General features: G+C 55.4%; 3 protein-coding genes across 4 annotated transcripts; 1 reads left to right on the top strand and 2 right to left on the bottom strand.

The window, feature by feature from the left end:
- Positions 1-1,919: 1,919 nt before the first annotated feature.
- NUDT3 (nudix hydrolase 3) lies at positions 1,920-32,498 on the bottom strand. Of its 2 annotated transcripts, none has more exons than XM_084301833.1 (5): positions 32,042-32,498; positions 19,453-19,563; positions 11,618-11,662; positions 10,756-10,840; positions 1,920-9,844 (listed from the first exon to the last, which is right to left on the bottom strand). In XM_084301833.1, exons 1-5 carry the CDS (start codon positions 32,138-32,140, stop codon positions 9,675-9,677), a joined length of 510 nt encoding a protein of 169 aa, XP_084157959.1. In that variant the 5' UTR covers positions 32,141-32,498; the 3' UTR covers positions 1,920-9,674. The 2 variants fall into 2 exon arrangements, with proteins under 2 accessions (XP_084157959.1, XP_084157958.1); XM_084301832.1 differs by lacking the exon at positions 32,042-32,498 and adding an exon at positions 31,505-31,729.
- Positions 32,499-34,533: 2,035 nt separating this feature from the next.
- On the bottom strand, positions 34,534-39,844 carry LOC311218929 (small ribosomal subunit protein eS10). Its single transcript, XM_084301834.1, has 6 exons — positions 39,777-39,844; positions 38,866-39,015; positions 38,312-38,483; positions 35,207-35,284; positions 34,883-34,938; positions 34,534-34,622 (listed from the first exon to the last, which is right to left on the bottom strand). The coding sequence occupies exons 2-6, from the start codon at positions 39,013-39,015 to the stop codon at positions 34,581-34,583; spliced, it is 498 nt and encodes a 165-aa protein (XP_084157960.1). The 5' UTR covers positions 39,777-39,844; the 3' UTR covers positions 34,534-34,580.
- Positions 39,845-41,648: 1,804 nt separating this feature from the next.
- On the top strand, positions 41,649-55,602 carry PACSIN1 (protein kinase C and casein kinase substrate in neurons 1). Its single transcript, XM_084301899.1, has 10 exons — positions 41,649-41,777; positions 52,265-52,397; positions 52,804-52,960; positions 53,047-53,282; positions 53,365-53,520; positions 53,833-54,008; positions 54,277-54,397; positions 54,485-54,606; positions 54,859-55,052; positions 55,381-55,602. Exons 2-10 carry the CDS (start codon positions 52,335-52,337, stop codon positions 55,488-55,490), a joined length of 1,335 nt encoding a protein of 444 aa, XP_084158025.1. The 5' UTR covers positions 41,649-41,777; positions 52,265-52,334; the 3' UTR covers positions 55,491-55,602.
- The last annotated feature ends 221 nt before the right edge of the window (positions 55,603-55,823 follow it).

Genomic DNA, 55,823 nt, shown 5'->3' with positions numbered 1-55,823 from the left:
TGGAGGGAAGGGATTGGGGTGGGAAGCTGAGCACTGGGGTCACCACCACCCCAAAACCCCTCTGCAGAGCCCACCCCATGCACCCACCCTGCCCCAAATCCCTCCTGGCCCCATCCAGCCCCGTGCGCCCTTCCCAAAACAGCCCTGGGGGGGTCCTGTGGTTGGGTGGGTTCCAGCCCCGGTTTGGTTTCGCATCCCAAGAGGAACCAAACCCCATCCGGGTAAGGTGAAAGGACCCGGCACAGCCCTGGGCAGCACAAATTGGGTTTTCCTGCCCCAAGGGGAAGCTGCTGCACCCACAGGGAGCAGCCCCCAAGCTGGGGAGAAACGGGGACGTTTGAGGGCTCGCAGACCCTGCTCTGGCCCCATGCAGCAGCTCCCTGAGCATCTTCCCACTGGGGAAGGCATCGCGTGTCCTGGGAGCCAAAAATACCCCAAACCTGACCCCCGGGACTGGGGAACGCTGCCCGAGAACCCCCCTGTGGTGGGGTGGCTGCGCACACGTGTAGGGCACAAGCATTTAGGGTAGGTGTAAGAAGGGGTCCAGGTCAGCTTGCTTTGGGTGGCCTTGGCCAAGGCTGGTGGCTCGGAGCATGGCCCCAGGGGTGTCGGGGAGCCCCCAGTGCGCTGCAACAGCCGCTGGGTTTGATATTTGGAAATTAATTTGGCTATTTTGGAAATGAACAGCGTTTGTGAGTGGCTCATTTCCACCTCCCTTTGAGGAGCTGTGTACCACCTCTTCCCAAGGTGCCGGGCACAGTGCAAGGCTGGAAAAGCAGCTGAGGGGGGATTTCTTCCCATTTTAGGGAAGAAAATCCCATCCCAGCCAGGACCTTGATGCCCATCGTGGACACGAGGTGCTACGCAGGATCCACGAGCCCAAGGAGGACGAGCAGCAGCAGGGCGGGTTCGGGGGGCTGCCGGTGCTCCTTGTGCCACCAGCACCCAGCCTCAGCACGAAGCAAGGGGCTGCTCCCACACGGAGGGCGAGGACTGGACACGAAGCAGGGTAAGCAGCTTCGGAGAGCTCAGAGAATTGTTGCTCTGCAGTTCAGGACTGGAAACACCCAAACGGGACCGTGCCGAGCCCTACCCTTCACCCCGGTTCTCCAGCACAATCCCCTCCGCACCCATCCCAGGTTTGAGGAGGGCTCTCCCGCCTGTGGTGAGCCTCCAAAACGTCCTTCTGCAGCCTGCAGCCATCCCAAGGCACCCAAGGAAGGGCTTTTTCCCCCGGTGACACCTCGCTGCCCAAACCCCAAACCCACCGCGTTACCACGGAGGTTAAAGGCGCCGGGACGAAGAGACCAGGCAGCAGCAGTGCGAAATATCGGCGTTTATTGGGTGGCACCAGGTTACAGCCTGCGCTCTTGTCAAACTCCCTCCGTTTGTTCATTTAAACATTTTTTTTTTTCCTTTTTCTTCCCAGGACAGCAACGGGCTCCCCTCGGCCACGGCTCGGAGGACGGCGGCTGCAGGAGGGACAGAGCCGAGCTCTTGGATGCGCCCAGCCGAGATGGGCACCATCAGCGCAGCTGCACAGGGACCACGGCGGCTTCCATCGGCTCAAATCAGGCTCAAAATGCACCGAGCTTCACCTCAGATGTGGGACAGGGGTTGTAACGATGCCAAAGCTGAATGAGGATTGGAAAGAGAGCCCCCTGCTCGCTCTGGAGGTACCACAAGTCAAAATGCTGCGGGTTTGTGCTGAGCTCGGCAGCCAAGACCGAGCCCAAACTGCGTTATTCGTGGGCTCGAACCAAGATGGGACCCTCAGAGAGAACCAAACGTGTTTTCTGCTAATGAACTTCACTCAGAACAAGTGCATCCTAAGTAAGAACAACGCCAAGTTGGTAAGAAAGAGAAAAGCCATCAGCTGAAGTGCTGGGTTTCCAAAGTGCCCTTGAAGTTGTAAAGTGTTTGTTTTTTTTTTTTTTTTTTTTTTTTGCAAACCATTTTAACTTACAAAAACATTAACTTTACCAGAGCTGAAACACAACGCACAGGAGTGAGAAACAAAGTCTGCGGGCAGAAAAACAAAACAGGTGATGGGAATTACACATCCAAATGTACCCGGAGTTCCCGGAGAACAGAGTATTGAACTTTGGATGCACTGCACACCTCAGGCCTCTAATTCTTGTAACTTTGCTCTCCACATCATCGCCTTCTCCTCCTCCCAACTCATTTGACATCCCCACCTGAACATGACAGCCACACAGCAGCACGGACGCATCCCAAGACCATCAGTGGAAAACCCAGACCATTTCTGACCGCGTGCTGCTGCCACAATTGCGCGGCCACCCCAGTCCCCAAACGACTTGGAGACGTGGCCACAACATGTAAAACCCTCCCCAGCCGTAACCGGCCGTGGGTGGAGGTCGGGACCTGGGCTGGGCTCACCAAGTCCTCCCCTCGGCCACGCCGGCGAGCCCACGAAGAGACACAGGAGAGCAATGGGCAGCCAAAGCCCCGCAGCACCGACCTGGGAGGGATCTTGGTTAGGTGAGGAATGAAAGGGCTACGAGTGATGCTCAGCCCCACTGGCACCCGCCCCGTGCAGTCCGTACAGCGCTGTGTCCCCGTTATCCGTCCCGTCCCCAGGCTCCCAGCAGCTCGGGGATGCGGCTCCCTCACCCCGGGGTACCGCCGGGACATGGTGGTGCAGAGCTCGTGAGAAGATTGAGTGGGAAATGCGAGGTGATGGCTCCAAAAACCACAAACCAGGGCACACGAGAAGTTCAGCGAGCACGCTTGGAGCTCCCGAGCTTCACTCCTGAGGCAACTCCGGAGCCGATTTCTCAGGCGTAACTTGGAAATTCTCACTTTCCCAACAACAAAGCAAAACGAAACAAAAAGAAAGAAAAGCCCTAGCAACTAGCACCAAAAAGAGATCGTACAAATCCCCTAAAATACATCTTCAGTCCAGTTAAGCGCTCCTTTCCACCCATCTACACCTCTCATTAATTACGTACAGACCTCGTGGCGAATTACCGACAAAATCCTATGTGTGGCCACACGCCTTCCCCCACTGCAGCCCCAAATGCATTCAGATTCACTTCAGCACAGAGAAAAGGGAGGCGCACACACAGATGTGTATGTTCACACCACAAACCTTGCCGTGTGAGCCCGGCTGAGCACAGCAGGAGCGAGGCCACCGCATCCCGAAGCCCTGATGTAACCACTAGATGATGCCATCCTATTGAGCAGCAAGGACAGAGCCAGGAGAGAAAAGCCAGTCAGCGGTGGGAGCACAGCAGCTGGTGACTGATCGGAGTTTTTAGGTACCGTTAGAAGGAAAGGGTCCCTCAGACCTTCTCCCTTCCGAGCCCACCCAGCTGTGACACCAGCGAGCACCCTGAACGCCAGGACCATGCTGGCACAGCGAACACCTCGAGATGTGCTGTGCTGTAAGGATCCGGCCAGGAACCCCACAATCTGTTCTAGCCACAGAGTAACACCCCAAATCCCAAACCAACACCGTTCAATACCCCACCGATCCCGTTTCTGCACTGATCCCGTTTCTCCCCTGCAAGGCGCGGGGTGTCAGCCGGCACACCAAAAGTGGGGAGCGAACCCCGCGGGTCCCTGCTGCAGGGAGAGCAGCCTGCAAGCGCCCTGCCAGCCCCAGCAACCCGATCAGCTCTGTCAGCCCCGTTATTTTTAGGACCGTCAGCTCGGCGTGGGGATGGGGAAGCAGTTGTGCCTCCCGCGGTGCCTGGCAGCTCCCGCAGCAGCCGAGCTCGGAGCCGTGCCTGGTCACAGTGACCAGGCACCCGCAGCAACCTCACCCAGTGGCTTAAGTCTGGGTAAAAGAGACCAGAGGCTCGTCATCCACGCCTCTGCTGAGGATCCACACCAGCCACAGCTTGTGCACCAGTTCAGTATCCAAAGCCACCTTCCACGAGCTCCTGGATCACCCTCGCCTCCTGCCAGGGGATGCGCTGCGCAGGTACAAACACCGCACCGGCTGAAAACCCTAAAACACATCTGGGTAAGGAAAAACAGTTTTGGAAAGCGATCAGTTCAAGCTGTTATAACAGGGGGAGGGAAACACGCAATCAGTGCAGCATCAAATGTTTTTGCTCTTCTGAAGCAACCAGCGTGTTGCAAAACAGGGAACCGATTTTCTGCAGGGAAAACTCGAGGCAGGGGCCCGAAGCGCCTGCTCGAACTGGGGAGGAAACTGAGGATTCCTGACATTCCCTGCCCACATTTTCAGCCACGGAATATTTTGTGTCTGCACAAGGGAAAAAGCAAGACTCCAGCAGATTCCGATCCCTTTTAATTCTTCACTTTACAGAGCTTGCTTTAAGGCACATTCAAGACCACACTGAACTGAACTGCGGTCAACACAAACCAGGCTGTGCAGCACAACGTCCAGCTGCCTCGCGTGAAGCTGCTGGTAGTGCTCAGAAAGCAGCTCCTCTCCAGCCCCCAAGGCAGAGCTCTTACCTTCCCCTACAGCACACCAACACAGGCTGGCACTGCCCCGGCACCGCTCGGCGTTTCCACCCTGCAGCCCGTGCTGCTGAGCTGGGATCAGATCAGTTTAGGAAGGAACCGCGGCCCCCCGAGTGGAAGAACAAGGAGACAGATCCCAAAGGGTGTGCTTAAAGAGCAGAAAGGCAGCACAAACACACACCCACCTGTCTGTGCCGCGGTTCGATGGCAAAACGAGTTGTGAGGTTTTAGCTGAGAGTTGTGAGGTTTCAGCAGCTTTTAAATGACTCCTTACAAAGCTCCCCTGCACTAAAGCCCACCCTGTCCCCTTCTGTTAGGTTTTAATTACTGGTTCTTGGAGTTCACCACAACAGCAGCCTACTTCAGCTCTGTTTCAAAGCGTTACGTGAAAAGAAGGCCGTTCATCATCACAGCTTCTGATTTCTCTTCTTCCAGCTGCCTCACACTCAGCAAGCAACCTAATCCTGACACCCTGCCTTCGATGGATTCATCTCAAGACATTTCAGCTGTAAAACTGCCCAGAGGTTAAACGTCTTGTTCTGAGAGTGAAATCACGAGCAAGCAGTACTTGCCCTACCTGATGCTCATGGCAGAGCAGCTGGTGAGAAAGTCTGCTGCCACGTCCTGCATTAGTCATCACCGGGCCAGTCCTAAGGAGCACCTAAAATTCAAAGCATTGGGAATTGGGAAAATTACCATATTTTTTTTTAGAGGAAAGCAGCCTGGGCTTTCTACGCAAGCTCTGGCTAACAAGAGCCTGGGGCAGTGCTGGTAGGAAGCAGAAACATCGCAGGGCTAGAGGAGGTGCGAGCCTCCCCGGGGGTTTCACAGCACCCAGCTGCTCTATCTCCAGCAATCTCCAGCGAACTATTGTCTGAAGTCAAACAATCCGTCTTTGTGAAGAAGCCAAAGGACATCTTTGTGAAGCGACCAGCACTTTAACAGCACGGAGTGCCAGTTTCAGGAACAATGGAGGGACACCCTCCTCTAACTCTTTTCGAGGCATCTCCAGGAGGATCTGCTACCTCTGAGCCTCGCTCCCTGGTTTTGTCATCGTTGCCTCGAGCCTCTTGCAGCCAGTTGAGCAGTCAGCACGTGCAGCTGCGTGGCACACCTACTAAATACCATGGAAAACCATCACCAAAGAGAAAATAGTGTTCCTTTTAACTGAAAACAAAGCTTTTTCCTTTTCAAAGGTACCTCCCGCCGGGGCTTTCCAAAGGCAAGTCCAATTTGAAACCCCAAAACCAGCTTAAAGTAACAACCCGAGCAGCACTGTCTGTTTGCTGCCACACAATTTCCAATCTGACGTTAACCAGCGTGCAGAAATCCCTGTTCCGCCACACCAAAAACATATTTGAGAGATTTCCTAGAGCTGGACACAAACGATTTCAGCTCCGCTCTGTTTAATTACACTTGGTACTTCCTCAGAGGGACATCCACCTGCTTCTTGAGTTTTAAGCCTCAGTTAAAATCAGCGAGGAGGTGGGGAGCTGGCAAAGAGCTGCTGGAAAAAATCAAGCAGCGCTCACTGCAGGCATTACTTGCCCGGAGGTGTTGTCCTTTTTCTCCTGCTCCTGTGCTGGAGTCAACCGAAGAGAACCAACGCCAGCAGAGCAGCTATCCAGCATCGGTTTCAGCCACCAGCTAATGTTTTACTGCTGCAGCAGTAATCCAAGCTCGCCTGTCAAACGCTTCCAAGGACGGAGATCCAGGTTTCTGTTTGTATTTTGAGGTTTAAAAGATAATCACGCTAAGCAGTGGTGTCGAAGTGCCAAATGCACTTCCCTTCTCCATTAAGGTCTCAAATATGTTTAAAAATCCAGATGGCAGGATGCAAGTCCCCTGTACTAGGATTTAATCTCCACAATACGAGAGGAAACAAATCACTGTTGAAGAGTGGGAACGGCCCCGAGAGCTTCTCTGCAGCAAGCAGCACGCCTCCCTCTGCCCCCTGCTTTTTGCAACCTAAGGTTACACTTCAATGCACAGAGAAATCCAGGATCGAGCGTTTCAGGAGCCAATATCCTTCTCCACGTGCCAAAGGCAGTGTCCTCACATGTGCGTGGATACATGCACTGCACAAGGAGCAGCGAGGGAAAAAAGGAAACTTCTTCATGACTTTACCCCTAAGCAGCTGCAGAGGACACTGGAAGCTTCGTTTCCATCAGTCCCCCGGTGTGCCAAGAGATAATTAACAGAAGCCACTCCGAGCTTCAGCCTGTGCATCACGAGGAGGGCTGGCATTTACCTCAGGACTGAGCTCAGAAAGCTAAGACGAGCACGCGCAACCTGCAGCGGCAGGGAGACCTGCTGAGCGGGCTGTGAACTCGCAGGACATTGAATGGAAGCATCAGCGCCCCTCTGCTCTGCTCAGACAACACCCAGGAACACCAGGACCAAGCAGGATCAATGCTACGCTGAAAGCCCAAGAATATTATTCATGAACAGGAGCTGAGACACCGTAACGTGTCTCAAGGGGTGAGTGCAGCCACTGCACGCCTCGAGGGAAGAGCTCCCCTAACGCCCCCAGCAGCAGCACTGCTGGAAGCCCGAGCCCGACCCTACAGCTTACACACTGCTGGCTTTTTAGCAGCTGCCCACGAACTCTGTGGGAGCCCTCCTGTCACTAATGAAGGTAGGTTTGTTTGTCGGTCCCAAACCAAAACGAGCACAATTTGGGTAAAATCGCCCTAGCGTGCAGCGCTATCGGTTGCTACGGAAGAACCTCAGATGCTGAGGAAGACAGGAATTGGGGTGCTGCAGGCAGATTTAGGTGGAACAGGACTAAGGCCCGTTCTGAACTCCACACCTATTGAATAAAAACTATTCCTACCCCAGGAGCTATTTCCAGTTAGGAAGGCATAACCTCAGTCACTCGATGGTACTGTGGTAACAGCATCAATTCATGCCACATTAGAACGCTTTCTTGGCACAATTTATTTTTCCGACCCAAACAAATAAGCCATTAGCAAGTCATTAACAATATTCTACCCTAAATTGTCAGTTTAACAGCCCTGTAAAAACATTTTTTTTTTAGTTTAAAAACAAAAAAGTGTGCATGCTATTGATATTAAAACTGCAGTTACTCTTTCAGGAGTACCAGCTGTTTTGTTGCAAAGCATTTCCAACATCCTAACCTGTACAGAAAAGACAAAAACTCAATCGAAGGCAGTAGATGGCTGTGTTAGGTACCACTCGCGGCTCGGTGACAGCGGACTGTTTGGATTTCTTGTACACTTCCAGATACGATATATTCAAGCCCTTTTGAAAGTTTGGTTCAGCCCGATCAGCACAGAGCAAGGAAGTATTGTACATTCGTCTCTAAGTTGAAGTGAACTGAACTGGTGTAATTTAGGCTCGATTCCAGACGCTCCATTTCAAGCTACTTCTTGAATAATGCCTCTCAGCTTTTTCTTATGCATGGTTTTTCATGTTAGCAATCACTGGCACTGCTTTTGGCCTGGCTACTCCACACCGATGAAAGCAGGGAGAACAAGAACAGGAACAGAATAGGATCTTAAAATGAACAGCTTCTTGCCAAACCAGCAAGGATACCATTCCCCCTCGTCCCAGGCTCCATGGATATTTCTATCAGATTTTCATATGTTAAGCACTTCTTGGGAAGAGAGAAAAACTCTGGAACAGTGAGTATTTATTAGAATATTTTTTTGTTAAATAAAGAAGGAAAAAAAAAAAAGAGTACTGCAGATTTAATTTCACATCTTGGCTATGCTCTGACAAAGGAGAAGTTACTGAATCCAGCAACTACTTCTTGTCCCAAGCCAGGGATTAATTAATGCCCCTCCCAAAACTTGTACCTGTCCCAACCCACCCCCCAGCCCCAACCCTTCCCATTTTATTTCTCAACTAGACAACACTGTTGGCAAATCAAGACAGCATGAAACTTACATCAATAAAAACAGAACAAAACAAAAGTGAAGTGTGCCAATGCATCAGGGGAACTATCCTATCGAACGGTGTACTTCTCCAACTAGCACTTCTGCTCGGGAGTCAGCTGTACCTTTCACGGAGGGAGAGTTTAAACATTCTGAGCACGCTCCACGGTGCAACTGCAAGTGCTGCAGAACCACAGGACGAGAGACCGAACACCTGAATTTTTCCCCCCAGGACTCCTTTTTCAGGAATACTCATGGTTATCCAGCCAAGGGTTCGTGCAGTAACACTCAGTGAGTACAATCCGATGCTTTAGCACAAGTTACAATATCCAGTTCAGCACGGTATAAGGCATGTGGACAAGAAGAGACATCAGCAGAACGCAGCAGGATCAGCAGAACAGCATTGGTGATCGACGCTCCAGTTTGTCAGACTTTGAGCCCGCTCCGAATTCCTGATTCCTACCACAGACAATTAAATTCATTTTCTGTCGTAGCGTTTCTGAGGCTATGTATTTTTGGCCGAGTGTTAAAAGCCCAACTCCTTTTGTTTCACTCTGATGTAAAAAGCAGAAACATTGGCGGAAGCTGTAGGAGAAGCAACTGAGCAGCAGGGATGTCTGCAGGTGATCAAAACTCTGCCCTCAACTTCAAGTGTCACTGCACTAAATCGGGGGATACTGAATGAGGAGTAAACTGGCCCAGCCAATAGCACTGTCACAGAACGTGTATTTAAAAAAAAAAAAAAAAAAAAAAAAAAACAGAACAAAAGGCAAACAGATTAATTATGAACCTTTCTTTTCAGAAGCAGACCAGGATTAAAAAAATTCCCGCAAAATTAAAACGTTAGATTCTCCACCTAAAAAAAAGTTTATACATATGCGCTGAAAGTGACCACCACACAGGTCTGAACAGCACCTTACAGTACAGACTAAGACTTAAAGAGCTGATCTCACATTTGAAGTCTTTTAATTAAAAAAAAAGTGGCTATGGCTGGGATGACACGAACGGGACACTTCAGAACACAAGGCAGAGGCAAAATTGGCAGCCTCGCTCACCAGGCCATGGAAGCGGTGTAACGGGAAAGGGGCACTTCATGCACAAAATGTATTTTACAAAATACATATCCAAAAAGCAAAAAAGCCAACAAAAAAAAATCCCACCTTGCACTAAATTGCAGCACTCTTAACACTTGCTCTGCCACAGACTGCTGCCCATGCCTTGTTTGATAGAGGAGGCATGTGAAAAAGGGGAGGGGGGAGGGAAATCCATGTTTCAGTCTGGTTTTCAAAATTGCTCTCCCAGGGACGTCTTCAGTCATCTGATGTCAGACACAGAGCTCTCAGAGTACGTCGTGGTCATGACTGGAGTGCCGTTGTTTGCCAAACAACCTTGCCTCAAGGTTTCAAAATACGAGGCCTGCACCGGTTTATGATACTGCAGAACTTTTATGGCATCTTCTATCTTAAACCATTCCCTTTTCCTTCCTGCGGGTAGAAAGAAAAATCAGTAGATGCAACAAAACTGTTATCTCCTCTATACTGATTAGCTTTCGATCATCGTCACACGCGCTAGTGCTGCAAGAATCGTTTCAGTCCGTAACAAAGCAGCAGTTCAAAAGGCACCAGGAAATTCTCTGTGTTCTGTGATCTCGAGGGACACCCACTCCAAACACCGCATCAAAGGCTCCTTTATCCCCGTGACAGGTATCTGTTTGGAGCAGTACATCTCCTACCCCATCACACTGGTATTGCATTTCCTAATTTATAAAAAAAAAAAAAAAAAAACAACTCTTTTTTTCCCCACTTCTGCCATCCCTGTTTAAGCCAGATACTCATTTCAGGAAAACCCATGACAACACGCACCAGGTACCACCCAATTTCCAACACTTTCCACGTGGCTTCACTCTCAGTGGGCAGCGCTCATTTCTTACTGTCAGTAAAACCATTTCTGAACTCAGCCCAAGGAAAGTGAAGCTACAGGTGCTGCAGTGCTATTGGCAAACCCTGCGTGGAACAACAGGTTCGTTTGCATTTAGGAATCTGATTTAAAGGCAAAGATTTCTAAAAGAGGACAGGGAATGATTGATCCACACTGCCCACATACATTTTCTTCTGGCTTTAGAAAGGATGCTCTTCATGCTCTTTGCCTAGGATCTTACAGTGCAAGAATTAAACCCAAAGCTGCTGTAGAGGCAGCTGTACAGCTGCAATGACTTCTCCTGGGCCACAGACTGAAGGCAGCAATTTGACCCCAACTTTTTCCCCAAGCAAGCAGAGGGCACGGTACTGCAGCTTTTCTCGACCACTCTCCCAAGGACTGCAGCTCCCAGGGGGACGCCGCGCTGGCGTTTCGTCTGCATCAAACCCATTGATGCCAGCAAGCACGAAGGACTTACCAATATTGACAGAGTCCTCCCAGTCTTCCAATACTTCTGTGACAATAAGTACGTAAACATATGTCCTGTGTTTCCTGTCCCGATTCTGGAAGGCAAAGTGGACAGGATAACAACAAGGCTACCGAAAGAGAAAAGGTGATGGCACATGGGGCACAGCGACTACAGCTTGTGCTGCCTACGGCAGCTCTGATGCTGCCACGCCTGAAGAGAGGTTTCTCTCACAGTGTAATTAGTTCTTAGCTACTAAAAATGGTTCATTTTAAAGGACTGGTCTGAAAATATTAATAGGGTTGCAGCCAGAAAGTCTAGCTCCTAATCTGCAAGACAGTATTTGGTGGATGGGAATGGTTACAGCTCAGTTCCTCAGCTGGAAAAAAAAAAAAAAAAAAAAAAAAGTACAGGGAATATTTTCATCTGCTTTACACAACTGAAATAATGAGATAACCGCTGTGAAGAGTGCTCAAGGTGCCTGGTGCCCCTTGAGGATGCACCTGACCAGCACCCACTGCACTCCTAACAGCGGCACAGACCCCTCTCCAAATTGCAGAGGCCAGTTTGGTAGCTGCCTACTGCAGGTGCTGAAAAACTGAGGGCCACTGATTCCCCCATTCCCCCTGATGGGTGGCTTTTTTTTGGCAGCAAGGAAGGTATGAAGGCACTGGAAATATTCGCTGGTGTACTGGATTACTATTAGTAACGCCAAACGAAACTGCAGATGATCAATGCCACTGAAAAGCTCAGTTTTTATTTAAGCAAGGGGTTTGAATTTTTTCTCCAAACCAGTTATCTCGCTTCCTTCACACGGAGCAGTGCCTTTTTTATACATTAAAACTTTACAACCCCAACCACGTCTCAAACTTACCTCAAAAATTCCCACTAATCTTCCTAACGTCCCTTTCACTCCAGCCTATGGAGAGTTCAAAGAGAAAAGAAAGGCTTTAGCGACAGCTCAGGACAGATTTCCTCATTTGTTGTGCAGGAGCAGTTCCTTCAGGGCAGGAAGCAAACACTGTAATTCAGTTAGTCTGAGAACAACATGGTCACAGGAGAAACGACAAATGCATCGTGAGCTCTAACCACGCAGGCATTCACAGCACTTCTTCTCTTTTTCTGTATTCGAACTATTTTGGATTCAGTCTAGAGGAAAAAAAAAGTGTGTTTTTTTTTCTTCTTACAAGTTACTAACATAACCTGAACGGCCACCACAATCTCCTCTAAGGTTAGCCTAAGCGTGGACAAAATTTGCTCTGGTGTTTAGCAGTACTACCTATGCAAAATTGCAGCTTAAGAAAATGCCTTCAAAGCACATATAAGACATCCCCCTACACTACCAAAGCAACATGACAGCTTCGAGGATTTTCGGGGCATCCTCCATCCGCATGAGCAAAGAAAAGCAAACATAAAACACTTGCAAAGCGGTAAGGTGAGCTCCCTCACAGCAACATGACGCATTTTGATACACCACAAAACTCAGTTACCCATTGAAGGAAGGCTTCTGAATCAACAGAGACAAATCAAGAAGAGATCTAAGCAGCAGCTGCGTCTCCTGACTACTACCGAGCACCTTCCCTCCTCACCTGATTTGCTGCCACTTTTTAGACATCCACACGCTGCTGTGGCTCAGTCCTTAAGTCCCTATCCTTAAGTGCTGCTTCACTCCTCTCTGCTCTGGTGCCTGCCTCATGCACGAATGCAAAATGCCAGCCCACTCTCCTGCCCCCAGCCCCCTCCTTTTTTCCCAATAATTTACATTCCCTTCTTTGTACGGCTGTAAATGGTTGGAGCTCGAGTGCTCCAGAGAAGATGGCATTTTGCTCCATGACTTACTTGGTCTGAAGCAATGCACACAACCTGGCACACAACCCAGCCACGTCTGGAAGGTAAATTCACTGCCATCTTCGGCAGCTGGAACACATCCTGAGCCGCTCAGGAAAACAGTGCTCCTGCAGCCTGGGTATACAGACCTGAGCATGTCAGGCTTTTTATTTTCTTTAAAAAAGTTATTTGGGTGAGGGGAGCTACACACTTGATACAAATTCTCTGTCCTAAGCGGCCAGGATACTGCGTTCTGCTTGTTCAGCTACTCAGCAGCTGCTGTACAGTCACATGCTTTCAGAAAGGGAGACCTTTCATTAACTAAAGGCTACGTAGGCTCCTGTTAAATAAGCACGGCCAGCAGAACCACGCTGCCGGAGTGCACATCGCTCTTGCTTCTAACAATAGCTGGTGGCAGGGCCGCCCCAAGAGAGGAAAGGGCTTTGGGGCTCCCACTGCCACCAGCACCCACAGAACCCAACTCCACCCTGCAAGGCGCTGCCTGACCTCTGCTTCTAGGAAGCAGCTTCTCAGCCGAACCTTTTCTGTTGTTTTTGGATGCAAAATGCGTCCTCTCACCGGTGCTTCTGACGTCCTGCTCAGCCCATAGGTGGGCCACTGCCTATTAACCACCGGGCTATTTCTGGAGTCAAAGAGCAATTCCGTGAAGGTCACCGCACGCGTGTGCGCGCACCAGGGGCAGATAACTGGTTCTGACCTTTGCAGGCGAGCGATTTTACCTCATCTGCAGAGCTGCCGCTGCTAACCTGGACTGATCTCTCGCAGAAGTGAACTGGACAGCAAATGCTGCAAAAGAATTTCATTCAAAGAACAGAACTCCTTAAGCAATCTCAAATGCTGGCTTTTTTTTTTTAAAAAGATAAGCAGTCCTATCAGTTAGCTAGCAGTAACAAAGAGGAACGCAAGGCTTCCACCTTCCCAACATGCATACATCAATATATTAAAAAGTGAAGTGTAATCAGCTATTTTAGGTAAATAACGATCTTAAGCCAGTTTTCTCTACTTGTTCCTGAAGGTTATTGATTAACATTGATTCATATTAATGAATTACTGCTCTCATTCCTCACCTGCAGAGGCAGTGAACCAAAAGCCGTCGATGTTGGGATGGTTTAGCAAACTCTCCTACCTGACTAGAGACAAATTTATCTCCAGGCAACTACCCAGCCTGGAAACGAAGCAGGAATACTGCACGACCAGCATCCCAAGCAGCTTATTCCCAGCTCTAAAAGCATGCTTGAACGAATACAGGCAGGAGGAGCCCTGCCTGGTGTTCTGGTTAAGCCAAGAGGTGAGCAAAATAATGCTGTCTGCAAACCAAGATCCTCCTTCTCCATTCTGCCCAGCTGTATTCACCCAAAAAGGCAGGAACAGTGATTCCAAGACAAATGTGCTGTAGGAAAAATCACACCGAATTATTATTATGACTCAAAGAAGTGCCCAAGTTTCCTTCAGATATGAATTTACCACACGCAGTAGCAGGCGGCAACGTAAATGGATCGATTCCAATGAACTTCAGGTTGGCCATGACAGAAGTGAGAAGCACCAAAGCCTTAAAGGCTGCAGAGCACATTAACCATAAAATCCTCCAGTCCAGCGGCTCTAGAACCCGATTTTACTGGTACCGTGAGTTTTCAAAACCTAGAGGACACATCCAACCCAGGCTGAGTTACGCCAGTTCCTGATACAGCACTTAACCCGCACACCACAAGCCCGAATCCCTACAGTCATGGCTTTGTTTAAGGGCACAAGAGAACACGAAGCAGAACTCGGTCTCCCACTAGTTTCTAACAAAGTTGCCTAAGATACCAGAGTTAAATATCTGTGGCTGTTATCACCAAAGCAAGCCAGATAACGACCAGCACAACTGCTCTTGGAGCACGCTGCCTGTCGCTTCTCTAGGGGCCAGCCCTCAGCACCTTCCCTGGCTGCAGCACAAGGAGCATTTTCTTGGAAAGTTGGATGTGCAGTCACAGGCTCATCCAGGACTGGAGCCGGATCTAAGTCTTAATTTGCACCAGATGACTCTGGAATTTCTCCTCGGTAGTAAACGCATCGGGAATCCTCTGCCCTGACAGGCCTGGCAGAAGCAGCACAATTTATTTGGGCTCTCGTTCCCCCACCAAGCACTGGAAGTAGCGCACATGGAGCCTGTGCTGCCATCCTCAGGATCCACACACGTCCTCAGAGGGGCAGGAAAGCACCAGCAGCTGTTCCACCTGGAGGTGTGAGAATACAGCAAATAAAATGAGGGACAGCATCCCCGGGAAGAGGCACACTCCTAAAAGGAGACAGAGCTCACGAAGCCAGCTTCACAATCCCTTCTCTGAGCACAAGGAGGACCCGAATCAGCTTCCAGTCCTAACGTAGCCCCAACTGCAGGGAGAGGCAGGCTTAGCAAGAGCGTGCGAGTGTCAGCAACACCCAGCCGCCCCAAACTGTGCCCGACTTCAAACCCCTGCCGCACGCCCCGAGGGGAGGGCTGGGCGTTCAGGACAAGGAACAAAAATCTAGAGGAAATGAAGCTTTACTAGTTCTGCTGCTCGTGGAACAACTTGTTTTAATAAAGAAAAATTACTGAAGACATCCAAGAACAGCAGGTTCAGGTTTCAAAGCTGAAAATAAGTTCGGGTCAGATGCAAAAAGCAGCCTGCAGCAACACCATCTGTTCCTAGGGACAGCTTTTATTTCCTTCCATCTGAGCTAAGGAAAATGTGGGTTGGAATTTCAGCTATTTTACTTTGCTCTATTAGGCTCAAAGCCTGCATCTACTATAGATTACTGCTGGGCCAGAGGACTGTGGTAAAACACCCAAATCTTTGCTCTAGCACTTGCAGCACTGAAGGCAGTAAATCACAGCCAGGACTGCTAGCTTAGACAAGTCCCAAAGACACCAATTACAGCAAGTAGGCAAAATTTCTTCCTTGTGCCTCAGAGAGGGTTATACTTCCCCACCTAACCCTTTCCTGCAATACAACCAATATACTCTCGCATTTATGAGGCATCCTAACAGACCGAAGAGCTCCCAAACGCTGCACTCATTTTTCTGAGGTCCGAGCACACAAGGCAGCAGGCAGTAGTGAACTCGGTCTGTTTGCACTGAACATTCCTAAATCCACTAAGAGTTTAAAGCAATCACCTCTGTCATTCATTCATTCATGGTCCCTGACGTGGGATTTCCAAGAAAAATAAAGATACGGGGCTTCCTATCTTTCCTTCTTCCCTAGCACTGAAAGATGTCATTATTCATACCCTACATCACACCCAAAACACATGAAACGGAACAGATTATTTATAAAACACATTTAAGAGGAAAGCTACTGTCTAGCGACCAGATCAAAGTGCTGGCATGACGGACCAGTTCTGATACCGGCATCAATTGCCTGTTTGATCACAGATGAGGCACAACTTATCTGGCTTTTGGTTCCCATGAAGAAAGCATGACTAACACGCTCGTAGCTTTATAGAACTTGACATTTGCTAAGTATTTAAAGGTCAGGATGTGAAAGATGCTGGAAGTGCAAAATTAAATGCCTTTGGGTTTAACAGATGAATGTGGAGGCTTTCTTCAAAGTCGCTCCGTAATAAGTTTAATTTAAGGCATCTATTTCTAAAACATGTTCCTCACCAGTTGCTCACACCCATAAAAAAAAAACCCTTACTCCCAACATGAAATTAATTTTGGGGAGAGAATGCAACAGCAAAAAAATCCAAGAATGAAGACAACTATACTACATTGGTACTATTGTTTTAAAAGGCCACATCATTTTTTTAGAAGGGGAACCTTACAACATACCTGGCGTTTGCAGCCTTGTAAGACCGACTACCTCATTTTTCAACAATTTGTCAGAAATAAGCAGTTTTATCCTGAAACACTGCTCTCATTCAGAACCAGCCTGCTTGTCTACTGCTGCTTTGCCTAGAAAGAATGTTCAAGACCTCAGTCACTTCGCATTTCATGCAGACAATGGTGAGCGTGACAAGTGTCGGTACCTGTCTGCTTTAATACATCTGCTGGCACAGCTTACTGTAGATAAGGACTGCCTCAAACTAGGACAAGGACTAACCAAAGGGATCACAGGTTTCACTCAGAATTAACGTTTTATTTTCAGCACAGCAACATCAAAATTCTGAAAAGCAAGGAGGGAAAAAGTCAGATTCCTCTAAGTGCCGATCGCTGCAGCAATCACGTGTACAGGCTCAAACACACACACGGTGGAATTAAGAGTGAATGCAGAAGTTAAAATTCTTAGTTTGGGGGAAGCGTGCTTTAAAAAAGAAAATGCATACCATGCAGAAAGAATGAATTGAGAAAAGCCAGCCTATTGTCATCTTCAAAGACCACAAGCAACTGAAAGGGTAATGAGTCCTTCCAGCTCCTCCAACTGGCTCTTATTAAAATGGAAAAGGCATACCAAAGGCAGCGAAAGAAAGTCTGCAAACTTCTGCCATAGCTTTGGTCAGCACAAGAGCCACCTTCTTTCAGGATAAAAGTTCCTGTGTGTTCACAGGCACAGGGGACGCGGGATTTTCTCTCTCCCAACACAAGCAGCAGAACCCATCTGCTCAGCTAAGCTGGGGCCTCCTCGTGACCGCCAGACGTACCAGGCCCAGGAGAGGAGCTCAGAGCTCAAACCTACAGGGAAAGCAGCCTCTGCTGCAACCTCCCCGAAAAAGCCTACGTTCACGTGAAAGGACGAATAGGGATTAACAGCCTAATTCACACCAGCGAGCTCCAGCTAGCACGCACACCAGTTGCCCAGCAAGGAGCCTCCTAAAAACACCGCCTTGCCAAATCGATAGCACGAGCTGGGAAACTGGGTGCACGAGTGCTTTCCAGCAGCACAGCTGCAGCAGAGCAAACATTCCCCTCCTGCACGCACATTCCCCAGCAACATTTTACAGTAAACAGCTCGCCGAGCCGAAGGCGGCTGATGCACATTCTAATTCGGTGGACGCAGCATGAGCGGAGTCCTGGAACACAAACACATTTGAGGAAGGCACAAATAAAAGCTGGCCCCTGTTTTCCACCTGTGCCAGCTAGCCTAATCATCATCAGCTGCAGGAGAGCTCGGGTAATTTTACACACGACAGGCTGCTCTTCTGCAGGCCACTTGTTGGAAGGCTGGTATTATAGGTTTGGATGGCCGCGTTTCAGCCTCCCACCCTGCACTCACATCAAACAGGGCTCGGTGCCGCGAGGCGAGGGGCTCTGGGCGTCCTCCTGCTGCCTCGGGAGCTGCTTACTGCTGGTCGAGCGGCATTCGAGCGGAGAGGCACTTCGCTGGGAATGACTCAACCCTGCCAGGCTGCCACAGTTTGAATTACATTCTCATTCGGCACCAGTCCACGTGAGCGAGGGAACACCAGCTGAGTGAGAGGGGATTATCTCAGCCAGCCCAAACCAGTTTCTTCGCTGCAGATTGAGCCCGTGCCAAGGCTTCCTTTCAGCCACTGAGCTGTCATGGAAAGAGAGCAACTCTTCCAAGCTCTGCGCTGCCTGAGAAAGGGAGGGTCGATACAGATTTATTTTAGGGATGTGAAAGGCGAAGCCACGCATCTCCTGAATGAACCTTGGACTTCTGCAGCAAATAATTTAATTATTAACAACGATTAGGCTGTAATAAATTAAATATCGTAATTAAAACACTTCTGTTGTTCTGGTTAAACTCACTTTGGCTTGATTACTGTGTTACTAAAAAAGCCAGCGCTGTACTACAAGCTGGAAACACAATTTGCAAGCAGGAATCCACAGGACTAGAGAGACCTAAAAAAAGAAAGTCGCTGTGTCGCTTCATAGCTTTCTGATAAACTGCTGGACTATAAAAGCATCCCAAGAGAAACACACAGCTCAGGAGCTGCCACATTAAGGCCAAATATCAAACATTGTTAGAAAGCAACAGGTATGGCCAAGTACTTTGCGGGGGGAACTTGACAGACAAGACAAATAGAGCAGCTACTGGGGAAGCTTCCTTCCAACTCCCATCAATTCGCTCTTTATTTCTGTTCTACAGCACAAAGATTTATAACCCTCTTGAAAGCATTTTAATCCTTCCTTATGTAACTAGGAACCTACTTGGTCATCCATACATAACCAGTTAATCGTTTCTGAACCCATGCATCCCTCCAACTCGATAATATTCAGTTCTAAAGACCAATTTTATGTCCAGTGTAATCAACTACCATTTGCTGACTTGAAAATCCTTTAAAAAAAACGTTCTTCCAGCTTTACAAGAAGCACACACCTTCTCCATACAGTTCAACGTGTGCTGCTATTTGACCCCATTTCTGAAACAGCTCTAATTCAAAAACAAAGCCATGAACACATCCGAAATTGTTGCTTATGGTAACTTTTCCAATCAATTTCTGGTATTCATAGAAAACTCAAAATATACAGTAAACCAAAACTTACTGACATTCCTATGACGCTTGGGGTGTCTTCAGTGGCTCATAAGGGCTTGTTTCTATTTTATACCTAATTATTAGCTCCACAAAAGCAAAGTTTTTTTCTTAAGTTCTTTTAGGAAAGCATACCTCACAGAAAGGTAACAAAACAGAGAACATCATCGTATGTATCAAAAGTTTAGAGCTTCGTTTTATCCATTATCAGTTAAAACTTTCAGGAGAGGAGAAGTCGATGCCAAACAAGAGCCTTAATTACATTCCTATGCTGTCTGTATTTAGGACTCCCTCCCATCTGTAACTCTGAGGGTTTCCCTCCCACGTACAATGTGGGTGTTACCAGTGGTCCTGTATTTCTCTCCACCTCGTGAAAACGAGCTGGAGTGCTGGGAACCCTCCCAGAGCCCCATCCAACACCGAGCAGCGAAGCTCCAGGAGCCCCTGCTCTCCTCAGGTCCTTACCTCTTCACAGACCTCTCGCACCGCGGCCACGTTGGGCTCCTCCTCGGGCTCCATGCCGCCCCCAGGGACAATCCATCGGTCCGGATGACGACTGCTGCTCACCAGCAGCACCTGCGGAGAGCAGAGCACAGCTGATGGATGAGCTCACAGCAACGCTCCTTCTCAGAGCCCAGCTGCAGGAGGAGAGGTGTCTTTGAGCCTCTCACACCTCCAACCCAACGCCAGTCCTTGGAAATGCTCCGCTCTTCCCAAGGCGATTTCTTTACCCCCTTGCAGGCAGCTGTGCAGGCTGCGTGCTCAATGCCAACGAGGCACTCCAGCACTCTGAATTATTTCAACCATTACTTTCTCGTCGCTCTCGAGCACTGAAGAATAAATTAAGCCTCTGCATACCAAACCAACAGTTTGCTATGTGAGACAGCACCACAATACGCACGCTGTAAGAGCTGCTGTACCCAGTCACTGCACGGGCTGACAGCTGGGGATACGTGCCGTGCAGTACGAGACTGCCCAGGAGCTGCTCAGCACCTCCACCCTCTGCACAAGTTCCTTGTTTTACCTTTATCAGGACCTTTGGCCTCGCTTACCTCTGCAGTGACATTAATGATATGCACCAGGCAGGTACCTGCCCACTAAAAACCTGACAGGGAATTGTTTTAGGAAGGGTTTCAACCTCCCCGCCTGCCCCTTCCTCTGTAGCAGGCACCGAGGAGCTCAGTCAGCTCTGGGGCCAGCACTTGGTTACTTGGGCTTTGGATGAGGTTGTCCAAGGGGGTGTTTAAGCAAAATACAAGTTTAAATAAAACCACCTAAAAGCCCTGCCAAAGGGCTGCAGAGGTGGACGGGCTGTTTTTTCATCGGGAAAACGATTCAACCGCATTCGACCATTTTCACAGCAGTCATCTTTCATAAGCATTCCTTGTGGGGTATTTCTTGAAACACTTTATCCCAATGTAATTCTGCTCGGTACGGTTCTCTTTTTGTCTTATTAAACTTCCTCGCTGTCCTTTGGAAACAAAAAGCTAGCTAACAAGCTCAACTGGATGAAGCTTTTCCCAAAGAATCCCGAGGCACTGTGCTTATTAAACTTACTTGCAATACATCCGTGAGCAGAGATGGAAACTAAAAACAAAACTAATACTGTTTTTCAGCTCTCTAAACAAAGCTTGTTCATTAGAGTCATCATGCTATACTTCATCATTTCACTGGCACAAAGCTCCCAGCCAAAGGAACTTGCTCCAGAAACTTTCCAACATACCAGTCCAATTAGGTTACAGGCCAGCTGTAACAGTTTCAATCAGACATTTCAAAGTTAAACTGCACCAGGCACTAAAGTCCCAGGCTTTACTGTGTAAATGTTGATTTACCAGTAGCATAGGAAAAGATTTGCACTAATTATCAAGAAGAGATCTACCTACAGAATTCAGAATTACACGTCTGAGGCAGAAACAAGCTCGAGATTTCAGAGTTTTGCAGGACTTTTCTCCTCTGGAAACTCTCAGCTGCCAGCTGACCACCCCACAAAGCGATTTCATTTTTGGGGCCCAGGCACAAGGGTGGCCAACGGGCTGGGGCAGGGCTGAGGAGAACCACGATCAGCTGCAGGAGCAGCAAAGCTAAAGGCAGAAATTGAAGAGGGGTCACAACAAACGTTTGGCAACTGCTGGGCTAACCTTTCCTAAGCCTGGAACTAAACACTGGGGGCTCTCAGGTGTCAGAACATCCCTAATCAGCAGCCTTCCGTGGATCCTACTAATTATAATGCCTCAAAGCCTCCTCTTCGGTCAGAACCCACACCTCCACCCTGCAAGACGTGAAGCAGCATCATTTACTAAGCAATCCCCTTCCGATCCCCGAGCACTACCCCACCCGTCTATCGGATTAAGGCAGTCAGAACGCAGGCCAAAATGAGCCAAGCCCAAGGGGCTCCCTTCGTCCTGCAGCTTCCTAATGGAGCTGCCTAACCACTGCCCCTGCTCTGCTCATCATGCAGGCCATGTGATGTGGTGGAGCAGCACCCACGTTGTATGAACACCCCGTGGCGTTGGCCTTCCCCAGGGGAAGGCAGAATTCCTTTTCCCCAGACGCCCAGTGCACGCAGACCATCACCAGCCTACGCAGGCAGCGTGCCCTCACTCATCCTCAGCGATTTTGGGGCTCCGAGGAGCCCAGCAGCAGCCACCTCTGCTTTGTCAGCTGTGGGGACACAGGGCTTGGGCTCGGTGACCCTTTGGGTCCCTTCCAACTTGGATATTCTGCGATTCCACAGCCCCTGCAGGCTCAGCACGCAGGGTGTGCAGTTGCCCTGTGCCACCTTCCCCCGGTGTCTGTTCCCATCACGTTGCAGTGCTTTTTTGACTTCACCCTGCCTCATCACCAGCACCACTCATGGAAGAGCTTGGGCTGAAATTCCTAACTCCAGGTCAGGAGGTGATTCCGGGGACAAAGTTAGAAGTCACAGCCATTTCATGCAGACCCTTTCCTGTTCGGTACGGAAGACTCACGGTTGCAGTTTCTGGTTTCAGTGCAGAGTCCCAGCTCAAAGGAAAAGGAAAAGAAAAAAAGCAGAGCTGCAGAAGCAGCTCCCTGCACACCAGCGGAGCACAGGTCACGGCGTTGAACTCCTGCCACCTTCCACTTGTGAGAAAAAGTATCTGCTGAGGGAACGGCTGTACAAAGACTTCTAAAGGAAAGGCTGCTGGATTGTTCAGGCTGAGACAATGCTTCACCAACGCACCAGTAGGAACTTTGAGGTGTAAACAACAGTTTTAGGCAAAGTAAATTAACTTCAGCTGGTCTGGCAGTTGAGCATTTTCTAAATAGAATTAGCATGAACAACCCTCGCTGGGAAGGAAAAACCTGTCATTCTCACACTTTTATGTAATCAGACTATTTCCTGTTTAATAAAAAGGAAATCCCATCAAGAGAGAGCAGGAAACATGCCCTACAAGGTCATTCTTTTAAAACGGCTTTAAACAGGATATTGCTCCCAATGAGCTCCCCCAAGACAAAGGGAGCTGGTTCACCAGGAGGGTGAGACATTGTCGTACTCCGAGCCCCCACATCTAAAAACGTCCCGAGTCCCAGGACCTGCAACGCATTCAAAGGCGCCCAGTAAAAAGGTCACTTGAACCGCAGCTTTGGGCCGTAAGATCTTACAACCAGCCCCAAACCCAGGAACACGAGAGCTGCTGAAAGCCATTCGTGTGTGGGAGGCCCAGCCTGAACGCTGCCTCCCAGATAAGAAATCCTCAGCAGAGACCTTCTGCCCCGATAGCTGGGGGGACACCACACACCTGGCCAGGAGGAGACACCAGCAGAGCAGGGTCTCCTTGCAGGAGAGTGATGTGAGTTTGTGTTCCTGCTGTAAAAAGGTTGGAATCTTTCTCTAATTTCCACCAAAAAGACAAGAGGGAGAATGGCAGCTACCCCTTCACTTTACAACAAGGCACTACAAGAACGTTATTCAAGTGCTCAGTTAGACGGAGCCTACTCCAACACAGTTCTACAAGATAAAACCAACAGCTTTTAAAGGGTACCTGCTGCTACCTCACATCCCTGCTACCTCCATTTTTGCTGGTGAATTTCTTTATTACATAAAATCATTCACCTGTCTACAGAGCAACAAAGAGATTTTAATCAAAACCGTCATAAAAAAAGAGCGATTGTTACTCATCTCTGACATCTGCTTAAAAGCAGGGAGGAAAACACCAGATTTCTCAGAACTGGAACTGCACAAGTTTAATCTGTAAGGTGCAGCCGAGTCATCTGCGCCCCTCACCTCGGGCAACGCAACCTCCGTCCTGCCCGGCAGCCTCCAACACCAGAGCTGCAGCAGTGTGAAGCTGCAGCAATGTGAAGCTGCCCCTTTTTGGAGTCCTGCATTCACGTCCACTTCTCCCTCACCCTCCAGAAGGCACCAAGGGTCCCCTCTCTGCTCAAGGAAGACTTGGAGAGCAACCCACTGGCACCTTTGAGAAGATACAGCCTAGACTTTTGGTTTCATTCAAGCCAAAACGCAAAGGCAGGTTTACGTCTTGTCTTTACAATGGGGGCTGAGGCTCTTGGCTTTGAGACTCTTGGCTTTGAGATCTCGGGGGCAGGTTTTGGAGCCCAGTCTTGGTGGGAAAGCATTTGCAGGTGTCACGACACCCAGCCAAGTTCTGTTTTCCAGGATTTGAAAGACAATGATGTCATTTCAAAGTAGGGAAATGAGCAACACAAGCCTCCTTGGCAAGGCGCACGGCAGCCCAGAAGTAGCTCTCAGACACAATCAATGAAATAAGAGAGAGGTCAGAAAAATAAACAGAGTTTGAAGCCTACAGCAGGGGCTCCTGATCTGTAGCCCTAACGGCAACAACCTCCAAAGAGAACCAACACCCACCCCAGGCTTTCCCTGGGAGGAGGCAGGGGAGCAGCCGAGGCACCTAAAGCTGCCGGATCCCCGTGCGGAGCCCGAAGAGCCATGGGAAAGGGGAACCGAGACTGACACTGGGATAAACCCGCGAGCCCCCGGCACACGATGCTGACCTTACCACAACCTAACTACGCACAGCTGCTTTTCTCCACATCGCGTTGTCTTCCAGAAGGAATGGAAAGCAAAAGCCGGGCAACCAAGGCAAGGCAGAGGATTCCCTCTCGCAAACAGCACAGGGACGGAGGGAGTCCCGGCTCCTTCCCTGCGATGCTCGATTTAAACAACAGCAACCTCCCATCAATAAAACAACAGTGGCGACATTGTAGGCAACCCGATTCCTAGAAAGAGGCTGCACAGAAGCACTGCGGCAAAGACTGAAAGAGCTGCCACGTTATTAGAAGCTGGCCTCCAGTGTTATTAGCAATGAGCCGTCTTCCCTCCCATCCTCCAGGAAAGGAGGCTCCCAGCTGATGGCAGCCCAGGACCCTCAGCCTGGCAGCCCTGCCCGGTACGAGGCAGCAGACAAGATGTTAAAGACGTGCTCTGTGGCCCAGCACCACTCTGCTGCCAGAAAACAACGCATAGCTCCCAGCTACCCAAACTGCCTCCGGCTCTCCTTTCCTTTTCCCCCAGTACTCGTGCCGTGCCCCAAGCACGAAGCCCCTGACGTTTCAGACTCATGTCACGCCTCAGTGTTCCCTATCGGGGCACCAGGCCCATGCCACACTCCAGTGGGACTGGCAGGGAAGGAGGCTGACTTCAGTGGCTCTCACCTGTACAATCTGCCTGTCTGAAAGCTTCGATGTAACAGGAGGCTCTGCATGCTGCAGTTCGGAGCTCTGCTAGCAATGCTCTGAGTCGTCCTCTGCCCAGCCAGGACGCTGCAGCCGGTACAGCTCTGTGTGTCCAGTATCACAACCACCTCCGATGCTCTACCCCAAGCTAGGGAGTGCTCTCACAATCCCCAGGTGTATTTAGTGCAGTTAATGCTCATGTATCTGGCAGAGCCAGGGGCTGACTGCATCAAATGAAATGCTGCGAACGCCAGGCTGACAAACCGAGCGCATGAGGAAGAGGAGGAGGAGAAAGAGGAGGAGGAGAGAGGCACCCAAAGCCACGCAAAGCCCCCTGCCTCCCATTTAGCTGGCAGAAACACAGCCCTGCTCACACTACCACAAACCCCACGTTTTGCCAAGCTCCTGACAGCCCGAACGAGCGTGCCGAGGAGCGCCGGGTTTGCGGGACGGCTTCTCCCACCCTCTTGCTATTCGGGGCACGTCACGAAGCCAGCACATTGCCCCGCGGCACCCAGCACGCAGCGGGCAGCAGGTTGTAGCCAGCTTTAAACACGGCGATGTTTCCAGCCAGTACAAGCAGGACCGAAATACCTCAAACCGCAGAAAAATCCCGTCCTGACCCTAACGGGAAAAGCACGTTCCTGCAGGAGCTCTGCTGGTCCTCAGCAGTACACATTTTCTTAGGCAAAGGTTATTTTTCCACAGGCACCCACACCTTGCTCCGTGGCAGGATGAGATTTGACTTACAATCAGGAAAACGGAGGCAGCAAATTAATGACAGAAAGCTCAAGGAGGAAATTGTTCACGCTACAGATCTTGACAAAAGGAAAGCCCGAGCCTAGAAAAAGGAGGCAGAGGTGAACTGGAAGAGGTTCAGGTCATTTCAAGTACTTGGATCATACCTACAGAGTTATAACCAAGATGAAAAATAAAATCCCATTGGTTTTTAGGCTACTCCTTAGAATAACAATAATAAATCACCCCGCGCTGCTATGCCGGCCTCAAAATGCCACGGGTCACATTGCTGTTACTACACATCGCTTGTAACTGTAGAGTGCCCGCTAACTCCTACTGAAGCAAGACAACCCAGAGTCCTTTCCCCGCATCCCAGTTACACCACACAGCTCCTCTGCGACACGTCCAGGGGGACGAGGGGCAGCCAGCACCCGAAATGCCTGCACGGCGCCGCTCGCCTCGGCAGCGCGGGGCTGATAAGGCGGCACTCCCAGCCAGAGCCCCCCGATAACCTCCTGGTGCAGCTGACACCCCTCCGGTCACCACATAGCTCTTGCACAACTCTTCCAGGCAGACTTCTCCCAGAGGAATGCTAGCTTTTACACCGTCTTTTTTCTTTTTTTCCTAAGGAAAATGAAGGGAGTTGGTATTTTTGCACAGACCGAATGGCTGCACGTCAGCAGCTGCCTGTGTGTACGCTGCCTGGTTTGCTTAACAAGCCCTATTCATAAAACACAGCACAGAAAATACCTACAGCCACAAAAACTCTGGAGAAGCTTTTCAAATATAAGTAATTAATTCTACATAGAGCATAATTACGTTATTTACACAAGAAAAAGTAACTGCCCAAGTGGGTAAGAGTAAAAATAACATGAACCATCTGAATTTTCTTTTTTTTTTAAAAAAAAAGAAAAATAAAAAAAAGCCTACCCAGTAGGTAATTGTATCCCTCTGAATTTTACACGTTAACGTGAAATTTCTGAGAACAAAGAGTCAGTGTGCACTGGGCACTGCCCAGCAGAGAGCTGCAGACACAGCCCCTGACACACGCATGCACCGCGTGGGAAAGAACCGTGAGCAGCCTGTGCAGTCACCCAGTGGGAGTGAAAAAGAGCTACAGGTTAACGAAACCGACTCCTGCTTCCCTGTTACGGGGTGTTATACACAGCACCTGAACGCTGATGTTTATTATTTACAAGGTAGACCTGTGAGCTTCCTCTTTTTGTCCTATCCCAGTTGTTCTGGGAGACCCCACCGCGGAGGCACGCAGCCCAGCATTAGGATGAGTCTCCTGATTTCAAAAAACAAAACAAAACAAAAAAAAACACAGCGTAATGATAAAACCCAAGCACATGATTTATTTTCCTTTTGCTGAAGGGCAAGAGGTTCCCCTGTACCCCACAACCATCCAGCCCAGGAGAGACGAAGCCTTCGGGAGCAGCCCCAGCCGCTCGTACCTGGCTCTGCAGCCGGGGCAGCGTGATGAACCCGGCCCAGGACTGATCCTGAGCATAACAGAGCAGTGGTGGCACACGGGAATGGGGAGAGAAAGGCAGGGACAAGCTGTAGCCTCTGGTCAGACAGTAAGAGGCTCAGAGACAAAAGGGATTTCAGGGAACTGGCAGGAGAAGAGACAAGTGCCACCAGAGCCGCTGCTCCTGGGTCCTTCTCAGCACACACGAGGGTTGAGGGGACCCTCTCCATGTTTGCCCCTTTCCTTCAGTTGCAACAGAACGAAGACTGACTCAGTTCTCCAGTTTCACAACAGCTTACAGAGCTTCCAGTAAGATAAGTGAAAATTTAACAACTTTCATCCTTTTGTACTTTGGTAAAGTACAAGAGAGCACGGAGCTGCCCGTCAGACTGCTCGTGGAGGCTTCCCTGGTGAAAAGCCAGAAACCCCTTTTTAGATGAAAGCTCGGTTTTGCAGAAGTTTAAACTCTTGGCCTTGGAGAAAACCAGCTACCAGCAGAGCAGAGAGGGGCAGGAGAAGCACAAACAAGAGAACTATTTCTAAACTGGCCTATATCCTACTGGGGATGTGGCAATGTGTTAGCAACAGACAGGGAGACCTTTATTTGGTTTCAACCACAAACCTTTTGTGTAGCTGAAGGGAAGGTAAAGAGTCAAGCTGAGCCATTGGAACGGGGACTCCGAGACTGTACTGCACTGGCACTCGATGATCATATGATGCTGAGCTCCCTTTACTTCCAGGCAGCAAAGTACTCCAAGTGGCTGCAGCTAATAATATTTTTATATCGAAGCAAACGCACCAAGGATGGCAGAGGAGCACCGCGTGGTCAGCACCACAGCCTGCCATTAAGGCTGGAGAAGTGCTGTGCCACACCAGCTGGGTTTAAAGCTGACCCAGGAGAAGCAAAAAGAAAGAAAGGTTCGTCTGCATGCCAAGTAATTCCCCCAGTCAGGGTCGGTGCGGGGCTGCAAACCGTATCTTTTGGTGTGGCACACGTGGAAAATCGCGGAGCCAGAGCGCTGAGCAGACGGCGTGTGAAAGTGCGGAGTTCTCATCTTAAATTAGGCTCCATTCACGAGTGAAAAAAAGGACAACCAGCCCTGGATGCTATTCTTCTCGAAGCATTTCCTCCAGAAGTCTTTGAAAAATGCCAGTTGTTAACGAGCGGCTTGTCCTTTCAGCAGATACAATGCAGGCGTGCTGCAACCTGTAGCTCCACCAGCGCAGGACTTCAGGCCAAGCAGCTCCTTTCAGTTCTGCTCAAACGTAACCCAGAGATGCTGCCGCTAAGCAGGCTTCCATCTGCCTCGTAATAGTACGGCATTAGGAAATTTGCTGGAACCCTTCCTCAGTGAAACAGCTGGTCTACACAGAAAGATGCTTGTATTATTTAAAAATAACACCCTCACAGCAGGACTGGGAGGCGCTGACCTCCCAAGCAATAAAAGGTGATTTCAGAGGGAACAGAGGCCTTGGGAGCTCCTGAGCTGCACGCTCCCCTTCTCTGCTCTCCCAGAAGCAGCAGATACGCGGGGAGGTTTCCCCATCTGAACAGCTGAAAGTCCTGGGGCTCTGCTGCCGCCAGCTTCTCTGAAGCCTGCTCACACCTTTCAGTTAATCCTGGTGATTCCCTGTCCTGCCCAGAGACCCCTCTGCCGTGCCTCAGTGCTTAACAAGCACCACAGATACGGATTTTCCATGCAGCCCAATTAAGAAATGTTTGTTGTTTTTTTTTTTTACCCCATTTGAGCTTCATTCTTAAATTCTCCCTTTGCTGCTTTTTAAAGGCCTATGTAACAAAGGCAGCTTTTCACCCAACGTTTGGTCTTCCAGAAATGTTCCAGAGCTGCTTTCATGTCCAGAAGTGGAAGCTTCCCAACCCAGTACAGAGAAAACATGCATCCTCAAGCAGCGTGCGGAAAAAATAAATCACTTAACTAAAAAAGAAGCAAGGAATTTTTATGCTAAGCCTCTTTTTTTTTTTGCAAATATAATGCCTAACGAAAGACGTGCTGTTCTAACAACCTCCATTTATTGCCAAGGCTTTACAGAAAATTAAGCCTGTGAACTGAAGAGCCAAGGGGTAAACACCTAAAAACAAGCAGTCTCCTCTGTAAGCGTAAACAGAATTTCTCTAATTTCTTCTTGTTCATTGACAAGACTGTTGAATTCAGGAACTAATTAGGGGATCAAAAAATAAAAAAGAGAAAAACTTTTTTTTGTTTTAAATTCATAGTGGGGAGGGAAGGAGAAAAGCAAGAGATAAGAGCTACCGTTTCTTAAGCTCTTAAAAGCAGCAGTAACCAGAAGCAGCCCAGCCTACAAGCAAATCACACTTCAGCACTGCAAGTTTGAATTATTTATCAAAAGGCCTTGGGCCTTTATTTATTTATTTAAAATCCGTTTAAGAGATCTTTAACTAACATATTTTGGTTCTGTTTTTCTTTCCCCCTGCCTGGAGAAACCCTTCAAATGGATCTCAATTTCCATTTAAATAGAAGCAATCAATACTGAATAACAGCACTAGCACCAAAGTATTATTTTCCAAGAGAAAATGAAAAACAAGAAATCTTTCTGAGCAAAAGCATATTTTCAGAGTTGAAGTATGTAATTGAACGTGGACTGATGACACATTTCCAGTTATTGAAAAAGCACAAGCAGCAATGAGATCAGAGCAGCACGCTTATCTCAAATTAATTGAACTTTAAATAAACATCAGCAAATGAGAACTACACCAAAAATAATTAGGAAAAAATGATAAAATCAAGGTTTCTTCCCTGCTGATTTAAATTATCGATACAAGCATGATTTACATGGCTCCTGGCCTACGATGAAGTGCAGATCTGCACAAGGAGCCACCCTGGTACCTATTGGGTTGGTAATAGCTTTCCTAAATGAATTTCTTGACCAATTCCACTTGGCGACCAGCGATGGAAGCAGGCACAGAGCCGAGAGCGCCCAACGCACCTTCAGCCCTCCGTTAAATACACAGACACCATAAATAAAACAAAAGCAGCACTGAACGACCGCGTGATGTCCTCGGGAGGCCAACTCCAGCTCCAACTAAGGACACCCCGCACAGCACCACTCACGAGGCACTCAGTGCTCCTTCATGTCACCGCAGGGAGCAGCAGCTACCTGAGCTCACCGACACGCTCACGGGAAGGGCCAAACACCCAGGGTGGCCAAACCTAAAGCTGGAGAACAGCGCTCAGGGAGAGCCCACGCTGCCCTGGTACGTAGGAAGTTTTCCAGGGCTGCGTTTGCAGCGTCCGTAGCAGACCTGTGGAAATGACAAGGCATGATGAGGGAGACAGCCAGCTCCTGACTCCTGCTTCTGCAGCTGGAAAGGGATTTTTCTGCCCTAGGTCCTACAAACTAAAGACTGAGGTTGCATCAGCTTAAACGAGACTCGGAATCCACTAAACGCTGTTGCCAGCCACAACTTTGACACAGAGACAGCCTTAAAAATCTCAACCTTAAACAAACAGCAGCTTAAACTACACTGCGAGAAACTGTCCCAAGTCAGCGTGCCTCTGAACGAGTTCGCTTGTACTTCTTCACCCAGCTCAGGTCAGCATTGTGAAACTTTCCCATTAACAAACCTTCGTGTCGCCAGCCCCACAGCAGCCCCCAGCCCCAAAGCAAGCTGCAGTCCGCGGCACTCTGCGGATCGAGGAGATGTAGAAGAGAGACCAACGGCGAGGCAGCAGCCGATTGCATCAGGTAGCTGTTAACATTACATTTGTATTCTTAACCAGAGCGTAATCAAACATGGCCAAACACCTAATCCTTGAGAGGAATTGCCACATTTGCCTCACAAATTGTGTAAAGTTGCATCAGAAAACTCGGATGCCTTCAACCACGCGTGCTGATAAGCCCCAGTATCATTACACAACGCGATTACGTTCTTCTTTAGAGTCAGTTCAAAGTACCACAAATTCCCTGAAAGTCAGGGGAAGGACCAGCTACGACGCAAGCTGCACCAAAACACGCTGGATATATTTATTTATTTCAGATCATTTCGAGTCAAAGTGTTGACACTTCACCATGACAGCACAGCTACAAAGGTTCTGCTCAGCCTCCTTCGCCACGTTAACTAATAACTGAACGCTATGCTAATTTACTTTCCTCCAGTGAACCGTCTGCATTCCCGTCTGATTTCCTGTAGCTACAAATAGGATAATCAGGAGAACAAAGCCTTTAGTCCTGCCACTCAGGAGGCAGTAAATGAAACGAGGTGCGCCTGACTCCGTAAGAAGCAAAAAAAGACCTGCAGCCTGGTTTGTCCCCAGCACTGCGAGCCCACGTCAAAACCGTGTTAAAAAAGAATTGTGCAAAACGCAGATCTGAGCAAAGTTCCTCTTGGTAAGTTCGCAGACAATAGGAGCACTGAGCAACGCCGCTGCTCGCAAACTAAACAGTTTACCTTTAATTCCCACTTCCTCCCAAGCCTCTCTGGACAGCAACTTCTGGCACTCCATCAGTCCCCTTTTATCCCAGTTTCTTTTTATAAAGCCAAGGTCAGGTTTCCTCTCCTATCTCATGTGATGTGCTGGACTGAAGTTCTGCCAGCGTGGTTGGTCCAGTCAACTGCCAAACCCCATCCCGTGCCACAACACTCCTTACCAGGCTGTTCCACCACCCCGAGGCGTGTAGGCTCTCGTTCTGAGCAGCTTTCTTGTGTTTAGTAATGCAGAGAGGGGGCGTGCAGCCCCCCAACTTTCCCACCGGTGTGCAAACGCCTCCAACAGATCCCTGCTGCTGCTCCACAGGGGACGGCAGGGCAGCGTCCTGCTCCAGGCTGCTCCGAGGCATCCAGCTGCACCTCGCGGGCTGGATCCCAGCCCCATCCCCAGCCTTGGGCACGCACTGCCCCTACCCCTCTCCCTCTGCCCCTTCTGTGCCCCCTTTGCCCCTTCTCCCCCCCTGCCCATCCCTTTTTTCCCTCTAACCCTGCCCCCACACCCCTGTCCGCTCCCCCCTTACCCCTCCTCCCCCCACCCCCATGCCCCTGCCCCTCCTCACCCTCACACCCCTGCCCCCTCTACCTCCCCCCTCCCCTCTCCCCCTGCCCTGCCCCTTCTCCCCCAGCCCCCCCGTGCCCCCAGACCCCCCCGGGCCCTGCCCAGCCCCCCCGGGCCCTGCCCGCCGCCCCCCCCTCACCTCCTCCTCGCTCTCGCTGCGGAAGCACAGGCAGGCCGCCCGCTTCTTGTAGCCGTCCCCGTCGTAGGTGCGCGTCTGGTTGGACTTGAGCTTCATCATCCTCCGCTCCGGGGGCTGGAGGGGGGCGGCCGGGGGCGCGGCGAGGCCCTGAAGGGGCCGGGAAGGAGCCGCCGGGGCTCCCGTGAGGGGCGGGCGGGGAAGGCCGGGGTATGGGGGGGGGGGGGGGACGAGTACGGCCAGGGACCCGCCTCCCCGCGAAGTCTCTCGCTCTCGCTGCCTCTTTCTCCCGCGGGCCGGGAGCCGGCCGCTACTCGCTGCCGCCTTTCGGCCGCCTCATCCCTCCCGTCGCTTGCAGCCGCCCCGCCAAAGCCGCCGCCAACGCTCCGGCCACCGCCGCCGCCTCCGACGACGACCGCGACGCCATCTTGGGGCACGCTACGCAAACGGCGCAAAGCCGCCGGGCGGGGGAGGCGGGCGGCGGAGGCCGCCCCCTGGCGCTTCGCCGCGCGGCCGCTACGCAGACGGCGCAGCTCGGCTTCCAGAATCGCTTCTCCCCCCTCCCCTCCGCAGGCACCGCCACCACGCCTCCGCCTCGCCACCGGCCCTTTACGCCAGCGGCGCAGCGCGGCCCTTCGAGAATAAGGCGGCGGCTCCTAAGCCCTATGGGGGAGCCCCGGCGGTTACGCAAAAAGCGGAGGCAAGGAGCCGGCCCCCGGCGCACATGGCTCCGCTTTGACAGCGGCCCTACGCAAAGCGCGCAGACGCCGGGCGGTGAATAGCAGACTTACGCAAGGGCGGCTTACGCCAGCGGCGGAGCGCGGGCGGGGGGCCGCGAACAAAGGGCAGGGCCGGGGAGGGGGGGCGATAAAAACCCACCGGGGGGGGCCGGGAGGAGACCCCTGGGGCTGGGGGGGGCTGCACAGCCCCGGCTCCCCGGGCAGCAGCTCAGGCCCTGGGGAGCCCTATAGGGGCTCCTTGGGGGGGGCCGGGAGGGAGGGGAGTGCTTTGGGGTTCCCCCAGGTCGGGGGGCTGCTCTCAGCAAAAAAGAGGGGTTTGGGGCTTTGGATTGCTGTGATTTGGGGTTTTTGTTGGATAAAAGAAGGCAGGCAGCACCCCACTGAGGCAGGGTGGAGAGGGGAGACAGCAGCAGGCAGGGTCTGAGACCCCCGACCACCGACATGCTCTGAGTGTGAGGCCAGGAGCTGTTTGCCCCCTGCTCCAGTCACAGAGCTCCAGCTGGATAAAGCAGGGCAGGAGATGGGGAAGATATCCCAAAAGGCAATATTTCTGTTGGGGCACAGCCTTTAGGCTAATGCTCTTCACCCCAGAACAAAATTATACACATTCACATGGATCTTCCCTTCAAAGGCTCTTTTTAAAAAATGAATAAAAGATCCAGCTCTCCGTACCCACTGCTGCCTGCTCAAGTACTCCAAGTGAGTTGAAACAGTTGCTTAATTTCACAGAAAGCTGGGCGTTTTGCTGAGCATGCCGCTTCCCCAGTTGCAGCACCACTGTAAATGCACAGGAGCACGCATCAACATTACCACAACGCAAAGCAGGAGCTTGGAAAAGCCCCGGTGGACCTGGACAACCTAGAAGCTCACAGACATCACTGGCAAGCTGAAGGAGCTCCTTTAATGTGTATTTGCATGAAGAATTCGTCTCTGAAGCGCATCCTGGCTAAATCCAGTCATCTTTTCGCTAAATCACAGCCTACAAACTTCAGCAGTTAATTACAACAAAGACTCGAAGCACCTCATCTCCCCGTACAGTTCCAACCTCCTCAGAGCTCCCATTAAAAGGTTAATGACATTTCCCACCATTTCCCTCACCCCCCAAATTAGAGCTGTGATCAATCCCTTTCCCAGTGGGCTGTCTCACACCTCCGTGACATTAAAGCTGCCCTACACCACCGACCGGTGAGGCTGCAGAAACCATTCCCCACGAGCCCCATCCCATTACCAGTTTGCGGCTGACACCTACTGGCCGGCCCCATACTGCAGGGGACCCGTCCCAGCCCCGCTCAGCTCCAGCCAGCAGATGCTGGCACAACTCCCTCGTTAAGCCTCGGTTAATTAACCCCGTGATTTCAGAATGAGGATAGAGGGAACGCTGACCTGCCTGCCCTGTTGGTGTTCAGTTCACAGAGGACCTTGGGCCAACCCCGCTGAACTTGGTGAATTTTCTGTCTATGAAACAGAATTGTCTCTCTGCGGATTTCCTAGGAACGAATTTCTTCCTGGGCAGAGCAGACAAACTGCCTGCTGCTGCCCTGAGCCACAGCTCCTCATTCCTCCCTAAGGATCACCCTTACACACTAGCAAACCTTCCCTCAGTAGTCACCAAACCTAGGAACTTCCCTCCCCTGACCTGTTTTCTAACCAGGAGGCACCGCAGCATGGGTACGGCACGCCAAGCGTCTGAGTCACCCCCTGCTATGTGAGCTCCAGGCTCAGGCACTCCAATAAAACACGCGGATGGAAGCCAGGTGGCATTTTCACCTATTTTATTATACACAAAACATGAGCAGGAACTTCTACTGAGGAGGCTGACCACGTCCACGACCAAATCCACCTCTCTGCAACAGAAAAGGAAGAGCGTTAGAAGTGCATTTGAAGTCGACCCTTTACCTGAGCGACAGCAGCAAATACACTCTGCAAAACCCACCAACACCATGACAGAGCTTTCCTCAACTTTACTTTGACAAGCCCTGAAAGGATCAGAGCCCAATACCTGACCTACCTGATCAGCAGCACACTGACCAGCACACAGATCTGACCTATCCAGTGCCTCCTACTCAAAGCCCCCAAAACAGAAAGCCAACTTGAACACACTTACAAACTGGAATTCAGTGGCTGCTCCAGCACCAGCCTCAGCCTTCTTGTCAGCACCAGCTGAAGAGAGAGAAGAACGAGTTAACGACAACCCCCAGAACCCACTCCCGGGCACAGCATCACTGCTAGGAACCCCACAGCCCATCCCAACAGAATTTAATCGTATCCATGAGCAGACACAGACAAACTCTGCTGTGTAGATGTCTGAGCTCCACCAGCAGTCCAATTTTCCCCTTCCCTTCTCAGAAGGAGCTCTAGGCCCGAGACAATTCTCCCAAAGAGGGAAGCTGCACGAAGAGCGAGCTCAGTCTGAGAGCAGCAGACTCACGTGGAACAGCGCTGCGTCTGTACGTATCCCTGTCGGCTTCTCCCCGAGTAAGGCGCGCGGGGCGTTCCCCTTCCAGGCCTGTGAGTGAGAACAGCAACAGACACTTAGGGCACGGACAGCTCGCTTCACGTGTGACCCCACATCATCTGAAGGGGGGAAAAAATCTCTCCAGTTAAGCATCACACCTGCCAGCATCTCACAGCTTGGACACCTCAGTGTGTATAAACGGAAACGGAACAGCAATGGAGCAAGGAAAACTTCACTTGAAGGGTAACATCTACCAGAGGGCACCAGCGTGCACTTGGGCTGAACTCATAAATGATGTAAAAGCTGGATTACGGCATCCAACACAGCTACACACAAAAATCAGAGGCACGGGGGATCTGTCACATCTGACGAGCTCCTTCCCAGCTAAGTCACAAACTGGCATCCTGATCCCGAGCTAAAACACAGCCACACTATCGGTATCACAGATCCCCCATGATGGAGCAGATGAATAAATCTAAAAGCAGATTATCTGTGTAACATGAGATTAACACCAGACAGAACGCTTGCAGGAAAAATCTGGGGTGGAAATGTTGGTTTCTGGGTGACTCTCAGAGCTCCCCAGAGCAGAGACAAAACATTCTCCCCCTACACCAGGCCAAGGTCTCAGAGCTTCCCACGGATCCCACACAAAAACCGGCTCTTTATAATCGAGACTTGATCACAAACACTACCCGCTGGTGTGCAAAGTGGTTAACTTTTCCTACAAGTGCTTCCACATCCCTCTTTTCTCTGTGTTAAACTGTTACAGCACGTCTCCATGCCAATGACTTGTGGGGTTTTGTTTTCAGCTTTCCATCTGCCCATCCCTCATTTCTAAGGGTTCAGTGGCACATGGAACAGACCCAAGTTACAAATACCAGCTCCACAGCAGTCTAAAACCTACTCCAGACTCAGCGCTCCAGGGTCTGTGCCAAGCCTCACTTGAGAATTGGCAGAAGTGCACAAAAGCACCAGAAAAGGCCCCAAAAGTTCAAGAAGCCAGTCAAGTTCTGCAGGGCTTGCATCCTGCACACCTCGGTCACTCCCAGTTTGTACAGACAATGGGTAATTAACAGAGAAATGAGTAATTAACAGAGAATCAGTGCTGACATAACCATTCTCAGCTCTACGAGCCAGCCCTGCTCAGGTGTGCACTGAAGGTCACTGGCACTGCAACGTGAAGCTTCCTCACAGTACAAACCTGGAGCAATTTTTAACCTAGAACTGAAGAAGCCCCAGCCTGACACCAGAAATGCAGCTTCTTGAGCTCTCTGGATAAACACAGCTTCTGAAGAATAAATTTGTTAACATCCAAAGCTACCGAGAGATCAAAGGAACCATCACCCTCCCAGTCTGAGCGCAATTCTCCCTTTTGAAGCAGACGCTGCGATTTTGTTTGGCTAAAAACCAAGTTTCAAGAGTCGCAGGTGAAAATCCTCGCTAGCACGAGCCCACAGCACAGCACCCGTCCCTGCTGATGGGGCTAGGATGTGGCTCAGGAGCAGGAAGCACAAACTACCACACACCAGAAGTGCTGTCAGGCAGGGCTCCCCTTTCAGTCCTCAGCTGAGGGCAGCGTGGCACCCCGTGACCCTGCTCTCCACAGCTGGAAGGCAGAAGCCCCTCTCCCTCCTGCCTCTGCGGATTTCTTGTCCCTAGACTCGGCGGCACTGCTCCGCCAGCCCTGGCTGTGGTGATTCTCTCTTCTCTCTCTTATTTCTCCACATTTCCAGGAAGTTTTGGCCTCCCCAAAGACCCCAGGCATTTTTACAGTCCATCTTCTGCACTGGGGTGTTCCTGAGGAGAAACCGGGAAAGCCGCGCAGGAGGCCCTGCACAGAGCATTCCCAAACACCCCAGCAACGTGCACACCCTTCCTGTTGCAGCTGTGAGCGTGGAACACAGCAACCTCCGAACCCAGCGAGGGGAGCGGCGGCTTCAACACAGCCAAATTTCTTCCTACGGCCCTGCTGTACAGCCTCACTCTCCCCAGAAGGTAACAGAACGATTCCTGAGCTGTTCTCAGGCCAGCACAGAGCATCCATGTGGAAAAAGCGCAGCGTCTGCGTCCTGTGTGCAACGCAGGCAGATCCGCAGCCCAAACTTTGTCACACTGCTGTTTGGGAGTCATGGGATACCACCTGGACACACACTTCAGGCACCTGCAAGCGGCTTCAGCAGATGTTTGGCAGGGAGCAGCCTGCGAGAGGCAGCTGCTGGCGGCCTGGGGCTTCAGCAGGACCAGCACATCTGCTTGGGTGGGCACCTCGCTCGGGGATTTGGAAAACCCCGTGAGAAGAATCGGAACGAAACCAGCACGTCCCACTTACCTGGTGGAACTTTTTTTACAGCAGAGGCAGCTTTAACAGCCCAGCTCACCTAACGGCACCTTCACTGCACACAGCCAGAGCAGCGGGCAGCCAGCCTGAGCTCAGGCACCAGGCAAATCCCCACCTGAAGCGCACCCAGCACTGATGTGCTGCTTTTGCTTTCTGCCACTGAGTCCTGCTACTGCTGAGCCCAGGTCTGGTCCCTTCCCCTGCAGTCCCGAAAGCCCAGCAGCCCCCAGGCAGCTCTCCGAAGGACAATTCATTGGAGTTCAGATTCTCTGCACCCACCGGACTCACAAGCACCACAGAGCCGTGTTCCTGCTGCAGACCTGCAGCCCCCAGCCGCGGGCTCTTCCCAGAGTACAGAGCCCTGAGCAGCCCTCCGGCACCTACGGGCACCGCCTGCCTCCCGGATCCCCGGCCAGAGCCCTCAGCAATCCCACCCGGTGCTCACAGAGTGGGCCACGTCTCACGCTCAAGCAGCTGCTCCCATCACACCCCTCTTCGCCCCTTTCCAGTCTGTTGTCACCCCATCACACCAACACCAAACACAGAAGCAATAAAACCTACACCCCTAGGAACCAACTACCCACGTTTCCACACCCCAAAATGTTTCCACACCCCAAAATGACAGCAACTCACACCAGTCTGTGCTGAGAACAGCAAAACCCAGCTGCTTCCCCAGACCATCACCCTGTTCCCTGCTCCCTCCTGGCCCTGCAGCCATCTCTCCACCAGCTTTTATTTACCTTTGGGCCGAGGTCTGCCAGTCTCCGGGCGGCTGCGGCGCAGGGTTGCGGGGACGATCTCCGGGGGAAGGTGGAGGTAATCGCGCAGGTACTGGATGCCCTCGTTGGTCAGGTACCAGTAGAAATGCCTCCACGCAAACTGCTCTTTCACATAACCGCGGGATTTCAGAGACTAGGGAAAGAGTTCTCGGTTATTTCCCAGTTATTGGGGCTAAAAAGCTAGTAACAGACAAAAGTTCACACATGAAAAATAAATCTGATGGCATTATTCTCGTTCTGTGAGAAAACATAAGGGTGCCACACATAAAAGCATCGCAGCTTCAAAAAAAGAAAGCTGGGGATCACAAAAAACATCTCTATCCATGGAGAACACAGTAAGTAAAAAGGGAATAACAATAATCAGGAAAATGGGACAACCACCACACTAGGAAAGAAACAGTGAACACAAGGCGATGTCTGACAGCGTTTATTTGCTAACAAGTGACAATATTTACTTACAGGCAGCGACCCCCAGCCTCACGTGCCCGCAGCCAGCTGCGCCCTCCCCTCCGTACCTGCATGGCTTTCATGACGTGGAGGTTGGGCACATTCTTGTCGACGAGCTCGGGGTGCTTGGGCATGTGGACGTCTTTCTTGGCCACCATCACGCCCTCCTTAAACAGGAGCTCGTAGATGGCGATCCGGTTCTTCTTGGGCATCAACATCTAAACACAAAACAGGCAGAGAGTAAACACTGATGGTGCAAAATAAACACGTTCAGGTGACAAATGTCTACCAGAAGCGATACAATAACCACAGTGGTGGTTTGTATGAAAAGCCTAACACTTTTAAAAAGAAAAAGGTTGTCTCTTAAATGTCTTTTTGAACTAAAATTCACCATGCAAGCTCCTCAGCACCCCGAACTTGGGCTTTTTAATTCTAACATGGATTTCTAACATTAAAACGTAGCTTCACGTTAAGGACTACACGTAAACTACCTGCTGTCAGAGGGAAAGAGAGACAGGGGCCGGTGGGGCAGAGCTGGTGCTCAGGGCAGCTCCTCTCCCAGCTCCGCGGGGGGTGCTGGCAGGCCGCTGCCGCCCCTCACACCGCGGCTGCTCCCCCTCGCGCCCCGCAGCCGCCGGTTCCCCTCCCGGTCTCGGACTCTCCCCCTCAGCCCTGGCCTGCCCACCTCGCCCCGACCCCACCGGAGCGGCCCCGAGCGCCCCAAACACCCCCGGGCGCGGCACCCCCGGCCTCGGGGCCCGCCTCGGCCTCCCGGAGCGCGCCCCCGGGGCCTACCCGCGGCCTCCCGCCCCCGGCCCTCCCATCCCGCTAAATCGGGCCCCGGGCGCGCCCCATCCCGGCAATTTCCCCCCGGCGGGGCCGGGCCTCGTCCCCCCATCACTGCCCGGGTGCTGCCCCGCGGCGCCGCCCCGGGATGGCTCCGATGCGGGCCCGATGCGGGCCCGGAGCGCGGCCTCACCGTGGCGGCAGCGGCGGGGCCCGGACCGGAAGAGGAGGGCGCGTGCGCGGAGCGGCCGCTTCCGGCCTCCCGAAGGCCCCCTCCTGGAGGAACGAGGGCCGGGGGAGCGGAGGTGTCCGCGGCGCTGCCTGAGTGCAATGGGAAGGCCCCCAGAATGGGGGGTGCCCCGCGCGGTGCCTGATTGGAAACGTCCTTTGGGGCGTCGCTGCCCCGCACGGTGTCACCCCCTCCCCCCAAGGTGTCCGTCAGACATTTGGGGGCGACAGTAAAAAAGCACGGGGAGAGCCTGGGGCCGGGCCAGGTGCTCGGAGGTGGCCTCCATCACCTCCTCTGCCACCTGCCTCCGTCATGGAGGAGCTGCCCCTGTGCATGGCAGTGCCTCACCCCATGGTGCCTCAGCCCTCAGTGCCTCAGCCCCTCGTCCCCCAGCCTCTTGTCCCTCAGCCCCTCATCCATCAGCCCCCTCGTCCCTCATCTCCTGGTCCCCCAGCCCCTCACCGTTCAGCCCCTCGTCCATCAGCCCCTCGTCCACCTGCCCCATTGTCCCTCATCGCCTCATTTCTCATCTCCTCGTCCCCCAGCCCCTCAGCCCCCAGCCCCTGTTCCCTCAGCCCCTTGCCCCTTAGCCCCTTGTCCCCCCCAGCCCCTTGTCCCCCAGTGCCTCGCCCCTCATCGCCTCGTCCCCCAGCCCCTATTCCCTCAGCCCCTCATCCCCCAGCCCCTTATCCCAGAGCCCCTCACCCCCCAGCCCCTCACCCCCCAGCCCCTCAGCCCTCAGCCCCGCCAGCACCAGGGCAGCCCCGGCAGCTCCCACACGTGCCCAGCAGCAATGGGATTTGCAGTGCCGGTGCCTGGGATCATCCTCCACAGATTAGCGTTTGAGGCCAGCCTCGCTCTCGCCCCTGCCCCTACTCCCCAGGCTGGTGGGGGCACGGCACGAGGGGCCAGCGGGAGGACGCCCGTGGGGCTGAGCCAGGCAGGGGGGGCTTGGGCAGGGCTCCGAGCATGGCCTCTGTTTGTTGAGGCTGAAACATTCATCACGGGAGGCTCCCGCAGCCTTCTGCAGGTGCCTGGGGGCAGCCTCCCGGTGAGGAGGAGCAGATCCACCACCACCATGTCTGCTTTCCTTGGGGACACACTACGTGGGGACACTCATGGCGGGGCTCAGTGATCGGGGCTCAGTGCTTCTCGTGGGCTGCAGCCCCCGCTGCCAGCAGCCCTGCCCTCGGGGAAGGGCTGGAGGTGAGGAGGAGGTGGCAGCGCCCTTTGGAGCCGGGCTGTAAAGCCCTGGCTGGGATCCCGGGGGAGCAGGATGGACGTGCAGGTGTGGGGAGACTACAGGACACACACCCAGCGCTGCAGGCACCGCTCCCACTCCATCTTCCTCCAGCCCAGCAAGCTCCCCAGCAGCACCAGCACATGGCACTCCCCGCCCCGTGCCCTAAATGCCGCCTGTTTGCCCCCAAAAATGCCACAGCCAGGTGGCAGCGGGGTGCTCCCCATCCACCCCGTGTGGCCCGGGGGCTGCCTGTGGTTCCCATATCCACGGTCCCCAGGGAGAGATGTGGTGGCTCAGGGCTGCCCTCTCTGCACAGGGAGAGGAGAGCGGGGAAAAAGGGCTGCAGAGCGAAAGGGTTCAGGGGAAGGAAGGAGCGTGGGAGGACACAGCCCGTGGGGAGGCCGGGAACCCCCCCCGCAGCCTCCTGGGCTTATTCCTCGCCGCTCCTGCGGTAGCGTTGTCACCTTGTGCTGCGAAGGAGTCATTACGGGAGCCGTGGCGGCGATTGGCTGGCTAAAAATGCCTCGGTAATCTCCGTGCTGATCTTTACCCCCCCCCTCCCCATCTGCCGTGACCTTCCTCCCAATGTGCAGATCCAGCCCGAGCGAGACGGAGCTGACGGCTTCCCCGCCAGCGCCCCGGCCGCCCCCGCTGCCCCCCGGCCTCCGCGGCCCCGCGGCCGCCCCGCGCCCTCCCCTGCTCCCCGCAGCCGCTCGCCCAAGGTACTGGCACGCGTCCCCGGGGCTCCCAGCGCGGTACGGAGCCCACCCGGCCCCCGGGAGGTTGGCGGCGGTGGCAGGGGGCTCGCGGAGGGCGGTGGTGGCAGTGGTGGCCCTGGGAAGCAGATGGGATGCCGGGGGTTCGGCACGTCCCCGTGTGCCGCGACGGTGCTGCCACCCCGGGAGCCCCTGCATGGTCCCCAAGCAGGGGAGGGGGATATATTTTGGCGTGGCAGCTCGCTGCCCCTTGCTTTAAGCAATTTCCAAACTTCTCTAGGATTAGGGGCTTGCTTTCTGTCGTGGGTTCATCCCCAAAGTCCGGGCTCTCCAGCTTTTTTGGGTCACAGTGAAGGTGCCTCGGGTCTGGGCTCAGCCTCCTGAACCGCCTGGGGAGCTGCTGACGGGTGGGAAATGGCAGCGGGGGTCTCGCTGGGGGGGCGGACAGAGGCTCTGCAGCATCTTGGGGCTCAGAGGACATGGGGCCAGCACTGCTGCATGTCCCCACCCTCGCACGCCCTGCTCCGTGCGTTACGCAAAAGCTGCATCACCTCCATAGCCCACACGGCCCTGCTGGCCCCCAGGGGAACCTGGGGGGCTGCGGGGGGATCTTGGGGGTGGTGGGGAGATCCTAGGGCTGTGGGGGGATCCTGGGGGGCTGCTGGCCCCAGGGATGGCCGTGCTCACCCCACCAGGCTGGGGGCTGGCACTGCGGGTGGCTCAGTCGCTGTGCCGCTGGGAGCCCATGGGTCAGCCCGCACCAGGAGCGGGGTCCCTCCGGCTCCCCATGAATGCACAGAAGAGGGCTGGGAGCCAAAAAGCCGCCCCGAACAGCCTGCGATTGTCAGGGCTGTCAGTGCTGAGCAAGCGACTGCTTGTGCTCACCTCCCCCCTGCCTCCTCGGTATGCGCTCGGCATCCCCCTACCCGCCTGGGGAGAAACGCGGGATCCTGCCCTCGGCCCTGGGAGCAGGCTGGGTTCGAAGGAACCCATTTTATCTCCTTGCTTCTGCCCCTTTGGGGGAGCAGGGACAGGAACACCCTGAGGAGATGGAGGGGGAAGGCCAAACCTCGTAGGGCAGATCTGGGGAGGCTGCGGTGACCACGGCAGCCCCCAGGGAGAAGCGATCTCCCGGCCCCTCGTGCCCACTGGGGAGAGCTCACCCCACCGAGCTGCCCGCGTCCCCTCCTCGCCGTTCTTCCACCTGCCTCAGAAATGGCCAAGCGAGCGCTTCACTAAACGGATTAGGGCTGTGCCTCCCCCCGCAACCCCCCCGAGCTGCTCCCACATCCCTCAGCCCTGGCCATAAAACTCAGGGCAAGGCGGCTGTTGCGGCACGGGGCGTCCCCGAGCTCGGGGGGCACGGTGACCCCGCACCGCCGCGTGCAGCTGATCAGCAGCGCACAGCGGAGGCGTGAGGAGAAGCCAGGAAATCAGCCCTTACCCCAGGGGTGGTTTTGGTTAGCGGCCCTGCTGGTGGCATCGTCGGGCTGTGTCCCCATGCCCTCCTCGGCTCGCTCGGGGACAAGAGCTAGAAAAGAGAGAGGAGAGGCTCGGGAAGATTAGAAACACCAAGGGGAATCGATCAGCTGCTGGTGACAGCACTGAGCCCGTCCCGGGGTGCCTGCAGTGGTGTCCCCAGGCCTGGCCCCATCCCCTCCTGGGGTTTTGCCTCTCCCCACGGTGCCAGGCTGCGTTTACCTAAAAGGATCAGGGCAAACGAGGCTGGGCAGCCAGCAGGCATCGCCTCATCACGTGCATGAAGGCAGGGCGAGGAAGGGATGGTGCTGGGAGCAGCAGCACAGGAGGAAGGTGCCAGCACCAGGGTCACGCGCCGCAGCCAGCCACAGCCCGATTTTGGCTCCCTGAGGGCCGCACTTCACCGGGACCCCCCCGTCCCCCGGTGCTGCTGCTCCTCCTTGGCCGTGCCGGGCGGTGCGTGGGCACCCCGGGGTGGGAGCGGCGCTGGGACGGAGCTGGGCTCTTCCCCTGCTGCTCGACAGGAGCAGGGACACCTCGCTGACAGCTCTGCCCCATGGACAGACTTTGTCCCCGGCGGGGCAGCCACTGGGGCCGGGATTTGTGCAACAGCAGGGCAAACAGCGAGCCCTGCCGTGCTTTTGTGGGGGAGCCTTGGAGCAGGGAGCTTCCCCGTGGGGCCGAGCAGCAGGGGAAGGAGGCAGCGACCCCGACCTCGCCATGGGCTTTATGGCTGAGCTCCCCCCGGCCGCTGCCCGCACCCAGCTCGGCGCAGCGGCTGAAAATGGAGCCTTTATGTCCCCGACACGGCCCCTGCCCCGGATGGGGCTCAGAGGGTGCCTTCGGGGCTGGGTATCTGCAGACAAAAAGGGGATTGTGTCCCTGCGAGCCGGGTTTCTGGCAGCACCTGCCCCGCGCCGGGGCTCTCCACAATGGCTCGCTTTTCTGCGTAATTGCTGCAGAGGGGCCAATTATCCTCCGCCGCTAATTATAGATGCAAAATAGCCCTGCGCTCGCATTCTTCCAGCGAGTCGGGGGGCTCCTGGGACCAGCAGCACATCTGTGGCGGGGGCGAGCCCTGGGCACGGGGGCACCCACACCACCTCCTGCCCCCTGCACCCCGTGGGAAGGGCAGGGAAGGGCTCGGGACGCGAGGGGAGGCAGACAGGAGGATGCAGAGCTCGAAAATCCCCCCTTCGTGCTGCAAAGGCTGGCATTCACACCCCAAAAAAGCATTTCTCTCCTCCCCTGCAGAGCCGCAGTGCTGCCTGCAGGGCATCCCCGGCCCCACAGGGACCCCGCTCGCCCCGGGGCTGCCCGGGCAGGCTGCTGGCAGCACGGCCGGGGATGATTTGCTCCTCGGTTCACCACGGCGCTCGAAGAATCGTAACTCCAGAGTGCCAAACGGCCCGATAAATCAAGGCTCATTTCCTGCCAATATTGGCCGCCGCTTCCCACGAGGAAACTCGTTTTATCGAGGGGGAAAGGAGAGGTTGTGGGAAATAGGAACCGCCGGGAGGGCGAGCGCCAGGAGGAGTTTGTTGTGGTTTTTGGTGAAGGAGCCAAAATGGGTGAGGGGCTGCGCACGTGGGAACCCCCCCAGGCACCAAGGTGCCCCCATCACCAGCTCTCCTGGGGCTGGCTCTGCCTTCTCCCGGTGCTGCAGCCAGCCCTACAACACTCTGAGGCCCTTTTTGGCCAGCTGTGAGGCGGGGAGACACGCTTGGCTGGCATGCAGGAGCACGGCGAGCCCCACGGAGCTTCATTAAGGATGGAAGCGCTCGTTAGGGGAAAGCTGAGCCGGGCTGAGCCTCACGGGACCGGGTCGCATTCTGCGGGCAACCCGATCTGGGCAGACGCAGCCCCAGCCAGCCTCGTTACTGCAGCTCCTGCGGGCAGCTTCAGTTACTCGGCTCGACCCGCTCATCTCCTGCTGGCTTTTAATTTCCCTGACATCACCCGCGAGCTGGGGGGAAACGCAGGCACAGGGAGCTGGAGAGCCCCTCGGCACCCCAACCATGATGGGCACCCAGCCTCCCGGGGACGTGGCGCCCCGTGATAAGAGCCCGGGCACAAGCTGTAGGGTCTGGGAGGAGGCAGGACCCCGGAGCAGCACCCTGTGGGGCACAGAGCCCCCTTCGCCCCGTCCCGTGTTCCTGCCTCTGGTGCCAGCCCCTTCCCAGCTGGCACAGTTGGTGCGGGGGCGGCACCGGCTGCCTCTCCGAAGGCGTTTTGGGGTTTTGTTTCTGCGGGAGCTCAGCCCTGGAGCCCTCCCTGCAGGGCCAGGGGGAGGAGAGGAGGCAGCGCCCAGCTCCGTCCCATCCTGCCCCCTCTGCACGGGGCACAAGGACCCCAAGGGGAAGTGGGACGAGGATGCCCTTGGGCTCCCCACTCAGCTCCCCCAAAACCGCAGCGCAGCCTAAGGGGGTAAAGGAGCCTGGCTCTGGCCCTACTGGAGCCCCACGGTGACAGCACCCAGCACGAGCTGGTGGCACCCTACTACAGCCTCCCACAGCACCCCAGGGCCACCCCACTCAGCAGGGCACCCCAGAAAGCGGGTGCTGAGCACCCCCAGCCCCCCGGGAGGCTCCCGCAGCGTTGCAGCACCCCGGGGGCGCAGAGAAAGGCGCGGCGAGCGCCCACCCTGCTGCTACCCGCTGCAAGGGGATGGCCAACAGCCCAAGGTGTTTTCATGCTGGGGGGGTGTCCACTGCCCCCCCCCGGGATGATTTTGGCAACCTTTGCAAGCAGCGGCTCCATCCCTGGTTGTCTTGACAACGGGAGGCTGCAGGCTGGGCGCGCTCCCGCGGCCGCACGCCGCCGCTGCCCGGCTGGTGCTGAGCGCGGCACGGCGCAACGCAGCGCGCCCGTCCCAGCCAGCTCCCCCCCAAAACACCCCCCCGGACCCTCGCAGCCCCCCCCTGCCCGGCCCAGGTAAGCGGCAGCCTGCCCAGAGGGGGTTTGGCTGCAGGGAGCCTGGGAAGGGAGAGGGGGCAGCGGGGTGTCCCGTGGGAACGGGGGTGCGGGGTGCCCGGGTGCCTTGCGTGGTCTGGGGGTGCGGAGGGGGGGCTGCGAGGGACCAGGTGGGATGGGGCTGGGTTGTGTCCTGCTCTCGAGGCGGGACGTGGTGTCCCCTGCTCCGTTCTGCAAGCTGGGGGGGACACGCGGGTGACCTTCAGCCCCAGAGCGCGTCCAGGGGATGCTGGGGCAGGGGCACGGCCAGGTTTGTGCCTCAGTTTCCCCAGCTGCACACAGAGGGGGGGAGGCAGCAGCAGGGACTTGGGTTGTTCCTGGCACTGCTGCCCCCCTGCCCAACTGAGCGCCTCACCCCACTGCTAAAAAAAACTCTTTTGCCTCCCCCCAACAGCCCCCCATTTCCTACCCCCTTGCTGAGCCCCCTCTGGCCCCAAGCCTCCTTCCCCCGCCAGAGGCAGCTGAATGCAGCCCCCCCCCCCGGCCCTGCTCCCGACAGCCCCAGGCTCGGCCCTGGTCACCTCCTGCCACCGCCAGCCCCGGCCCTGTCCCACCGAGGGGATGGGGATGGGACCCCCGAGCCCCATGCTCCGGCTCCCCCCTCCCCGCTGCAGAAGCAGGGGGCCAGCAGCACCCACCGTACCCTGCAGCACCATCGCTCGCTGCTTCTTGGATTACCTGCAAACCTCATTTTGGGATTTCTGCCCAACCCCTGCTCCTGGGACCACAAAAATCCCCCCCTCGAGAGTCAGAGCATCCTTGTTTACAGCAGCGAGCTAAGACGGGGGGGCTGAGAAAAGCTGCAGAGCCAGTAGGCAGTCGAAACCCCGCAAGCTGAGGCTCAGAGCAGCTTCCCTTCCCCAGGCCCGAGCATATGCGTGGGGCTGATAATCCTGCTCCAGCTCCCCTCACCCCACAGCCCCCAGAGCCCGGCCACATTCCTGGCACAGCCGCGGTCCCCGAGCCCGGCTGCGAGCTCCCCTGGGGAGAAACTCGGCGTTATCTGCAAATGCCACGCATATTTCCAGAAACCTGCACGAGGCTCGTAAAAATCCCTAGAAGACTTTGATGGGTGCCCTGCGTGCCGAGCAGGATAACTCCGGGGAGGGGAGGAGGAGGCAGGGGAACGTTTCTGCAGAGCACGCAGAAGGCGAAGCTGCCCTGGAGCATCTCCCCCGTGCGCAGCCCCCAGCCCAGCAGGACGGGCGTCCCCCCGTGGGACACGGGGCTCGTGTAACGTCCCGGGGTCGGGGAACCTCCTTTGCAAACCCTCTGGGTTTTGGGAAGCTGCGAGCCCTGCCCCAGCTGGGTGCAGCGAGTCCCTGGTGCAGCCGGACCCCCCCCAGTGCTCGCCCGCCTCCAGCTGGGGCAGGGCACGGCCCCCGGCACTGGGTTCCTTGGGAGAGCCTCTCCCCAAGGAGGTTTCCCACCATTGCCTTCCCCTCGTCCCCGGGGATGTGCTGCCCTCACAGACACCTCGTGTGCCAGGGCCGAGCCAGCCCCATGGCACCGCCCTGCCCAAAACCGCAGGGAAAAGCCCCTGGCACTTGGAGACCCCAATCCCCTCCACCTGGCTGCTCTCCCCAGGGCTCCAATCCTGCCCAGAGCCGTCCTGCCAGGACGCAGCCCGGCCGTGAGCTGTGCCCAGCCCGCTCCCACCGAGCCGACTGCTTGGGAAGGGCCCAGGTTCGCCTCCCCCCTGCCAGGCTTTGGCTCAGTTTGATAATTAGCGGGGCGGACACGCGTCCAGCCCTTCCCCGGCTTGCTCACGCCTCTCCAGGCTGCTCAGCCCCGAGCCCTGGGCTCTGCTCGGGGTGTGGAGCCGGCTGCCAGCATGAATCAGCAGCACCCAGCCCCTGGAGCAGCCCCGCTGGGTTGGGGACCCGCAGGCATCCCAAACCTCTGCCACCGCTCCCCAAAGCGGCGCTGGGAGGAGGACATGGCCCCATCCCGCAGCCCCCATCTCCCTGCTGCCCCCTGTACCCTGCTCCCCCCATCCCATCTCCCCTCTCCCATCACCGGCCCCCTTTTTGGCTGCAGGCAGAGCCTGGCAACCCATCCCTTGTGCCGTGGGGGCAGCGATCCCTGTGTGGTGCTGGGACACCGGGAGGGCAGCGATCAGCCCTTCACCCTCCAGCACACCATCCACCCACTCCTCTGGCTGAGCACCAGCTTTGCACGAGGACCCGACATCGTGCCGGGGGGGATCTCACACCCAAATTCTCACAGGAGCAGCACCAGGGTGCTGGTGCCACGGCGCTGGGCGCCCGCGTGCGCACAGCAGGAGGGTGCTGGGTCCCGCCTGCGGTGGATGCAGCAGCCCCAGGGCTGCAGGGCCGGGCAGGATGGGGCTCCCAGGGCTCCCAGCGGGTTTGCATGTGGTTGGACTCTGCTCTCGGTGCTCCCTCAGCTGCTCCATGCCGGTTTGTTCTCGCCGTGAGCAGTTCCCATGCGGGCATAGCGGCGAGGCGTCGCGCTGGCATCTGGTGCTGCACCCACTGAAACAGCAACGCCCAGCCCCACGCTGCAACCAGGGCAGGGAAATAACCCCCCCGCAGCCCTGCACCGGAGCTGGGGCTGCTAAAACACAGCCGGAGCCCCTGGTGATAAAGCCTCGCACGCAGCCTTGGCCTGGCACGCTCGCAGAAGGAAGGGGACACACGGCGTCCATCTCGCGTTGCGGCTCCTTGGGAGGGTGCTGCTGGGCTTGCCAGGTCTCGGAGTTTAATTGCAATAAAAGCAGCTCAGACAATTGGTTCGTTTCCAATTGCCTGAGCTCTCTGCTGCTGGAGATGGCCCTGCTGGGAGCCACCGAGCAGCCACAAGGCAGCAGCACGCAGCAGATCGCATCCCGGCCCCGGCTCACGCGCTCCTGCAGGCGAGGGTCCCCGCGCCCTCGTGGCCGTGGGGCTGGGGCTCTGCGCTGGAGCTGGGACGTGGGGTTCGCAGGAGGGTTTTGCACCAAGGCAGCTCCTTGCACGGCATCAGTTTGGGCTCAGGGGTTGGTGTTGGAGAGCCCCGGGTGCTGCTCGGCTCCTCTGAAATGCTGGTGAAGGGGACCCGGCCGTATCGTGAGCCCACGTTGTGGGGGGGGAGATCGGCTCTGTCCCCACCACCAGGAGCTGCTCTAGGGCCCAGCACAGCCCTCGGCTGCTCCCAAAATCGAGCAAACCTGGAGAGACCTTCCATGTCCCCATCGGGCTGGTCCCACCCCAGCCCAGGCTGCACCCAGCCCAGCCCCCGGTGGGGTCAGAGCCCCACCGAGCCCTTTTATTGCCCGTGGGGGCCGTCCCTCCTCCCCGTGCGCTCTGATTCCTGCAGACCAAGCGCAGCTGCCAGAGCGGCTTCCCCCCTTCCCTGGGTATTTTCACCAGGAATTAGTCACCACCTCTCCTCCCAGCCCTGCCAGCGCTCGCAGCCCCGCACCAGGGCTCAGCCCCGGCTCCTTCTGCGTTATCACGAGGTCACCCCCTGCCCGGGGCAGGATGGGGACAGGGACACGGGCTGGGCTCTGCTCCCCTCCTCACCACGCATCACTCTGATCCTGCTTTAGCAAAGGGCTCTGCAGCAGGAAAACCACCCCCAGGAGGCTGCAGAGCCCCTCCTGGCCCCCCAGAAGTGGGCAGGATGGGGACACCCACAGACAGCTGCCACCTCCCCGTGCCGTGCCCCATTCTGGCTGCAGTGGGGCTGGGGCCACGTCCCAGCGAGGCTGCGCTGGAGGCAGAGCAACCAACCTGCCTCCAGCCTCAGCCTGCCTCCAGCCCAACCCCGGGACGGGCAGGTCCAGCCTGGCTGCAGCCGGGCACAGCACCCATCGGTGCAGGGATGCCCGGATCCCGTGCCCGTGGCACCGGCAGCGCCAGCCCTCTGCATTGCAGCAGCCTCCTGCCTGCACGGGAGCAGCACCCTCATCCCCGGCCCCTCTCTGCCAGCTCAGTGCCCGCAGGGGGGCAGGGACCCCCCGTGATGCCAGCAGGCTCCATCGGCGAGCTGCGGCACCGAGCAGGGTGCCAAAAAGGATGGAGACACGCAGGGGGACCGGCAGCTGTGGGATCAACCCAAGGACATGCCAGCCTCTGCGTGGGCATGAGCTGAGACAAATTTCAGCGTTGCACTGTGCAGAACCCTCCGTAGCTCCTCTCCAGCTGCCTGGGGGGGGAGAAGTGAAGACCCGCACCGCCCTGGGTGCAGCAGCACCCAGCTGGGGCTGGCAGCTCGCCACGGTGTGGCTCGGCCACTGGGCATCGCTGCCAGCTGCCTTGATGTGGGTTTGGGGTGGCTGGGGGCCACGAGGCTGCCCGGGGTGGTGGGCACGGGGCCGGCGTGGAGTGTATGGGTTTGGGGATGTGGGGGGCACACGGATGTGCATGGCTGCATGCGTGTGGCGGTGAGAGAGGCAACAAGGCGGCAGCGTGAGCTGTAGCAGTGATGCAGAGCCAAAAATAACCCCCAGGCTGCAGCTCGGACCTGATCACAGCGAGGAGCGAGCTGCGGCAGCCAAACCCCGCAGTGCCCCTCAGCCCCCACTGCCTCGTGTGCCTGGGGGTCCCACAGGACCCCCAGCCAGAGCTGTGCTCCCCCCATGGCATCCCTCACCCCTGTCACCCTGAGGATGCCCTCGCGCTGCCAGCGCAGCCTCTGCGACAAAATTAAGAGCTGGAGAAGCAGAAACACGAACCCAGAGCGGCTCCAAACACCCCGGGGCCCCGTGGAGGTGCAGTGGCACGGCTGGTGGGCAGGAAGGTCGGGGACCCCGACCCCTGGGGAAGGTGGTGGCCGTGCCAGGGGTGCTCGGGTGCTGCGTGGGTGTTGCTGCGCCTCGCCGGGCGCACGGGGCCGGTGCTGGGGGCGCTCGGCGGCACCGCGGTCCCCTCCATCTGCGCCTCCGCGGCGGGGCGAGGGACAGTCACGCGTTTATTTTTAACCGTCTGGGGAGGGCGGCGCGGGGATTGGTGGGATTCGTGGTTATATCACTAAATCCCTGCGAGGCTCTGTTAGTTCCAGCACAGCGAGCCCGGCCGCGGCGCTCCAGTAACCATTTCGGCACCCCGTCCTCCATGCCCCGTCCCAACAGCTGCTGGGGGCCGGCAGCACGCAGCCGGGGGGAGCAGGCACCCACCCTTGGGTGGCACCCCGTGTGCCCCCCCCGGCCATCGCCCTCTCCCAGGGGCAGGATATGACCTGGCTGTGATGGTGCCTGGCACCGTGTGGCCCTATCCCACCCCCACAGCCCCTTTGGGGATGGGGCAGGGGAAAACTGGGGTGGTTTTGGCTGCTTTTGGCCACCCTGGTGGCAGATGCCAGGTGGGACAAACCCAGCGCTTCCCACGGGAGCAGGGTCTGGAGCCAGGACAGGAGGGGTCGCAGTGATGCCCGTGGCTCCCACGGTCCCCTCTCCGTCCCCATGCGGTGCCACCTTGCTGGCCAAGTCCCCAGCCCCACCGGCGTCCCCCAGCCCCAAAAATGCGTCTCCGGGTGGAGCGGCAAAGGGTTAAGCCATGCAGCAGGCCCACGTGACGCCACGGGGATGCCGTTTTTCTGTAGATCAGGACGGATTAGGCTGGAATAACAGGACGAGAATTTCTCCCGGCTGCACTCCCCCCACTCAGCGGCTCCCCCGGGGATGCGCAGTGGCCGGGCCAGAGCCCCCACCGGGTAAGGGCCCCCCCTGCATTCTTCCCCTCGTTTCTCCATCCCAGCAGAGAGGTTTTAGGGTTTCGGTGGCTCTGCGGCAGCTCTGCCTGCCCAGACGTTGCATAAGAAACCCTGGGGCTTGAGCAGGGCTCGGATGCCTGCAGCGGGTCTGGGTTTTGGATGGCACCTTGGGGGGGGGATGTGGGGGGCACAGGAGGGGAGCTGGAACGGCTCTGTCCCCCTCCCCATCCCCTGCAGCTGGGTGCTCGCCCCGTGGTGCCGCAGGGCATGGGGATGGGGATGGGATGGGGATGCAGTGGGGTGGGATGGGGTAGGGTTGGGGGTCTCTGCTCGGCCCTGTGAGGCTGCTGTGAGCCCCCCGCCGACCCCTCTGCTCCCCCCAGTGCATGAGGCTGCTGCTTGCCCGAGAGCCACCGAGCGCCCGCACCGACGGCCGAGGCCGCCCCGGGAGCCATGTCGGGTTCCTACGACGAGTCGGCGGCGGCCGCCGAGGAAACGACCGACAGCTTCTGGGAGGTGAGCCCCGGCCACCCCCCTTGTCCCCGCGGTGTCCCCGTTAGCCGTCACCTCCATGGGCAGTGCCCTCCCTTCCCAAACCCAGCCCTGCGCGGGTGTCCCTGCCGCGGTGTCCTTGGGGGGGCTGCAGGAGCTGCTGCCCCACCGGCCCTCGGGGAGGGAGAGGAGGTGGCTGGGAGCAAAATCTCCATCGCTGCAACCCCCTGGGGCACCCCCGGGCACTGCTCCCATGTCTGCCTGTCCCTGTCCCCATCCCCATATCGGTTCTCATCCCCATCCCTGCCCCCATCGCTCTCCTCATCCCCATCCCTCTCCGTGTCCCCATCCCCATCCCCATCCCCATCCCCGTCCCCATCTGTTTTCATCCCCATCTCTCTCCTCATCCCCGTCCCCGTCCCCGTGCCAGGTGGGGAACTACAAGCGCACGGTGAAGCGCATTGATGACGGGCACCGGCTCTGCAACGACCTCATGAACTGCGTGCACGAGAGGGCCAAGATCGAGAAGTCCTACGCCCAGCAGCTCACCGACTGGTCCAAGCGGTGGAGGCAGCTGATCGAGAAAGGTACCGCGGGGAGCCGGGATCCCCGGGGACCACGGGAGGGGGGTCGGGGCCGCAGGGGGTGCTCACCCGTCCCCTCCGCCCCCCAGGCCCGCAGTACGGCAGCCTGGAGAGGGCCTGGGGGGCCATCATGACGGAGGCGGACAAGGTGAGCGAGCTGCACCAGGAGGTGAAGAACAGCCTGCTGAACGACGACTTCGAGAAGGTCAAGAACTGGCAGAAGGACGCCTACCACAAGCAGATCATGGGAGGCTTCAAGGAGGCCAAGGAGGCCGAGGACGGCTTCCGGAAAGCGCAGAAGCCCTGGGCCAAAAAGCTCAAGGAGGTGAGAGGAGAAGCACGGCGTGGGGCCCGTGGGACCCCCGGGTCCCTGCTGTCCTCACGTCCCCCCACTCTTCTCTCTGCAGCTGGAGACGGCCAAGAAAGCCTACCACCTGGCCTGCAAGGAGGAGAAGCTGGCCATGACCCGGGAAGCCAACAGCAAGGCGGACCAGTCCAACACCCCCGAGCAGCAGAAGAAGCTCCAGGACAAAGTGGAAAAGTGCAAGCAAGACGTGCAGAAGGTGCGAGCCAGCAGCGCCGCGGGGCAGCTCAGCTCCGGGCTCATGCAGCATCGGGCACCAGAAATGGCCATTTGTTCCCCATTTGTTCCTGTTTATTCCCATTTATGGCCATTTATTCCCATTTATGGCCATTTATTCCCTTATTCCTGTCCCTGTGCATCTATCTGCACAAGAAGTGGCTGGGGTGTGCGAGCAGGGCAGAGATTTGCCCCTCTTGCTGGGGTGAGATCTCTCCCTCCGCCAGGCTGATTTTGCCCTGCAGAGGCTCTCGGGGTGCTGGTGTAACCGGGGCACCCCCCCTGCGCCTTGCAGACTCAGGAGAAGTACGAGAAGGTGCTGGACGAGCTGAACAAGTGCACCCCGCAGTACATGGAGAGCATGGAGCAGGTCTTCGAGCAGTGCCAGCAGTTCGAGGAGAAGAGGCTCAACTTCCTCAAGGAAGTGCTGCTGGACATCAAGAGGCACCTGAACCTGGCCGAGAGCAGCAGGTAGGCGCCCCCCCGGCTGTCTGGGCAGAAAACACCCGTGTAAGGGCCAGAAAGCAAACCAAGCCCTGGGTGCTTCCAGGAAAACCCATCCCCTGCAGCACCAGGGGGCTCTGGCCAACACCGTGGGCACCAGGAGGTGCCAGAGAGGTGTCCCCCAGTGTCCCCTCGGAGGTGCCACAACTTCAGACATCCCCACCTCGTCCTCACTGCTGGGGTTCCCCAGGGGGGGTCCATCCCACAGCCCCCCACCCCTCGCCTCTCCCCGCAGCTATGCCAACGTCTACCGGGAGCTGGAGCAGACCATCCGCCTCTCGGACGCGCAGGAGGACCTCCGGTGGTTCCGCAGCACCAGTGGCCCCGGCATGCCCATGAACTGGCCCCAGTTCGAGGTGAGGCTCGGAAACCCCCCCGGGATGGGCACCAGCAGCCCCCCGCGTGGCGGCAGGATGCTGAGTGCCAGTGCTTTGTGCCCCCAGGAGTGGAACCCGGACCTGACGCACACGATAGCGAGGAAGGAGAAGATGAAGAAGGGCGAGGGGGTGACCCTGACCAACATCAGCTCGGGGGAGACCAGCACGTCTGCGGGCGAGCGCGGGAGGTGAGGGCTGTCGGGGAGAGGGATGCAACAAATGCAAGAAGCACTCCTTTGTGCAAACATTCCCTGTGCCAACGGGACACCCAAGGCGAGTGGGGTGTCCCTGGTGACAGCCACCGCTCTGCTCCATCCTTCCCCCACATCTCACTGGCCGTGCCCCCTTCCCCATAAGCTCAGGAAATCCGCAGCACCCACCCAGATTTCGGTGTCACCCAATGCCCGCCCGCCCCCCAACCCCTCTCCTTTCTCCCCCAGCGTCAGCAGCCACGACCGCGGGCAGACCTACAGCGCCGAGTGGTCCGACGACGAGGGCAGCAACTCCTTCAACGCCAGCGAGGCCAACGGCGGCACCAACCCCTTCGACGAGGACTCGGCGGGGAAGGGCGTGCGGGTGCGGGCGCTGTACGACTACGACGGGCAGGAGCAGGACGAGCTCAGCTTCAAAGCAGGTGAGGATCCTCACAGGTGCTGGGCTGTCCCGCGGGGTGTCTGCCCGAGATGCAGGTCTCCCGGCTGTGCTTTTTGGTGTAAAGTGACCCAAAATGTGTCGGGGTTATCCCGGCTCTTCAAAACGTGGGGGTGGCAGAGAGGGGAAGGCTGGAGGGGAGGTGGGACAGGGCACATGAGGTCTCATGGGGCACCCCTTGCCTTTCTGCCCTGCAAACCTGCTCAGGATCAGTCCCAGAACCCCCAGCAGCCCCACCCAGGGGAGAAATTTGGGGAAGGAGAGGCCCCAACACCTGCCACGAGCTCTCACCTCTCTACCTCCTGCTTCAGGCGACGAGCTGACCAAGCTGGGAGAAGAAGACGAGCAAGGCTGGTGCAAGGGGCGCTTGGACAACGGGCAGCTAGGTCTCTACCCCGCCAACTACGTGGAGGCAATCTAAGTCTTGTGGTGTGCTCCTCGTCGCTGTCCGCAGATAAATCCACCCTCCGTTGTCTCATCTCTCCGCCAGCCAGCCAGCCATCTCGCCGTCCGGTCCGTCGCCCCTCACAGTTAGAGATTCAGACATATTTTCCGACCAAGCTTTTATTTTTTTAAGAGTTGTCTCCGAAGAGTATTTTGCATAGCCGCTTTTCTTCTTCTTCTAAGATAACGTGAAGCGAAAGATGACGTTGTCCGTGCTGCGTTAGCTGATTTGCCGAGCGAAAAGCCGATACCTCAAGATCTCCAAGCCCAGCCGGTGACAGCCCCTGGCTGGTGGCTTTTACAGACACTG

The sequence above is a fragment of the Netta rufina genome (assembly GCF_964035555.1).
Source record: "Netta rufina genome assembly, chromosome: 26".
NCBI classification, from domain to species: Eukaryota; Metazoa; Chordata; class Aves; order Anseriformes; family Anatidae; genus Netta; species Netta rufina.
Note: the sequence above shows the minus strand (reverse complement) of the source record. Positions and strands in the feature narration are given on the sequence as shown.

Excerpts from the sequence above, each read along its gene's own strand:
- LOC311218929 (XM_084301834.1), bottom strand. The coding sequence starts at position 39,015 with ATGTTGATGCCCAAGAAGAACCGGATCGCCATCTACGAGCTCCTGTTT. Across the intron at positions 35,285-38,311 it reads TGGCAGACCTCGGCCCAAAG|GCCTGGAAGGGGAACGCCCC; the intron begins GTAAATAAAAGC and ends TCTCACTCACAG. Across the intron at positions 34,623-34,882 it reads CAGCCACTGAATTCCAGTTT|AGAGGTGGATTTGGTCGTGG; the intron begins GTAAGTGTGTTC and ends TTTCTGTTGCAG.
- PACSIN1 (XM_084301899.1), top strand. The coding sequence starts at position 52,335 with ATGTCGGGTTCCTACGACGAGTCGGCGGCGGCCGCCGAGGAAACGACC. Across the intron at positions 53,521-53,832 it reads GCAAGCAAGACGTGCAGAAG|ACTCAGGAGAAGTACGAGAA; the intron begins GTGCGAGCCAGC and ends TGCGCCTTGCAG. Across the intron at positions 54,398-54,484 it reads TGAACTGGCCCCAGTTCGAG|GAGTGGAACCCGGACCTGAC; the intron begins GTGAGGCTCGGA and ends TTGTGCCCCCAG.
- NUDT3 (XM_084301832.1), bottom strand. The coding sequence starts at position 31,693 with ATGCCTCGGAGCAGCCTGGAGCAGGACGCTGCCCTGCCGTCCCCTGTG. Across the intron at positions 19,564-31,504 it reads CGGGGTGGTGGAACAGCCTG|GTGCTGCTGGTGAGCAGCAG; the intron begins GTAAGGAGTGTT and ends TGCTCTCCGCAG. Across the intron at positions 9,845-10,755 it reads GGAGGACTCTGTCAATATTG|GAAGGAAAAGGGAATGGTTT; the intron begins GTAAGTCCTTCG and ends TTCTACCCGCAG.